Raw genomic sequence first — 72,089 nt, 5'->3', positions numbered from 1 at the left:
AACTCCCATCCATATTTTGATGAATCCCAAATTTATGAGAGCAAAGCAAAAATCTTAACACGTTCAAACATAGATGATCATTTGTGTTTGAACTATGTTTTCATTATTGAATGTCAAGTATTGCAGGTAACCATGGATAATCTACCAGATAGGGAAAAAATATGCATTTGTATTGTAGCTTACACAATTGTACTTGCCCTTGTCAGTTTATACTTAAAATGATCATAATAGGCGAGTAAAACATTCTTATGGTATGGGTAGTCCATGATATTTAAAGAAAGCATTAGAAAGATCGCCTATTAAATTTCAAAAAGTGTATAAGATGAATCAAACTATTTTTCTCAATTTGGCTGGGATGAATCAAACTATTTTTCTCAGGTTGGCTGGAATCTTGAAAAATAGAGGACTCTAACTTGATACAAGGACAACATCTGTGGAAGAACAACTTTCATATTTTTGTCTTAATATTGGTACATTGTTATCTCTGAGATATTTTTAAAATATCAAATTGGACCATTAGTATGTATTTTAATAAGGTGTTAGATGCTATTGTCAAACTACAATCTGATTACATCAAGCAAGTTTCAAGACGTAGTCATTCAAAGATTTTGAACAATAATATCTATTATCCTTACTTTAAGGTAAATATAAAGTAGTTTGATGAATAATTTTCAGTTAATAAGAAATATATGTTTGTATTAATGAAAGAAAATTATTAGGATTGTATTGGTGCCATCGATGGTACTCATATTAAAGCGCATATCCCATTTGATCAGCAAGCAAGATCCTGGAACATGTACATTTGACATGCAATTCACTTATATACTCGTAGGATGGGATGAATCAATAGCTAATTCACATGTATTGAAGTTAGCATTAACTAGATGAGATAAACTTTGTGTTCCTGAAGGTAAATAACTTCTCTCTCTCTAGTCTATTTTAATGATAAATATATATATTTTATTGTAGGCAAATATTATTTGGTAGATGCTGGATACGCAAATCTTTTAGGGTTTTTGGTTCCCTATCGAGGGGCTCGTTATTTCTTGCTAGATTTTGGAGATAATACTCCTACAGATGAAAGAGAATTATTTAATCGAAGACACTCATCTTTATGGAATACTATCGAGCGTACATTTGGGGCTTTAAAAGCTCATTTCAAAATATTAAAAGATGTTTGCTGTATATTGCATAATTATACATGCATGGAGGATTCCATTGATTTATTTGAAGATGAAAAGCATGATTCAAGTGATGATTCTAGTGGAGAACATTATGACGATAACAATGCAATTGAAGATGAAGATAGTGATAGTGGTGATTACTTTGAGGATGATGTAGACACTCAAAGAAGTACTCAGAGGGAGCCTACAATACAATTTGCAAAAGCATCGTATTTTTGAGATGTATTAGCAATTCAGATGTGACAAAATTATTGACTATTATATTTTAATAAAATTAAATATTTTTGGTTGTATTTTTTATGTATAGTTGTAGGTTTTTATATTAAATATGAGATTAAGTTATACTTGTGTTATTTTTTATTTTTATTATGACATTGTTTACATAGTACGTTGGATAATGAATAGTTTAAAAGTGAAAATTTAAACACTTTTAATATAATAACTGCATTAATTTTTTTATATTATAAAAGTAAGTATTTGTGTAATTATTTTACTTGTTATATATTTAGTTAATAAATTAATATTATTTTGATATTACTAATAGACTAACTTTATATAAAAAAATATCCTTTCTATATAACTATTTCATATTTAGATAGTACAAAATTACAATTTTATTACAATTTTAATAGTATAAAAGTAAACATTTGTTTAATTATTATTTATAATTAATTAACTAATATTAATTTAACTTTCTAAAAGTCAGATCTATCAAAATATTTTATTAATAAATAATCTCTCTACACTTTATACCGCACTTTCTATTGTGTACACTAACACAAACAAGTACTTTACATTGCACTTTACATAGTACACTAACACAAACAAGTACTTTACAGTGTACTTTCCATTGCACACATCAGCACAAACAAGTGATTCACTTTCACTTCCACTTTCCCTAGCACTTACAAAGTGTACTAACCCCTCCTAAATCCATTGGGTTTCTTTCCATTGTAGCCATCAACACTCTTGTTGCAACCACCTGGAAAAGAATTGTATGCAATTACCAATTACAACCTCAAGCAAAGTGTTTAATGATAATGTAAAAATATAAGTTTTGAGAAGAAAAAGAGAGAAAAGAGGATGAAAATAGAGAAAAAATGGAGAAGAAGAGTGTGTTGAGTTTCAACACTCATTAGGGCCTCAAATTGTCCCCCTCTTGTATATTTATATTCACTTATGTTACTTGTGTCAGGAATGCTCCTTATGAGTCAATAACCCATATCATACAAATTACCCATCATTACAATATGAAAATTGGACCGTATTCTTCTAACAATCATCCAAACTTACTGACACTTCTAAAAACTCATATCGACTAGGTAAAATAACAAAAATATCTCTCGCTTTAATTTTTAACACACCCCCTCAAGCCGAAGTGTATATTTCTTGCAACACTAACTTGTGATAAAACATCCAAAACTCACACTCGCACAAGGCTGGGATTAAAAACTTCGTTCATCATCAGAACGTCTTGAATAAAGTGGCAATCAACTTAAATATGTTCAGTTTATTCATGAAACACCAGATTGCTATCAATGAAATTGCTCGTTTGATTGCCCCAAGTTAATTTTTATGGATCTCATGGTTTATCGGTTGGTGGGAATGTGTTGAATGCACCAAAGACCCACCATGCATATTTTTTTTCTCGATCTCCTCTTCTCCTTCTCCTTCTCCTTTTCCATCTCCATCTCCATCTCCTTCTTCTTCTATTTGTCCTTCATTTACCATTGTTTCAATTGCACTAACTTCCTGAACCATAGTTTTTGCTTTTGGATCACGTATCCCAGCCTTCTTGAATACCCAATCTGGAAAATTAGCTCGGCTAGTGACTTCCTCAATCAAATCACTGTTCTTCCTTCTTCTAGCCATTTCTAAAAGGACATCCCATAGGTATACACATCAGACTTTTATGTTATTGGTCCATAGGTCTTCGTGCAAATCTCTGGTGCAACATATCCTGGTGTCCCTTTAGCATGTGTGAATGATACATAGCTGTGATCTTCATCGATAAGTCGAGCTAGTCCAAAGTCTGCCACTTCGGTTGTCAAGTTGGCATCGATTAAAATGTTATGAGACTTAATATCTAAATGTAATATCTTGTTTTTGCATCCTTCATGCAAGTACAATATCCCCCTAGCAGTCTCCATTGCTATGTTATACATTTGTCGGGTGGTGAGACTTAACACATCTTCTTTGCCTTCTTTTTGACCTTTTGATCCCTTCTTATCATAGATATATTTATCCAAAGATCCCTTTTCTATGAATTCATAAACCAATGCTCTAGTAGTGTCTTGGGCACTATAACCGACTAGACCCACCAAATGTTGATGGTTTGCAACTTCATTCATGAACTGCTTCTCTTTATGCTTTGATCGCTCCAAGAGCTTGATTGCAACAGCTCTAGTTCCTTCAATGAACCCTTTGTAGACACTCCCAAATCCTCATTCCCCAAGCTTTGTGGAGAAATTGGAAGTGAACTTCTTTATTTGAGAGTAAGAGTACCTTGTAGATGAAATCCCTTCAATCAACCTTTCATCGTCGTTTTTCTTTCACCTTTCCTCTGGATCACACACAAGATCACTGTTATTGTAGTTGCAACCAAAACTGCTACTGATGCAAAAATAAAAATAACTGCACACAGTGTGAAGGGAGCTTATCATCAAATTTAGTTTTCCGCTGGAAAGAGCTTGCCAAAGTCATAAGTCATATGAAGAGTGAACTTATGAGATCAAACTTACTATCCTCTTTTAAAGTTTACTTGATTATAATAGAATGGATATTAAACATAGACTGATTATGGAATCAATTTAATCAGTCCTTGTTATGAAACCTTATTTAGTGGTCCTAACATAGAGGGAGAAACGTGAACGTCATACTTTGGGAGTGGAAGTCACGATATATTGACTGTTGTTTCATTAAGGACAGTTTGGGAATTTTACTCTTGTATAGTGGTTGCCCTAATTTTTTCTTTATAATTGAGGGGTGCCACTATTAGGGTTTTATCATCTTAATTTGAGGAACATCTCTAGTTACAGGCCGAGAGGTTAGAGAGACACATATAAGTGTGTGATTTCTCTTATAAACTATTTCATCTTCATAGTTGATTACTACAGTGGTAGAAGATAGGACGTAGTCTCACCTTGAGGAAAACTTGTATAAATCTTGTTGTTTGGTTTCATACTTGCTTTTCTTTCTTCCGCGATTATTATTATTGTTCACGTTAGTTTTGAATTAGGGCATTTAATTCCTAACATTTCTTGTTGTCGAGCATTTTCAGATTTGATCCTTGATCTCCTCTAGGGAAAACAATTGACTCATACACATTAATTTTTAGTACTAAAATAAAATACCTGATAATTACCGTCACTTAAGACTTTCCAATATATCTAATCCCTATCATCTAGGGAACACCCAAGAAATGGATGCTAAATTGCCTCCTCAAAATCCCTAAATCGTTGGAACCACTTTTGTTGTTTAGAGTGATAATCCTCGAACACATGGCCCTAAGTAGATTTACAAACATGTCTAACAGATTTTTAACTAAACAATCAACTGAAAATTTGTCCTCGATAATGTTGATAGAACAACACATGATATGATCCCACTATATAGTAAACAGAGTATAAGTAATCAATAAGGCAAAATAAATAAAGTGGAATTACCTAGATCATTGCAAACATTTTAGAAAAAAACTTCATCTTTGTAAGACTTGAAGTAATCACCTTCTACAATGCATGCCTCCTAAGAAAAACATTGATGAAGCTGGTGAACTCACTATTATGTAAATCTTGGTGGAATAGTGGTCTCTAGCTTGTCCAGGCCCCTACAAGGGCTGCACCCTCAACTCTACGAGGGTTGAAGTATAGATGGCTAAGACATGGAAGGCTCTCTTGATGAAATCCTCATTACAAATATATGATATCTTTAATTTATACAAATAACACAGAACAAACTATTCAAATTAATAAAATAAATGTTACAAGGGGACCGCTACCTGACAGTCGTGCACCATCAAGGGTCTCAAAACTAGCTTCATGGCTCAGGCCGGTACAAGCCTCCACCTATGAATACGGGGGTAGGTCTAGCTCTGATAGTTGTGACTCGGGCTACTATAGCCGAAGTTATTGTTGAGACTATTTCGATGATTGAGATCAAATGTATGACCCTCTAGGTGACATACTAGTAGATCACACAAGTGATTAATGTAATTAAATCGAGTAGTAATAAAACCAAACATAAAAGGTCAAAATTTTCTATTATTAGGATTAATAATTGTAATATTACATGTACATCTAATATTTCCCATTCTCAAATTAATCTTCATCTTGCTACTTTCTTTGTCTGAATACCTATTTTCTTCTTCTTCATCCTCTTCTTCTCCAACTTCATCTGCATCTTATCATCTTCTTCTTCTTCGTCTTCTTATCACATTCGTCTTCTTCTACTTCCCCGTCCTCGTGTTCTTCTATTTCATAGTTTTTCTTGCCCTTGATCATCTTCATTAACAACAAAATTATGTCATGGTTGTGTTGCTTGTGTTCAAGCAAATCGTCCCTGAATCAGCACGATGTAAGTTGATGTTGAATATCGTTTTGACCAGTTGTACCTCTTCGTCATCTTTTTGGTCATTATGAAGTCATCTAAAGGACACACATCCTATTGGTAAGTGTATGCATCCTCAGTGGTGATGTTTTCTTGCTCCAAAATATCATACACATTTCGATGTAACACTCTTTGTACGATATGCCATGGACGACCATGTTTAAGGTCATATAAGTAAAAAAATATTCCGCTTGATATGCCAATGCAAAAGGGTCATTGGTGCACCATGTGCAAGACCTATTAATTCTAGTGAGCCTCTCATTTTTTATGTCATTTCGTCAATTACTTATATCAAACTTATTGTATGGAAGAGTCTCACATGACTCTCACATCAAGAAGTCTTACAAAGGTATAATTAATAAAGTAATGTCTTACAGGAGTCTCATAGGAAGTGATCTCACAGAAGAGTCTCACTTAAAGGTATTTTAGTTATGTTAGTCTTCTATTTATATTCAGATGTTTATTTATTCTAGGACTTACCTTTTAGTATTTAACTTTAGGTATAACTATGACAACGGTAGTTTAATTGTAATTGGATTTTACTTCTTTCCTCTGTTATAAATAGAGGCTCATTGTACCCAAATTACAATAAGTTAGTGCAATTTTTTTCTTTTCCAAAAATTCAACATGGTATCAGAGCGGGTTCTGTGAGTTGAATCAGTCAACCCACAAAGATAATATGATCATTTTTTGATTAATCGTCTCTAGTAGTTTAGATTCATATTCTACCATTTTTTTCTACTTTTCATTTCCCAGTAATTGTTATTTCCTTAGCATTTTCACCTTCATACTAAAATTTTTATATTTAAAATTATATATTGACGAAAAGATATTTGAATCTACTTTCCAAATCAAAAATAATTTTAGTAATCTCATTTTTTTACAAAGATAAATCTATATCTGAAGCAGCAAAGGTCAAACAACAAGAGAGGTTCGAGCAGTAGTAGAAAGCCTCAATTTTTTAGCCATTTTATGTGATCATGACTAAGACTTTATATGGAGAGTTATGTGTCAAAATAAATATCTATAATTATTTTTTCTAACCTATTGAACTAATTCTCAATTTGAAGTTTCTAGAGGGAGATATCAATTTTGAAAGGGTCAATGGTTATTCTGATAAAAAAAGAAAGAGTACTCAATTCAGCTAGATTGCAGAGTCCAAAATCTATTAGATTTTTCTACAAAAAATATATTTCATGATGTAATATTACACTTAAATGAAATATATCAAATTTATTTTTAGAAGGAACAACTTTTATGTCAATCTAATCTATGTGAAAGAAGATATTCTAATTGAAGTCGACAAGGATCATATTATAGAATGAAGCAAATCAAATGGCTATAAATGATTCAAGAACGAAGCTTTATATGTCAAATTGGTTGTCAAATTAAAGCTCTTTTATTCTATTTTCTTTATCAATAAATTTTTATGATTATGAGCCATATTTTTAGAGATATCAATATCAAAATAACCAAAGGTTAGTTCTGTTGAAAATCTCTCATTTTCCTATTTTCTCTCCATGCATTGACATGAATTGAGTTTCATTTTCTCCTACAATCCTAGTTTTTATGCAAATTTCTCTTCTAATCCGAAATTCTTGATTAGTCTTAATCATTCTATGATGTGCTAGATCAAGGTGTCAGTATCCTACTTTGAAACCATTTTTTTTTGTCTGTTTTTGTTACTTGGTTGTGTATCTTTCGTATTGTCATCTCCAAAAAATTGTGGTCATCCCTCAAAAGTAATACTTGGTCAAATGAATTAAGTTCTACGATTATAATCTCTTCTATTTTTTCTAAAACAAGTGTCATATTTTGGATTCATTTGGAAGTATGAGTGTTGCATAGTCCCTTCCTTCTAAAGTTGTTTTCCTCTAGTATTTTTTCAGTTTATTATGTTGTATTTTCATCACTTCAGGTTAATACCTACACCCACTACCTTAAAAGTATAAGAGTGTACCCAACATCCAACTTGAGTCAAATCTTTTGTTCTTTACCCAAGAGGTGATTTGTATTTGAATTACTCTTAAAAAGTGAATAGTCTCTTTGTTGTGCCCTAGCATTATCGTCTACCTAGGCTGAATACATCACTATTGGGAGTTATTGTGCACAACTCTTTATGGATGAAAGAACAAATGGAAAATTGAGGCTTAAACCAAATCAAAATACCTACCTATTGTGATAACATGAGTGTTATTAGCCTAAGTAAGAATCTAGTTCACAACTCTTGCTCAACGCATATTAAGATCGATCACCACTTTATTCTAAAGTTGGTTTAAAACAAAATAATCAAAATTGAATTTGTTCTAAAAAAAAAATCAATTAGTAGATAGTTTTACAAAAACCTTTATGATTTGATCGATTCCCAAAGCTTAGAGGAGAATTGGGCATGAGGAACCCACCTTCACCTTGCTAGGTCAAGATTAGTGAATTGGAAGTTTTCCCCAACTTAAAATAAGTTCAAAACTTGAAAATATGAAAAAACAGGTCACATTTGCAAATATGGTAAGCCTTCATCGATCAATGTTTGTAATGATTTATCGGTCATGCCCTAATTGATCGATCGACCTTTATATCATTTGATTAAACATGCTTGGGATGATCGATCAACCCTCCTTCAGTTGATCAATCAACATCGTAAAAGAGGGTTTTAAAGTCACTTGGGCTTCATTTCTACCATTTGAAATCATACTCATTAAACCCTAAAATTCTTACTTAGCTTCCCCTAGCCTAAAATCCATTGTTTTTTTGTGTGGTTCTTGGTGGAATTGGTCCTAAAATGCACTCCAAAACCATAATCATAACACAAACGCCCCATTTCTAGCATTTTTCACCATGGGTAAACCCATACCTTTGGCTTATCCTTCCTCTTTAGCATTTTTCCAACTTTAAATTGACCATGGTGAGAACCAAGCGGACAAGACGACGTGAAATTCGGAGTGATCCTCCCGAACATACCAATTGGAAGGGGCATTTCCAAAAAAAGGATACAGGAATCCAATACTAGGAATTTTTTTGCTGAGCGTAGCATGGTGGTTCCTTCAACATTCGATTTGAGTTTTTGTAGAGGTTCTGTCAATTTGACCAGATTTTTGGTCCATATGAGCATATTCCTACCTGGAGGAAAAAATTCCAAATCTAGTACTTGTGGGAGAAGAAGGAAATGAGTTAACATTCACGTCCTATGTCAAGAGAGTTGAGATCTCAATGATAGTGAGTGAGCTCAACCCACTCCAAGAGACATTTACCCATGGACTAAGATGGTACGTAATGGGGAGCTGGCTAACGAACCTTGAGAGTAGTCATCCTCAAAACATTCAAGATGCAATTTACGAGTTCTTTCAGGGTGCAACTAGAATATGCATATTTCAGTCGCCATACATTAGACTATGCAATTTACCTTCATGAAATGGAAGACAAGTGAAAGGTGAGGACCCTTCTAGTACGATCATTTGTACCGACTAGAAGAAGACATGGCCGAGAATCAAAGAGACAAAAGAAAATCTTGCAATCCAAGCTACAATGGACCATCTACTCAACAAAATTTTAGCTTGTGTGTCACCATTACCACCATCTCCACCTGCAGAGTAGACTCCTTGGTGCTGTAGAGTTTTGACCTAGGGGGGAGGGAAGACGGAAGGAATCCCAGGGATTTCCCCAATTTTGGAGGGAGAAACTCTTGCATTTTTTATCTTCTCCTCAACAAGAAAAAGGAGGGAAAAATGGGAAGGAGCAAAAGAAGGTAAAAAGGAAAAAAGAGGAGAAGGACGAAAAAAGGGAAGATTGTTTTTAGCATAAATGGGACATTCACTGGGAAAGATACTCTCTCTCAACAAATTTCCCAATTTCACTAGTAGAACTTGCATTTTTTTTTCTCTTCTCCTCTACAAGAAAAAAGAGAAGAAGGAAAAGAAGGAAATAAGAAAAAGAGGAAAAGAAAAAAAGGGATGGAAGGAAAGAACAAAAAACAAAAATAAGGAAAAGAGAGAAAATGAACAAAGGAGAAGGAGGAAAAGAAGGAAAAAGGAAGAGTTTTTCCCTAAGAAAATGGGAAATTCACTTGGACAAAATTCCTACTCCTAGTGATAGCCCAATTTCACATGGAGAAATTTCTGCATTTTTGCTCTTTGCCTCTACTAAAAAAAGGAAAAAGAGGAAAGAAGAAAAGGAAAAAATGAGGATGAAAAGAAGGAAAAAAGAAAATGAAAAAAGGAGGAGGAAAAAAGGGGAAAAAATCCCAATGAAAATGTGACATTCATTGGGAGAAATTCATTCATTTTTTTTCTTCTTCACTACATGGAAAAAAAGAAGAAGGAAAAGGAGGAAAAAAAAGGATAAAATGAGGGATGAAAAGAAAAAAATAAATCAACGTAGGAGAAGAAGAATTCAATGGCTGAAAAGAAAAAGATAAAAGGGAAATAATGAAAAGAGGGAAAAGGAAGGAAGGAATAGAAGAAAATAAAAAGGAATATTTTTTACCAATGAAAATGGAAAATTCATTAGGAGATTCTTGCTCCCAACTAATTTTTCAATTTTTCTTGGAAAAAATCCTGCATTTTTCCCCTTCTCTTCTACATGAAAAAAGGGGAAGAAGGAAAAGGAGGAAGAAAGAAAAAAGGAGGAAATAAGGGAAGAGTTTTCCCCACTGAAAATGGGATATTCTCTAAGAGATAATACTGGGAGAGGGTACTCTCTTCTAGTGAATTTCCAAAGAGAACTTCCTGTATTTTTGTTCTTCTCCTCTAAAGGGAAAAACAAGAAGAAAGAAAAAGAGGGGGAATATAAATAGAGAAAAGGAGGAGGAAAATAATGAAAAACGAAAAATAGGAGGAGAAGAAAAAAGGAAAGAAACAAAAATGAAAAAAAATGAAAAAAAGGAAAAGTGTAAAGAAAGAAGGAGAGGAAGGAAAAAATTAAAAGGATAAAAAAAGGAGAAGAAGGACAAGAAATAAAAAGGAATATCCTTATTCATCTTCGTTCTTGTATAAGATATGAGACGTCACCCAAGTCGCGTTGAGTAAGGCCGTGTTGCCGAGGATGGCGTGAAAGACCATTTTACTCTTAAATCGTTGACAGACGTGTATCTGCACAAGAAGATGATGAACAGTAAATTGATTATGATATTATGAATACATGGTTACTTCATTCATGATTATCATATAATAAGTTTATAATATTTTTACTTCATACTAGGATATTCCCCTTTCTGTTGTTATATTACCACTTTTAGTGTTAGTTTAGTTTTAGTTTTTATTTAGTTTAAATTTTGAATTTGTTAACAATGGCATCTAGTAGTAGAGATACTGGAGCAATCAAAAATCCATCTTTGGTTGAATATAAAGTTCAACAATAATTGAATGATTGGACAATTCCGTCCATTAAACCCACTTCAATATACAAGAAAGAGACTTTCACCCTTTCTAGTACTATGGGAATTAAAACCATGGAACAAACAATTAATATTGAAAATCAAGATTCAACTCTTAAATTAATAGAGTTAACAGATCTTAATAAGTATCTTGCAAATACTCAAAAGAAATATATGCATATTGGATGCATACAAATTGCTTTCAAACCCCTAACATTATTAGGGATGAACACATGTTGGCAGGCCATCCTCTGTGATGGACGATGTTTGGATTGGAAACCCACTTTGATGGGTATTAAAGAAACTAGTTTTAGTAGGGGACCAGTTTATTTTAATGTCCATCCAAACCTTACCCTATCATTGACCGATAGGAATCTGTTAGAAGCTCTCCAATTGAGGATTCTAACACATGGATACAATTTTATTCCTGGAACTGAAACCATAGCAGTAATTGCTAGGATTCATTTCAAAACAATGAATACCTTAGTTCCTAAGGTGTTACACTTACCAGATCAAGGTTAGACTATATTGATCGAAATCGATCTTATGACTGCAAATGTTGCTACTCCTCGTATGATTAATTGGTAGGAAAATCATTTCCCAGCCAACTGGACAATTCCCCGGGCTGTTCCTCCAAGACTCTTGATCAATCAAGATATTGATCAAGTTATTCAATCCACAGATGGAGACGTGGTTATCAATTTTAAAGTTAAGACTCCATATCGAGTCTCTTTATCAATGAAAATGTGACATTCATTGGGAGAAATTCATTCATTTTTTCTCTTCTTCGTTACATGGAAAAAAAAATAAAAAGGAAAAGGAGGAAAAAAAGGATAAAATGAGGGATGAAAAGAAGAAAAAAATAAACATAGGAGAAGAAGAATTCAAGGGCGGAAAGGAAAAAGATAAAAGGGAAATAATGAAAAGAGGGAAAAGGAAAGAAGGAATAGAAGAAAATAAAAAGGAATATTTTTTACCAACGAAAATGGAAATTTCATTAGGAGATTCTTGCTCCCAACTAATTTCTCAATTTTGCTTGGAAAAAAATCCTGCATTTTTCCCCTTCTCTTCTACATGGAAAAAGGGGAAGAAGGAAAAGGAGGAAGAAAGAAAACAGGAGGAAACAAGGGCAGAGTTTTTCCCACTGAAAATGGGACATTCTCTAAGAGAGAATACTGGGAGAGGGTACTCTCTTCTAGTGAATTTCCCAAGAGAATTTCCTGTATTTTTGTTCTTCTCCTCTAAAGGGAAAAACAAGAAGAAAGAAAAAGAGGGGAAAAAGAAATGGAGAAAAGGAGGAGGAAAAGAAAGAAAAAGGAAAAAAAGGAAAAAAAGGAAAAGTGTAAAGAAAGAAGGAGAGGAAGGAAAAAAGTAAAATGATCAAAAAAGAGAAGAAGGAAAAGAAAGAAAAAGGAAAGGGAAAAGAATTTCCAAAATCCACTAGGAAAGTTTTTTTACCTACCTCTTTTTCATTTTTATTTAGTATTTAATATTTATTTAAATAATTATATTTAAAAGAACCTTTGTAGAGAATTTATCATTTTTGTTGAGAAAAATTTCCCAAAACCCGTTCTAATAGTTAGTTAGTTAAATGATGGTGAATTTTTTCCCGAGACTCTGTCAGTCATAATGTGGGAGTTGGCCATGCTCGAAATCGTTACCTTAACCACAATCTAGGGGATACTGAAGATAGAGCTAGTAACTAAAGAGGGGAATATCGTTTACCAACAAAATAATTTTGCCTCACCTAACGAATTTTGAAGGAGAGCTTTTAGTCCCAACAACGTAATATTTTCAAGTTAAGTAAAAGATCAAATAGATTTCTTGTATAAAAAGGATTTGCATTTCAGCGTCTAGCATTTGCAGTAATTATCCTTCACAACAAATAATATCAATTTAAATAATTTCTTCAAAATAATATTTAATATCTGCATCAATCAGAAGTCTTTCATCATCAACTTATTGGACAAATGGTTACAATCACTTGTCAGCCTACATTAACAATTCCATTATTGCTGAGTTGCAACATTTAAATACTTACTATGAGATGCTGAGAGCAAAAGATGCCTCACAAGTCCAACTTTTAGGTCATTCGTTCAAATCCTCACAATCATTGGAGTGCTTACAACCTTTCATCTTCGGCACTAACCTGAAAACTTGAAGCCCTAGCTGTGGAGTAATAGGTTGGGAAACCCTCCCCATTGAACTCGTCTGGAAATGGGTCAAGGGGTATTTGAATTTCATTATTTCCTTCAAGCATCTAAATCACTTTTCTCATGGTGGGTCAGTTGTGGGAATGTGATGAATGCACCAAAGACCCACCATGCACATCTTTTTGAGGATCTCCTCTTCTCCTTCTCCTTCTCTTTCTTCTTCTATTTGTCCTTCATTTACCATTGTTTCAATTGCACCCGCTTCATGAATCATAGTTTTCGTTGTTGGATCACGTATCCCTGCCTTCTTGAATACCTATTCTGGATTTCTATAGAACATATAGGGACGGATACTATGCTAGCAGACCCATTAACCAAGGGTTCAATGTCTAAGGTCTGTCATGAGCACACTGCTCAAATGAGCGTTATTTCTGAGGATACCTTGGTTTAGTGGAAGTCATTTCTGTATTATATGTTTGCTTTAAACATTGAGTTATTCGATTTTTTACATAATAAAACTGATTGCTTATTATTCTATTTATGAACTTGTTTGTGTTTCTTTTTATGAGCAATGTTCGCATTGCATTAAGGACTTTGGAAAAATCTCACTAAAGACTAAAGAAAGACCAATTAGAAATAGTCATATCCGAGATCACATTGCATGTAATTTCCATGCTACTCATCCATATTTGAGCTATGTTATTGGGTATTAGTATGGTGATCATTGTGGTTTGGTTACGACTATATTGTGATGATAATTGTGGTGGTTCCATTATTAATATATAAGATGGTTCTATAGTATACATATGCGCGCCTAAAAAATTTGTGATATAATTGTTTTAGGAATAATATGTAACCCAAGTGGGAGATTGTTAAGAAACTCACATTTCCTAAGTTGGGAAACATATTTTATTTAATTATATTTAATATGGGCTAAAATTAAGTGATCTAATTTTGGTAAGCCCATAGACTGCTAAAGAAGGAATATGGGCCAATTGAGTAGATACCGATATTGTCTTAATTAGGGAATTATGGGAACCCTAATTAAAGAATATAAATAGAACATCAGGGTTGTGATCCCCATAGACTAAATCAAACACGGTTTCTCTTTTTCCCATCCGAAAGAAAGATGATGGTCCCAGAGAGTTATAAAGGTGATTTAGTTGAGGAAGATCATAAAACCATTCATCCGTTCGTCATAGTAATTCCGCGATAGGAAGACGAACGTTCGGAATGGATCCAGGTATGTATCTTGAATCCTAATATTCTGCCGTGATGTAAATTTTGGATTAGGATTTAAGATTACGGTTTTCTAACATAAATTAACCAGCCGTGGTCGTTACATACCTGAAAAGACCGAAAACTACTGGGTTTTATTTGAAATGTTAATTCTTCTATTTTGAAGCTGAGTTAAGGATGGAAATTTGAGTCAACAGAAAGACAAATTTGTTGATAAAAATAGCCAGCTTTTTGTTGAATTGCACCCACTGAAAAGATTAAGGATATGCTAAATGAGTCATGTGGCCTGAAAGATATTAAAAAAGGCATTTCCCAACTCGATTTTTTAAATGTTCCTTGTGGAGTACCTCTTACGGCATTGCCGACAGCCGTGTGTGTCAAAGTCGAACATGACCAAACGACCTGTATAAGTCGTTTTCTCGAAACAAATAAAGAAGAGTGATGCTTTATTTTCTTTTACTTGACCAAACTGCAAGGCTACAAATGAAAGAAATTGATGTAAATGAAAGCGAAGAAGGAACCAACCTGGTGCAACTCTCAACACTGTCAGGCATTTAAAATTCCCCCCTGTAAATAACTGTGGAAAGCCACGGCCTAGGCCATTAAAAACAATAACGAACTTGGCTTAAGATCCCATATAAACAACGGAAGATTCTTCGGTCAAGTTCTGTCTGAAGAAAGACGAGAGTAGATGGGACAGGCAGGAAGCTGCAAGACAGTAGAGTCAATGGCTTTTGACATGAACATGATCTCTGATTTTATTCCTTATTTTTACTTCAATCTGCTCACAAGTTCTCGGTTCGTTCTTAAAGACTCCAGTTCTCTCACAAGGTAACCGGTAGAACAATCTTCTGAATTGTTTGAATATTTGTCATTTTAAGGTGAGCTAAAGGGTAGTTTCCCCTAGGATGTGTGTGCCCCTCTTAAGAGGGAAGCCAGCATATGGGATCCGTAGTGACATTCTTAGAGAGCACACAAAAATCCTCTAATAACCTACCTTTTGGTTAAACTCTCTCTCCCTATTCGAAACCCTTTTTTCCTTGGTTGAAAAAAATGAAATTAGTATTGACATTTGGTTCACATAAGATCAAACTCCCGAATTTGTTTTCTTATTCTCCTAGTGAAGAGAGAATTTGTTTCCAGAAATTTGACTTTTTTAGCGATTTTTCCCCAAGATACTCTCTCTCAACAAATTTCCCTATTTCACCGGGAGAAGTTGCATTTTTTTCTCTTCTCCTTTACTAAAAAAAAAAGGAAGAAAGAAAAGAACGAAAAAGGAAAAAGAGGAGAAGAAAAAAAGGGATGGAAGGAAAGAAGAAAAAACAAAAATAAGGAAAAGAGGGAAAAAGGAAAGAAGGAGGAAAATAAGGAAAATGGAAAAAGGAAGAATTTTTCCCTGAGAAAATGGGAAACTCACCGGGACAAATTTCCTTCTCCCAGCTATTCCCCAATTTCATGGGGAGAAATTCCTGCATTTTTGCTCTTTTTCTCTACTAAAAAAATGAAAAAGAGGAAATAAGAAAGGAAAAAATAAAAAAGGAGGAAAAGAAAGAAAAAAGAAAATGAAAAGAGGGTGAAGAAAAAAAGAAGAATTTTTCCCAACGAAAATGTGACATTCACTAGGAGAAATTCATTCATTTTTGCTTTTCTTCACTACAGCGAAAAAGAAGAAGAAGGAAAAGGAGGAAAAAAAAGGATAAAATGAGGGATGAAAAGAAGGAAAAAATAAACATAGGAGAAGAAGAATAAAAGGGCTGAAAGGAAAATGGTAAAAGGGAAATAATGAAAAGGGGAAAAAGGAGGAGTAGAAGGGGACAAAAAGAAAAAAAGGAAGATTGTTTACCAACGAAATAGAAAATTCATTAGGAGATTCCTGCTCTCAACTAGTTTCTCAATTTTGCTTGGAAAAATTCCTGCATTTTTTTTTCTCTCCTCTTCTATAGGAAAAAAGAAGGGAAGAAGGAGGAGGAAACAAGGGAAGAGTTTTTCCCAATGAAAATGGGACATTCGCTAAGAGAGAAAGAAAGAAAAAATAAAAAGGGGAAAAAAGGAAAAGGGTAAAGAAAGAAGGGGAGGAAGAAAAAAATTAAAACGATAAAAAAAGGAGGTGAAGAAAAAAAAAAGGAAAGGGAAAAGAATTTCCCAAATTCACTGGGAAAGTTGTTTTACCTACCTTTTTGTCCTTTTTTATTTAGGATCAAATATTTATTTAAATAATTAAATTTAAAAGAACCTTTGTAGCAAATTTATCATTGTTGAGAAAATTCTCGAAAAACTCGTTTTCATTGGATTGAAGACTGCAACTCAAATGTTTGATGCCGGAAATTCGATGGTGAATTTCTTCCCGGGACTCTATCCATCATAATGTGGGAGTTGGCCATGCTCAAAATCGTTACCTTAACCGCAATTTAGGGGATGCCGAAGACAAGGCTAGTAACTAAAGCGGGGAATATCCCTTCCCTCCAATTAAATGTCATTTTTCTCCCAACAATTTTTAAATTTATTGGAAAATTTTAAATTTTCAACTTTCCCAACGAATTTAAAGATTCAGTGCGAGAAATTCTGAGAGATAATTCCTTTTTCTCTCTCAACGTTTCTAGTGCACTATTTGGGGTCAAAAAAGAAAATTCTTTTCCTCAAGTATTTCTTGAAGGAGAGCTTTTAGTCCCAACAACCTAATTTTTTCATGTTAAGTAAAAGGTCAAATGGATTTCTTTTATAAATGCATTTCAGTGTGTAGCATTTGCAGTAATTATCCTTCACAACAAACAATATCAATTTAAATAATGTCTTCAAAATAATATTTAATATCTGCAGCAGTCAGAAGTTATTGGACAAATGGTTACAATCACATGTCGGGCGAGATTATCTATTTAATTATTGCTGAGTTGCAACATTTAAATACTTACTCTGAGATGCTGAGAGCAAAAAGATGCCTCACTTGTCCAACTTTTAGGTCACTCATTCAAATCTTCACAGCCATTGGAGTGCTTACGGCCTTTCATCTACGGGACTGGCCTGAATACTTGAAGCCCTAGCTGTGAAGTAGTAGGTTGGGAAACCCTCCCCATTGAACTCGTCTGGAAATGGATCAGGGGGTATTTGAATTTCACTATTTCCTTCAAGCATATGAATCACTTTTCTCATGGTGGGTCGGTTTGTAGGAATGTGTTGAATGCACCAAAGACCCACCATGCACATCTTTTTCAGGATCTCCTCTCCTTCTCCTTCTCCTTCTCCTTCTCCTTCTCCTTCTCCTTCTTCTATTTGTCCTTCATTTACCATTGTTTCAATTGCACTCACTTCCTGAATCATAGTTTTCGCTTTTGGATCACGTATCCCTGCCTTCTTGAATACCCAATCTGGAAACTTAGCTCGGCTAGTATTTTCCTCACTCAAATCACTGTTCTTCCTTCTTCCTGCCATTTCTAAAAGAACCATTCCATAGCTAAACACATCCGACTTGTCTGTTATCGGTCCGTAGGCCTTTGTCCAAATCTCCGGTGCAGCATATCCTGGTGTCCCTTGAGCATGTGTGAATGATAAATGGCTGTGATCTTCATCGATAAGTCGAGCCAGTCCGAAGTCTGCCACTTTGGCTGTCAAGTTGGAATCGATTAAAACGTTATGAGGCTTAATATCTAAATGTAAGATCTTGTTTCTGCATCCTTCATGCAAGTACAATATCCCCCTAGCAGTCTCCACTGCTATGTTATACATTTGTCGGGTGGTGAGACTCAACACACTTTCTTTGCCTTCTTTTTTATCTTCTGATACCTTCTTATCATAGATATAATTATCTAAAGAACCCATTTCTATGAATTCATAAACCAATGCTCTAGTGTTGTCTTGGGCACAATAACCGAGTAGAGCCACCAAATGTTGATGGTGAATTGTCCCAATAGTTGCAACTTCATTCATGAACTGCTTCTCTTTCTGCTCCGATCGCTTTAAGACCTTGACTGCAACAGCTCCGGTACCTTCAATGAACCCTTTGTAGACACTCCCAAATCCTCCTTCCCCAAGCTTTGTGGAGAAATTGGAAGTGAACTTCTTTATTTGAGAGTAGGAGTACCTTGTAGGTGAAATCCCATCAATCAACTTTTCATCGTCTTTTTTTATTTCTCCTTTCCTCCGGATCACACACAAGATCACTATTGTTGCAGCTGCAACCAGAACTACTCCTGATGCAGAAGCAATTATAGCTGCACATAGTGTGAAGGAAGCTTATCATCAAATTTAGTTTTCCGCTGGAAATAGCATGCTAAAGTCAGAAGTCATATGAACAGTGATCTTATGAGATCAATGCAGTAGCTACTGTAACTCGTGATTTTTCTATCCTCTTAAGTTTACTCGATTATAGGGACAATTTATTAATTATTGAAGGGTATAATTGTCCTTGTATCACGAAGGGAAGTAATGACACAATCCCTATGTGAATATGACCGTTTAATACGATAATCAAACAATAATTCATATTTCTAACAATCCAGAAAGAGATTCATATTTCGTTTTCTGACGTGAGTAGTCTCTTTGTATTTCCAAACTGTTAGAGACGTGAAAAAAGAGCAGTTTACCTGCAGTAATCCTTGTAGAAATCTTGTGCTTTCTCTCCCTCGGCAACCAAGTTCTTAGGTCTTCGATCAATCCTAGAACAAAAAAAATAAACATTTATAGATATGAAAACGATCAAGGGGCTAACTCTAGATTTTAGCAACTAAAATGAAGAAATTCCAGATTCATACCATCAGAGCAGTTCAACCGATGTGCGCTCGAAGCACAGAAGCACACGAACTCCCTATCTGGGCTCGACCCACACCACCCCCCACTAGTCTCACAACTCCTGCAAGACGTCGACCTTGTGTACCGAATCCTGAATCCCTCAGTCCTAAGGAAGCCTCTCAAATCTCTAATGGCGGTCACATTAACCTCCTCCCTTGTGTGAACCAGGAAGTTCTCACACTCAGCGTAGTTATTGAATTCTGTACTGTAAAAACAGAAGTTATTGTTACCTGTACTGCCCCCCTTGCACTCCAAGCAGGAACTCGGCTGGAGACTGCCAACCGGGGCCGAGCTGGGTCGCTGCGTGCAGTTGAGGTGGAGCCCTACCTTGTACTCTTTAGCTAGGGTGAAGTGCGTTGGGTCCGTTATGAAGTTCTTCCTGGTTATGTGCCCACAGCCGAATAATGACTCGAAGGCGACCGGGATTGTGATCCCAGCTGCGTCGATGCTGATGTTGCCTAGGAAGCGGCAGGGTTCTGCTAGAGGGAAGTTTTTGCTGAAGAGGACAATGTAGTCGTTGTTGACACAGGTGATTCTCAGGTCGGGGTGGGCACAGAAGCTTGAGAGGGAAAAAGGGTAGCGAAGGGAGACGTTGCCGCAGGAGGAAGTGCCGCAGAGGTTGTAGTAGTAGGCGGGGTCTGTGCTTATTGGTGCTTCCTGTGACTCGCTCAATGGGAAGGAGAGAGTTACGAAGAGACTTGTGAAGAGGAAGAGGAATGGAGTTTCCATGTTGGGTATTGTAGCAATTGATTGCAGGATTCCAATGTTAGAACCTCTACAGAGTGGTGAAAAAAGAAAATGGGTAGGCAGCTGGGAACGAATAATTTGAGTTGCTTGGATCCATTTCTTCCTCAATCAAACCAAGCCAAAGACTGGAGAATAAATTAACCAGTTTTTTTGTTGATATTGCTCCACTGAGAAAATTAAGGATGCTGAATGAGTCAACTGGCCTTAAAGATTTAAAAATAAAAAAATAAAAAAATTTGCCAACTCTTTGATTTTTCCAATGTCCTTGTGGAGTAACTCTAACGGCACCGCTGACAGCCGTGTGTCAAGTCGAACATGACCAAGGCTACAAATTGACCTGAAATTGACCTGAAATTGACCTGTTACGGTGGAATCGTTGCAAAGTAAATGAAAGAGAAGAATGGACCACACTAAGTGAAGTCCCTTGAAGAGGCAGGAAGACAAGCGACATAAAGGGGGGTTAGTCAACAAAGTGAAAATTTGATCTTTATCTTTATCTTATCTCGTGCATTTACATGATCTTCATCTTCGAATTGGGTGTTTAGTGTAGATAAGTTCATGTTCGAAATCTTCGAAATAGGGTGTTAGTGTGGACAAGTTCATCTTCATTTTCATCTTCGAAATTTAAAATTATTAATTTTATTAATTATAAAAATAAGTTAATTAAACCAAGTGTTTAAGTTAATAATATTTGAATTACCACTATTAAATCACTAATACAATAGAGTAAATAAAAAATAAATATGATTAATGAATAAAAAAGTATTATATTAATAACATAAGATAGATTTTTTACATGGTATTAATTAATAATATATTTTCATAAAATTAAAAGTAATTAATTAATCAAATGCATACTTTAATTATATTTTATTTACCAGAGACTCAAATATGAAGTTTAATATAGTAATAAAATTGATATAGTTCTGGGTTGCGTCAGGCGCTGAACCAGCGCCACATTAATTTTTTCCTAACTTAGGAAAATCAAAATTTCCAACAATATCTTCTTCCCACGACGCCGAAAAACCAGAGATCACGACGAGCAAAGAAAATCAATCCAGGCAGCTAATCAAGCTCCAATCAAATATACAGAGCAGATCAATACGGCTTGTCCTCAAGCTCGAAAGTAGGGTATGTATGTCGACGTCTCCACCTGTGCCCAAGTAGCATCCACTATACCTATGTCCACCCTCTGGACGCCCAAAACTGAAGCTTATTTTATTTTATTTTATTTTATTATTTTTTAGTTGGCCCGGTCTGAATTGGCCTGGGTTGACTCGGTTCAGTAAGCCCGGTCCGGCGCGCGACTCATCGTATTGCGCTGATTAAATTTTCCTAACTTAGGAAAATTGTAATCGGAAGCCTCTTCCTCCTTCTGAGGAAATTTCGCCAACGGGTCGTTTGTCGCTGTGCTGCCGAGACGAAGTGTTGTGGACTCAATAGCACATCGAGTCACACAACGAAGAAGACAACAACAACTCACTCAATAGGATTTAATTCTTATATTTCTTTGAGTAGGATTTATTTCTTATATTGTTTTAGTAGGAGTTATTTCTAATTACTTTATATGTAAGGGCATTAAGGGGAATTATTGTAACCCTAACCCTAAAACTCCTTGACGTGACCTATTTAAGGGAAAGGTATGAATGAAATAGGAAGCTTTGAGATTTTAGAATAACCTAGTCTAAACAGGTTGAGATCACCTCTTGATCTCGAGTTTAGGGTTTACTCCAAAAATCCAACCTATCCTTCACCCCCCATTGCCATCCATATTCACCCAAATTCATCCTTCATCATCCATACTAAGAAGAGGAGCTTCCTACCCCTTTTCCAAGCCCAAAGAGAGGGTTCTCTCTCTTTATCAACGTCAACCACCATCAAGGGGTCTAACCCTCTTGACGAGCAGCAAGTGGGGAGTTTTCTGGTCATTCACGTAAGGAGATTAATTGATGTTCCTAAGCTTGGAGCCAGCAAGGAAAGAGAGGGTAATCATTCATGCACGTGGGCCAAGGCTTGCTACAAGCCAGGTGTACATAGCTTGACTTGCTGCAACCAAATCAGGTTTGAAACCCTGATTTCCGTGAGAAGAAAAAGGTATTCTCCTTACTTTATTTTAGTCAACATTGATGGCTTAATTTCATATATTTAGCAATCAAGATATTGTGTCCATCAAGTCTTGTCCACGTGAGAGAAAACCAACAAGGAAGATTTTTGTTTACCCTCATACCGAGTCCAGCAACTCAGTACCAGTGCTGGATTCACAAATCCCACGCCGTGTTACACGATCCATGACTCGGGACTGTAACACGGAGGTTGAGCGAAAATGTCGCCGACGGAGTCTCCTGCTTCTCCGGTGGCAAATCGCAGCCCGTTGGGGCTTCGTTGTGTGGAGAGTTTCCAAGACAGAGGGCTCTTGGAAACCTGTTAAGCTCTGTTTCTCAGCCCCCCGGAATAGAGAACCCTTGTGAAAATTTCACCGATGGAGTCTCCTGCTTCTCTGTTGGCGAATCACAGTCCGTTGGGGCTTCGCCACTTGGAGAGTTTTCGAGACAGAGGGCGGGAGTGAGGGAGGAAAAAAGATAAACAAGGACGCGCGAGAGAGGGGGGTGCGAGGAGACAGAGGGGGAAAAAAACGGAGCCCACGCGCGTCCTTCATCTCAAAGAAGATCAAATATGGCCTTCTTTGAGATGAAGGATTTTAAACCGTAGAGATGAAGCACTGCTTCATCCCCTGCATCAAGATGAAATGTCATCTGCGTTCCACTAACGACTTCATCTGTTGGAGGGTGTTATGCGGTTGAAGATCATCTCGGACTTCAAGTTGACTAACCCCCCCTTAACAGTTGTAGGTGAAGACGCATAAGGCAGTGGTCCAATATTCATGTGAGACCATATGCCTCAAGCATCAGAGATTGTGATCTGATGCGTTTTCCTGGGGTTAAAGTTGTAGGCCTCATTTGACTTCATAAAGCTTTAAAACTCGCACTCATTGGAAAGCTAAAAAATAATGAAATCGGGTAAATCTTCAAGATAACATGATAAAGATTATACATGTTTGAGAGAGGTTCCCATAGTATAACATTTGGGTTTACCTTTTGTTTTTTAATAAATTTTACTTTCCATCCCTTGTATTTACCAGCATATGTTTTATCTTATTCCAATAAGGCTTTCAACACGAACATGATCGCTGATTTTATTCCTTATTCTTACTTCAATCTGCTCACAAGTTCTCAGTTCGTTCTTAAAGACTCTAGTTCTCTCACAATGTAACTGGTAGAATAATCTCTTCCATTTCTGTTTCTTAAACTTCAAAATGTAACAGAGACGTCTCTGGTTTACCAGAGAGCAAAATCGTCATTTTATTTTCTTATAGTGGTATCAAAGCTAGTGAGAATCCTAGTATGACACTTCCGTTGCCAATCTTAAGGCGAAGTATTTTTCAGCGAAAGGAATTCCAGAAACACAGATTACGATGTCTATGGTTTTTCGGGAGAGGAAGAAGACGACTGGTCGGACCCGGTCCCGAATTCTTATTTTTCGGGTTTCTACTCAACCCGGGTTCAACAAAATCGTTAAAAAGATGCTTCCCGCGTGAACAACTCGTACGGTTCTCACTCAACCCGGCTCCAACTCGGCCGGTTCGATTCAACACAGTGAGTTGACTCAACAATATTTTGGTGGCTCGTAGAAGATCGTCCGACGTCCGATAGGAGTGATTTTGGCAGCGTTGGATTCGTATCGTTGAGAGCTTCTATTTGATAAGGTTTAAACTTTGAAACAAATTTCTAAACTTTTTACAAAAAAATGGCAAATAATGTGTCATCTTTCCAAGGTCCGACTCTCAACAACTATAATTACGAAAATTAGAGTATCAAGATGAAGGTTCTTCTTGGAGCACATGATGTTTGAGACATCGTTGAAAAAAGCTTTAGCGAAGCTAGAAAGAGAAGATTGTTTTACACAAGAGCAAAATACAATATTAAAGGATTCAAGAAAGAGAGACAAGAAAGCTCTCTACTTCATCTATTAAGCATTAGATGATGATAGTTTTGAAAAGATTTTGAGTGCAACCTTTGCCAGAGAAACGAGGGAGAAGTTGCAAATCCCTTGCAAAGGAGTTGAAAAGTTGATTAGGGTACGTCTCCAAACACTAAGAGGTAAATTTGAATCCTTACATATGAAAGCATCTGAGTCTATTTCGGATTATTGCTCAAGAGTAGTAGTTGTTTGTAATCAATTAAAAAGAAATGGTGAAAAGCTAGAAGATGTGAGAATAATAGAGAAGATACTCCGCTCGTTGGATCCCAAATTCGAGCACATCGTCGTAACGATTGAAGAAACCAAGGACTTAGAAGAAATGACGATAGAGCAACTCCAAGGATCTTTGCAAGCCTATGAAGAAAAAAACAAAAAGAACCAAGATCTCTCTGAACAACTTCTCAAGACACAAATCAAAGAAAAGGAAGAAGAACAAGGCTACACAAGAAACGAACGTGGTTGAGGAAGAGGTCGAGGTCGTGGACGAGGAAGAGGTCGAGGTCATGGACGAGGAAGAGGTCGAGGCCGTGGACGAGGTTGGAATTAAAATAACAATTCTAACATCAGTTTTTAGAAAAGAGAAAGCTCAACAAAGGGTCATGGAAGAGGAAACATGAACCCCAGGTACGAAAATTCTCATATTCAATGTTATAATTGCCAGAAATCTGGCCATTATGCTTCAGAATGTAGAACTCCCAAGAATAGGATCGTTGAGAAGACCAATTATGTTGAAGCAAAATTAGAAGAAAAAGAAACGTTGTTATTAGCATATAGAAACAACAATGAAGAGCAAGAGAACACCTGGTATCTTGACACAGGTGCAAACAACCATATGTGTGGAAGAAGAAGCTTGTTCGTAGACCTCAACGAATCACTAAATGGCAATGTCTCTCTGAGAAATGATTCCACAATGGCAGTACAAGAAAAATGTAACATTCTTATTCGTGCAAAAGATGGTAGTCATCAATTAATTTCAAATGTCAACTATGTACCTAATATGAAAAATAACATCTTGAGCTTGGGTCAACTGTTAGAAAAGGGCTATGACATTCACATGAAAAATTATAGCCTTTTTATAAGAGATGACAAACAAGATTTAATAGCCAAGGTACAAATGTCAGAATGTTTCCTATAAATATTCAAAATGATATTATAGAGTGTTTACAAGCTTGTTATAAAGACGCATCGTGGCTATGGCATCTTCGATTTGGGCATCTCAATTTTGAAGCATTGAAGCTATTGTCTAAGAAAGAAATCGTGAGAAGCTTACCTCGCATTAATCACCCTAATCAAGTGTGTGAAGGGTATTTATCAGGGAAGCGATTCAGAAAAAGCTTTCCAAAAATATCAGATTCAAGAACCAAGAAGCCACTTGAGCTAATCCACACAGATATATGCGGTCCAATCAAGCCAAGCTCTTTAGGTAAAAGCAACTATTTTCTTCTTTTTATTGATGATTTTTCAAGGAAAACATGGGTAAATTTCTTGAAACAAAAATCAGAAGTTTTTGAAGTTTTCAAGAAATTTAAAGGTGCAGTAGAGAAGGAAAGTGGTAGAGAGATTAAAGCCATGAGATGTGATCAAGGTGGAAAATTTACTACCCGAGAATTTCAAGAATTCTACGAATTAAATGGAATTCATCGACCAATGACGGTTCCTAGATCCCCCCAACAAAATGAAGTGGCAGAAAGAAAGAACCGAACTATCCTCAATATAATTCGGAGCATGCTTAAAAGCAAGAAATTAGCTAAAGAGTTTTGAGCCGAAGTTGTGGCGTGTGCAGTTTATTTATCTAAGCAATCTCCAACAAGAAGTGTTTTGGGGAAAACACCACAAGAAGCATGGAGTGGAAAAAGCCCGACATCTCCCACTTAAAAGTCTTTGGAAGTATAGCTCATGCTCATGTACCAGATGAAAGAAGAACCAAGCTTGATAATAAAAGCAAAAGTTTTATCTTCATTGGTTATGACGCAAATGCAAAAGGCTACAAGTTGTACAATCCAGACAAAAAAAAAATTGTAATCAGTCGAGATGAGGTGTTTGATGAAGAAGGATTATGGGATTTTGGATCTCATAAATATGACTTCCAATTTCTCCCCTCCATCTAAAGATGAGCCAATATTGATTGAACAACATGGAGAAACCCAACTAGGGCCAATGACTCCACCTACTTCGTCAACATCAGCTACACACGAAGATGAGTCACCTTCATCATATTCAAGTGGGAGTCAAAGAATCGCGCCACTGATACAAAGTCTCCGAGAAATATACATAGAAACCAAGTCATCTAGTAATCTTACACTTTTCTGTCTTTTTGCTGATTGTGAACCAATAAGTTTCCAAGAAGTTGCACAAGAGAAGAAGTGGATAAATGCCATGGATGAAAAAATCAAGGCCATCGAGAAGAACAACACTTAGGAATTTGTTCCACTTCCTAAAGGGCACAAACCCGTTGGTGTTAAATTCGTGTATAAGACAAAGATAAATGACAAGGGAGAAATCGAAAAACATAAAGCAAGATTAGTTGCAAAAGGATACAACCAAAGAGTCGGCATTGACTATGATGAGGTATTTGCTCCTGTTGCTCATTTAGAAACTATAGGACTAATCATTTCTCTTGTAGCTCAACACAAATTGAAAATTCATCAAATGGATGTAAAGTTTGCATTCCTAAATGGAGTCTTTGAAGAAGAAGTTTACATCGAGCAACCTTTAGGTTATAAAGAGAAGGAAAATGAAGACAAAGTCTTGAAGCTAAATAAGGCTCTTTATGGAATAAAACAACACCAAGAGCATGGAATAGCTGGATTGACAAGTACTTTCAAGAAAACAGTTTTACAAAATATCCATACGAGCATGCCCTCTATATTAAGATAAAAAAAGGAAGATGTTCTAATCGTGTGCCTATACGTGAATGATTTGATCTTTACAGACAATGGCCAAAGAATTTGAGATGACATATATTGGGCTCATGGCGTACTATCTTAGCATTGAAGTTAAGCAACAGGCTATGCAAAAGAAATCCTGAAAAAGTTCACGATGGAGAATTGCAAGCCAACAAATACACCAATGGAAAACGGAATCAAGATGTCCAAGCATGAAGAAGGAGAAAGCATAGATCCAACATTTTTCAAATGTTTGGTAGGAAGTCTACGTTATCTAACATGTACATGGCCTGATATCCTTTATGCAGTTGGATTGGTCAGCCGTTACATGGAATCTCCAAAAACCACCCATTTCAAAGCCGCAAAGAGAATTCTTCTCTATTTGAAAGGTATTATTAACTTAGGTTTGTTCTATTCAATTTCTAAAAATTACAAGCTTATTGGATATAGCAATTGGGGTGGAGACATAGATAATCGAAGGAGTACTGAAGTACTACCTACACATGGGTGTCAAAGAAACAACAGATTGTCACATTGTTCACCTGTGAAACAGAATATGTTGCAGCTACTTTGTGTGTTTGTCATGCAATTTGGTTCAGAAATATATTGAAAGAGATAGGCTTAACACCAGAAGAGCCGACCAGAATCTGTGTCGACAACAAGTCAATCATTGCCCACGCAAAGAATCCAATATTCCATGATCGAAACAAGCACATTCATATTCGCTACCAGTATATAAGGGAGGTCATTGCAAAAAAGGATGTGCAAGTTTGAATATGTGAAGTCACAATATCAAGTTGTTGATATTTTTAGATTTCTTGTATAAAGAGGATTTGTATTTTAGCGTCTTGCATTTGCATAATGTCTTCGAAATAATATTTAATATCTTCAGCACTTAGAAGTTGGTGATCATCAATTTATTGAACAAATGGTCACAATCACTTGTCGCCCTACATTAACAATTCTATTGTTGCTGAGTTGCAACATTTAAATACTTACTCTAAGATGATGAGAGCAAAAAGATGTCTCACAAGTCCAACTTTTAGGTCACTCATTCAAATCTTCACGACCATTGGAGTGCTTACAGCCTATCATCTTCAGCACTCACCTGAAAACTTGAAGCCCTAGCTGTGGAGTAATAGGTTGGGAAACCCTCCCCGTTGAACTCGTCTGGAAATGGGTCAGGGGGTATTTGAATTTCACTATTTCCTTCAAGCATCTGAATCACTTTTCTCATGGGGGGGTCGGTTTGTGGCAATGTGTTGAATGCACCAAAGACCCACCATGCACATCTTTTCAAGGATCTCCTCTTCTCCTTCTCCTTCTCTTTCTCCTCCTCCTTCTCTTTCATCTTCTATTTGTCCTTCATTTATCACTGTTTCTATTGCACTCACTTCCTGGATCATAGCTCTCGCTTTTGGATCACGTATCCCTGCCTTCTTGAATACCCAATCTGGAAAAAAAGCTCGGCTAGTATTTTCCTCAGTCAAATCACTGTTCTTCCTTCTTCTAGCCATTTCTAAAAGAAGCATCCCATAGCTATACACATCAGACTTGTCTGTTATCTGTCCATAGGCCTGTGTCCAAATCTCCGGTGCAGCATACCCTGGTGTCCCTTGAGCATGCGACAATGATAAATGGCTGTGATCTTTATCGATAAGTCGAGCCAGTCCGAAGTCTGCCACTTTGGCTGTCAAGTTGGAATCGATTAAAACGTTATGAGGCTTAATATCTAAATGTAAGATCTTGTTTCTGCATCCTTCATGCAAGTACAATATCCCCCTAGCAGTCTCCACTGCTATATTATACATTTGTCGGGAGGTGAGACTCAACACATCTTCTTTGCCTTCTTCTTGATCTTCTGATCCCTTCTTATCAAAGATATATTTATCCAAAGAACCCTTTTCTATGAATTCATAAACCAATGCTCTATTATTGTCTTGGGCACAATAACCGAGTAGATCCACCAAATGTTGATGGTGAACTGTCCCAACAGTTGCAACTTCATTCATGAACTGCTTCTCTTTCTGCTCCGATCGCTTCAAGAGCTTGACTGCAACAGCTCCAGTTCCTTCAATGAACCCTTTGTAGACACTCCCAAATCCTCCTTCCCCAAGCTTTGTGGAGAAATTGGAAGTGAACTTCTTTATTTGAGAGTAAGAGTACCTTGTAGGTGAAATCCCATCAATCACCTTTTCATCGTCGATTTTGCTTTCTCCTTTCGTCCGGATCACACACAAGATCACTGCTGTTGCAGCTGCAACCAGAACTACTACTGATGCAGAAGCAATTATAGCTGCATACAGTGTGAAGGGAGCTTATCATCAAATTTAGTTTTCCTTTGGAAATAGCATGCTAAAGTCTGAAGTCATGTCAAGGGTGATCTTACTCGATTATAGGGAATATTTTATAAGTTTAAGCACAGTATTATAAATATATTATAAGTTAAACCGTTGGACAATTTATTAAATATTGAAGGGTGTAAACACAGTATCACCAAAGGAAGACTTCCATACATCAATAATAGAATGGATATTAAACATAGACTGATTACGGTATCAAACTAATCAGTCCTTGTTATGAAACCTTATTTAGTTGTCCTAATACAAGAGGGAAAAGCGTGAAAGTCACACTTTGGGACTGGTGTTTCAAAACATTCTTTTGTTAGAGACGTGAAAAAACTGCAGTTTACCTGCAGTAATCCTTGTAGAAATCTTGTGCTTTCTCTCCCTCGGTAACCAAGTCCTTAGGTCTTCGATCAATCCTAGAACAAAAAAAATATACGTGTATAGATATGAAAACCATCAAGGGGCTAACTCCAGATTTTAGCTACTAAAATGAAGAAATTTCAGATTCATACCATCAGAGCAGTTCAACCGATGTGCGCTCGAAGCACAGAAGCACACGAACTCCCTATCTGGGCTCGACCCACACCGCCCCCCACTAGTCTCACAACCCCTGCAAGACGTCGACCTTGTGTACCGAATCCTGAATCCCTCACTCCTAAGGAAGCCTCTCAAATCTCTAATGGCGGTCACATTAACCCCCTCCCTCTTGTAAACCGGGAATTTCTCACACTCAGCGTAGTTATTGAAATCGTTACTGTAAAAACAGAAGTTATTGTTACCCGTACTGCCCTCCTTGCACTCCAAGCAGGAACTCGGCTGGAGACTGCCAGGCTGGGCCGATCTGGGTGGCTGCGTGCAGTTGAGGTGGAGCCCTACCTGGTACTCTTTAGGAAGGGTGAAGAGCGTTGGGTCCGTGACGAACTTCTTCCTGGTCATGTGCCCACAGCCGAATAATGACTCAAAGGCGACCGGGAATGTGATCCCAGCTGTGTCGATGCTGATGTTGCCGAGGAAGCGGCAGGGTTCTGCTAGAGGGACGCGTTTGCTGTAGAGGACGATGTAGTCGTTGTTGACACAGGTGGTTTTCTGGTCGGGGTGAGCGCAGAAGCTTGAGAGGGAAAAAGGGTAGCGAAGGGAGACGTTGCCGCAGGAGGAAGAGCCGCAGAGGTTGTAGTAGTAGGCGGGGTCTGTGCTTGTTGGTGCTTCCTGTAACTGGCTCAATGAGAATGAGAGAGTTACGAAGAGACTTGTGAAGAGGAAGAGGAATGGAGTTTCCATGGTGGGTATGTAGCAATTGATTGCTGGATTCCAATGTTGGAACCTCTACAGAGTGGTGAAAAAAGAAAATGGGCAGGCATCTGGGAACGAATAATTTGAGTTGCTTGGATCCATTTCTTCCTCAAACCAAGCCAAAGACTGGAGAATAAATTAACCAGTTTTTGTTGATATTGTTTCACTGAGAAAATTAAGGATGTTAAATGTGTCAATCGGCCCGGCAATTTTTTTTAAAAAAAAATTGCCATCTCTTTGAATTTTCCATGTTCCTTGTGGAGTAACTCTAACGGCACTGCTGACACCCGTGTGTGTCAAATCGAACATGACCATGGCTACCAAGAGAAGAAGGAACCAACCTGCAAGACTGAGTGAAGTCCATGGAAGAGGTAGGAAGACAAGTGACATAAAGTGGGACCCCGTCCATTAGAGCCCTTAAATTCTTTTGCAACAGTTGTAGGTGAAGACGCATAAGGCAGTGGTCCAATATTCATGTGAGACCATATGCCTCGAGCATCAGAGATTGTGATCTGATGCGTCTACCTGGGGTTAAAGTTGTAGGCCTCATTTGACTTCATAAAGCTTTAAAACTCGCACTCGTTGGAAAGCTAAAAAATAATGAAATCGGGTAAATCTTCAGGATAACATGATCAAGATTATACATGTCTGAGAGAGGTTCCCATAGTATAACATTTGGGTTTACCTTTTATTTTTTAATAAATTTTACTTTCCATCCCCTGTATTTACCTGCATATGTTTTTTCTTAGATTCCAATAAGGCTTTCAACATGCACATAATCTCTGATTTTATTCCTTATTCTTACTTCAATCTGCTCACAAGTTCTCAGTTCGTTCTTAAAGACTCCAGTTGTCTCACATGGTAACAATCTTGATGCCGAACAGGATAGCGATTATCCTACAGACGATTCCACCGATAATCTTCGGGGGAAATTTACAATAGGTCACCCTAAAAACACAAAGAAAATACATGTTGTTTCGATTCTCAATCTCAATATTCAACAATCTATCTTCTTTGTTCACAAAACAGAGTTATAAACACAATTCCATGCCCCCGACAAGCCCAGGCTACAGCTAAAAAAAAACCAAACAAACCCAAACCGGGTTCAGGAAGCTGGATCCGACTACGTACCCGCATCACGCTTCGTTCCTGCATCAGTCGCCTTGGGTGCGAAATAACTCGTCCTCGAGTTCACAGTAGTGTCATCGCAAGCTTGTAATTGGCATTACTCGTGGGAATGGCTAGCTTCCCCAGCTCAGGTAGCAGTCCAGGAGGAAGGTCCTCCTCTATGTCTCCACGCTCTATCTCAACTAAAAACCTGGACAGTGAAAGCAGGTTAGTAGTATCAGCTATTGGAGTAGGAGTGGGTCTTTCTCGACGAGGTGCCAACACAATCTTCTTCACTTTGATGCTAAGGGAATAGGTATTCTTCCGCCCATCATGAATAACAATGAGATCATATTGCCAAGAACGGCCTAACAAGACATGACAAACATCCATAGAGACAACATCACACCAAGCATTATCAAAATATTTCATGTCGATGGAAAAAAGATACTAGGCACCGCCTATCGATTGTTACCGCATTGCTGTTACTCATCCACGACAAGTTGTACGGTTGGGGATGACAATCTGTCGTCAACTGCAATTTCTGGACAGTCTCTTTTGACACGACATTCTCACAGCTACCACTGTTAATGATCATCTTGCAGACTGTATCTGCAATTGTACAGGTCGTGTGGAAAAGAATGGTCCACAACCAATCATCCTCTGAATCCCCCTTGGGAGTCAACAGACTCTTACGAACAAGCAAAGTCGCATGGCCATCACCATACAATACTTCTCCATCCTCATCATCATCATACACAAGTTCACCAAGCTCCGCATTTTTATCTACCACGTCTTCCTCAATCAGAAGATCGTTGCCCTTCTGACTAGCAGGTTTCCTACACTTAGTGGCCTTATGGCCCTGCTCACCACATTAGAAACATCCAATATGTGAGTTAGAGGTACCTTGTGTAGGGTACTGGGCAGGAACAGACTCTGGAGGACGAGCTAGTGGGTTGCTTTGATCGCTGCTGATCATGGGCCTCCTGTTCTGCTGTTTTTCCTCAGCCAATGCACGCTGGTAGGCTTCAGAAACGGTCCACAGTGAGTAAGACTAAGGACATACTGCAGCGGTTGGCATACCCCCCCCCCCAAAATACCGTGCCACCATTTGCTCTTTCGTCTCAGATATCATTCTGGGCGATCAACTGATAGAACGCCTCCGTATAATCATCCACCGATCTCGGGCCTTGCCGCAACAAATGAAGTCGCTGAAACAAGGTTTGAGTATAGCCGAAAGGAAAGAAGTGATCCTTCATCTTCTTTTTCATTTTTTTCCCAATCAGTGATCTTGGCCATGCCATGTCAGTCTCAGGATCGCCTCAACTGCTCCCACTGTGCAGATGTTATGCCTTTGAGTTTGATGGCAACCAGTTTCACCTTGACACGATCTGGGACTTCCTTATACTCAAAGATACGTTCTATCTCATGCAAACAGTCGACGAATCCTTCGGCCTGTAACGTACCAGAAAACTCAGGTACCGTTACTCTGAAACCGAGGTCTACAGGTCGATCCCCCTAACCGCGGTGCTCCCTGAATCGAGCATGATTGCGATATGGGTTTTCGAACTTGGCATCGGAATCGTGATCTTCCATCTCACGAGCACCGAAATCCTGCATCGTTAGACGCTGGGTTAACTCCGCGACTTGCCTATGCAAATCTTCAAGTATCACCGCCTGAACATTACGACTATGACCACGACCACTAGCCATAGAAACTGGCGAAAATATATATATTTTTTTCAAAATTAGGGTTTTCCCAAATGGAAAAGTACCTCGATACTGATGAAATGCCTCCCAAAATCGGAATTTTGGTGCCACGAAACCTTAGGTTCGGTGATCCTGTGTTCGGTAAGTTCTGAACCTATCTGTGGTGACGACGGCAACGTCAATGGCAATTTCGGCCACGGCGACGTCGTGCGACGGTTCCGGCAGCGACAACGTCCTGCTCGAGCTTCCGAGTCCCGAGACTCTGTTTCTCGACGACTCACTCTCTTCAGCCAGCAGCAGTGCCTTTTCTCGGCGACGGCGATGGTAACGGTGTCGATTCCGCCCTAGTTGCTTCTCACAGCAGCGTATTTGGCAAGACCAACCTTCTTCCCCAGCTTGAAGCTCTAATACTTGTCAAGAGAAAGAGGAATGGAGTTTCCATGGTGGGTACGTATCAATTGATTGCGTGATTCCAATGTTGGAACCTCTACAGAGTGGGGAACAAAGAAAATGGGTAGGCAGCTGGGAACGAATAATCCGAGTTGTTTGGATCCATTTATTCCTCAAACCAAGCACTAAATGAGTCAACAGGCCTGAAAGATATTAAAAAAAAATTGCCAACTCTTTGATTTTTCATTGTTCCTTCTGGAGTAACTCTTACGGCACTGCAAGTCGCCAGTCGGACACGACCCAGTCTACAAATGAAAAGAAAAGGAACCGACCTGCAAGACTGAGTAAAGTCCATGGAAGAGGCACGAAGATAAGCGACACAAAGTGGGACCCCGTCCATGAGAGCCCTTAAATTCTTTTGCAATTGTTGTAGGTGAAGACGCATATGGCAACGGTCCAGTATTCATATGAGACCATGTGCATCGAGCATCAGAGACCTCATTTGACTTCATAAGGCTTAAAACTCGCAGTCGTTGGAAAGCTTAAAAATAATGAAATCGGGTAAATTTTTAGGATAACATGATAAAGATTATACATGTCTATGATAGAGTTCAGGTAGACAAACTCATCCAGCTAAGTTGTTAATTGGAGCTTCCCATAGTATAGCATTTGGGTTCTTAAAGACTCCAAGTTATCTCACAAGGTAACTAATAGAACAATTTTTTGAATTGTTTGAATATTTTTATCATTGAATTTTTCATCAAGCCATTTTAAGGTGAGTTAAAGGGTAGTTTTCCCTAGCTTTGGGGTCTTTCCAAATTTATGAATTATTATTTTCCATATATCTATGACAAAAGAACATTTTTTTAAAGATGTGGATGCCCCTCTTAAGAGGAAAGTCATCATATGGGATTCTTTCTGATAAAGATAAATGATGGTTATCAATGGTCATGACACATCAATTTCCTTTGATGAACTGCATGAAAAAATCATCAAAAAGGAACTATCACTATGTGTGCATCAAGCTCACTCATCTCCACCTCCAACTTCTACAAATTCAGCCAATTCTCACTCTAATTTTGGCAAGTCATACACAACGGCAACCTAGGGCATCCTCCTACCGCCCCTGCCAACTCCTGCCTCAAGTCTCACCAACACTATCACTCTAGATGGTCGATCTCAGCCTCGACCCTACTTAGGTCCTTACATGTGGTGTCGTGAAAAGGACACATTGTTCCATAGTGTCCTGGCTTTTGTCAGTTGCACCCGTTCTTGCCAACGCCCCAGACTCCTCGCCAACCTCCTCACTCACAACCTCGCCCTTCATCATCATGGCAACCACAAGCACATCTTGCAACCACCAACTCTCTTAATAGTTGTACATGCTTCTGGATAATGAAATATCACACCATGTTACCATCGACTTGAGTAATCTCTCTATTCATACTCATGACGGCACTGATAACACTGTGATTGGTGATGGTACGGGTCTCCCTGTTACTCATACTGGTAAGAAATCTCTCTCTACACCCTAATGTAAATTTTCCTTAAAAATGTTCTTTGTGTTCCTACCATGCAAAAGAATCTTATTTCTATTTCTCAGTTTTGTAAATTTAATCATACTTCCATTGAATTTTTACCTACTTTTTTTCGTGTGAAGGATCTTTACACTGGGGAATCACTTTTGTAGGGTCGAACTAAGGATAGTGTGTACGAATGACCGTTGTCCTCAATCCTGTCTTCATTGATCATCGCCTTTTCAGTGTTAAGACCATTTTGTCTACATGACATCATTGCTTAGGTCATCTATCATCTACAATTCTCAGGCACATCATGACTTTTCAGTTAGATTTATCGTATTCTCTAAATTTTAATTTTAATTAAAATTATTGTCAATGCAATAAGATTCACAAATTACCATTCTCTCACTACTCGTTTTGTCTCTTCTTCCCCTCTTTATATTATTTTCTTGGATGTATGGACATCTCTTATTTCTTCTACTGATGATTTCAAATATTATGTAATTTTTATTGATCACTTTGGAAAGTGTATCTGATTTTACCCTCTCAAATGGAAAATGCATATGTTTCATACATTTGTCTGGTTTAAATCTTTTGTTGAAAACTTCCTTGGTAAACATATTAAAACACTCTATTATGATAATCGGGGGGAATATAAAAAAATTTCTCTTTTCTAGCTACCAATGACATTTCTCATCCAAAGTCCCCTCAACATACACCTAAACTCAAAGGGTATTCTGAATGACGACATCATCATATTATTAAAATAGGTATGTCTTTTCTTTCTCATGCATTCATACCTCTATCTTACTGGCCATATATTTTATCTACTATTGTCATCTCATCAACCGTCTACCTACTCCCACTCTGTGTTCCTCTCCATGTATCATTCTTGGGTACTCTACCACTCAAAGTGCCTATTTATGTCTTGAACTCACTACCTCTAATATATTATGCATCACGTCATGTTAAATTCGTAGAGTTTATCTTCCCCTTCACTACTCTTCAGTCTCACCTCGATCGCCTTCATCTAACACACTCTCCCACTGATGTTCTTCTGTGTCCTTACTTTTGGTTACCACCACATCAACTACAACTTCGATCTTTGCGCCCTCTGCAAACTCCATTCAAGACCTCGCACCTAACACCACTCCAACACTTAACCCTACTCAAAAACCTCCCTCATCGGCCGACCACACCCATCATTCCTACTTGTTTCCCCCTTCCCCGGGTTATAGTCACCCGACCAAAGAACAACATTTACAAGCCCATCCAAAAATTAAACCCCATTGATCCCAAACGGTGTCAGGCTATGTCTGATGAGTATGATGTTCTTGTTCGGAATGGGACATGGGAACTTGTTCCCTTGGTTCCCTCGTAGAATTTGGTTGCTTACAAATGGATTTTTTGTACTAAATATCTATCTAATGGATCTATTGACAGGTACAAGGTTCACTTAGTTGCCAAAGGGTTTCACCAACACTCTGGGGTTGATTATCATGAAACCTTTAGTCTTGTTGTTAAGCTTACCACTATTCACATTGTTCTTAGCTTTGTCGTCAGTCATGGTTGGTCACTTCGGCAACTTGATGTTGATAATGCATTTCTCCAAGGTACTTTGGCTGAGACAATTTTTATGACACAACCACCGGGCTTCATTGATCGTGACCATCCCCACCAAGTCTGCAAAATTTGCAAGCTTATCTACGGTCTCAAACAAACTCCACGTGGTTGGTATCATGAGTTGTACCAGTTTCTTATCACCTTTGGCTTCACCAAATCTCATGCAGACTCCTCTCTATTTATCTTTCACACAGGTACTGATGTGTTGTATATTTTTGTCTATGTAGATTACATCATTATTATAGGAGACAATGATCAAGCTATGGAAACGTTCATCAACCTTGCTCAAGAATTTTCACTCAAGAATCTTGGCTTCTTGACTTACTTTCTTGGAATTGAAGTTGTTCCCCATTCTCAAAGATTACTTATGTATCAACGTCAGTATATTTGTGTTCTCCTTGCTTACACACGCATAACAAAAGCAAAGCCTATAACTACGCCTCTTATCACGGTATCTACACTCACACTTTAGTCTGGCATGACACTCTCTGATCCATCTGAATATCAAATTTTAGTTGGTAGTCTCCAATACTTGTCTCTTACATGCCCTGACATTCTTATGTGATGAATAAGTTGTCTCAGTTTTTGCATCACCCTACTACTGACCACTGGGATGTTGTCATGCGATTGTTGCACTATCTTTGTGGGACTTTGGATCATGGTATTGTCCTACATCGATAATCTTCTTTGTCTCTCCATGTGTTCTCTGATGCAGACTGGGCAAGAAACAATGATGATTTCACTTCCATAGGTGCCTATGTTGTTTTACCTAGGCCGTAATCCTATTTGGAGTTCTAAGAAACAACGGACTATGGCCCGCTCGTCTATTGAAGCAAAATATCGCTTTGTTGCAATCACTGTAGTTGAGATCCATTGGACCTACTATCTTCTCATTGAACTTGGTATTTTTCTTCCATAATAACCAATGTTGTATTTTGATAATGTCGATGTTATAAATTTATTCTCTAATCCAGTATTTTACTCTCGCATGAGACATGTAGCTTTGGATTACCACTTCATTCAAGAACAAGTTCAGAGTGATAGCAGATGATCTCACCAAACCGCTTTCGCATAACATGCTTGATCCTCTTGAAGACTAAGATTGGACTCTCCTCTCAGAGATCCATCTTGCGGGGGCATGATAGAGATAAAGGATAAAGGATACGTATCCTATTGTAACACCAATACTCAAGGATAACTCTTATCCTCACTGTAATGTTTATCTTCTCTTTGGTTTAATCTCTCCATAATCTATAAATTGAGCTTGTCTCTATCAATGTAAACACGAAATATTTTCTTCTCTACACTTTCTATTCTTCCTCGGAGAAGAAACTCCATAAAAAAGAATTTATATTTTTGGAGATATTTGAGTTTCCATATAATTTTTTTTAAATAATTAAATTAAAAATATTATTTAAATATATATATAAATAAATAAATTTTAACTAAATATAATAAATGAGTAAATAAATAAGTATGAACTAAGTATATAAATAGTTAAATAATTTTTTATTATAACTAATTTTTTGGTTAAATGGCATTCTTAGAGTTGAATAATTATATGTCAGTTAATTTTTATAAAAAAATAACCCTAGCCTAGTTACATTTTTTTTTTATATTTGTTAGTTTTGATAAGTACAATAGGTAATTTTTTTACTCAGTGGCATTCTTAGGTGTCCCGTAAAAACCCTCTAATAACCTACCTTCCCGTGAAACTCTCCCTCCCTATCTGAAACCATTGCTTCCTTGGTTGACAAAAAAATACTATTGAATTCTGGTTCACAAAAGACCAAACTCCTGATTTTTTTTTCTTATTATCCTAGTGAAGAGAGAGTGGTTTTGTTCTTCCCGTAGAGAGCTAGTCTCTTCTCCTCTCTTGCAGCTACAAGAAATTTTACTTTTCTTAGTGATTTTTTTTGCCGAGAAAAGAATTCTCAACGAATTTTTTTGTCAAGAATAACCTACAAAAAAATTAATTGTCAAAAAATGAATTTCATGGACAATAATTAACCATTTTTCAGTGAAATTATTTTTCCAATAATATTTTTCTTAGTGAAATTATTTCATAGAATAGTTTGAATTAGTTAAAAAAAATTTAAAATAAATTCTTGGTGAAATAATTTTGTTGATAAATAATTTTATTTTTAAAATATTTTAATTTTTATGAAATTAAAAAATTATCAGTGAAATTATTTCTTCGAGAATAGTTTTATGGTGAAATAATTTTTTTGAGAATAGTTTTTAAGACTACATAATTTCAATGAGAATAGTTTTTTGGCAAAATTGTTTTACCAAGAATAGATTTTATGGTGAAGAAATTTCTCCAAGAATATTTTTTTTATGTTTGTATAAATTTATAAATTTTTTTTAAAATTTTTAATGTATTTAATAAAAATATAATAAAAAACTAAATAAATTGAATTTTTAATATTTATATGATTGAATAAATACAAAATAAGTACAAAAATTACAAATACTGATATTCAAAAATAATACTAAAAGTCCAAAAATTTAAAAAAAAAAATTGTTATGATGAAGGACCAAGGTTGGAGGAAATAGAACTGGCTGGGAACTGTGAAGATGATCCAAAATTATAGGAAAGAGTCACTATTACACGAGAAGCTAACAAGCTCATCGTATGAGTCATCTGGGCTTCAAGCCTACACACCCGGACTATAGGTGTTGCCAAAGTTGATTCCCACAGAGTGAAACCCAGTTCCTCAATGAGGTCCAAACGGTTGGGCAAATTCACCACAACAATCTTGTTAGGTTTCTGGGATTTTGTTTCCAGCAATCAAAGAGAGCTCTTGTTTATGAGTTCATGGAAAATGGTTCCTTAGAGAAGTACATTCATCGAAAGAACAAACCACCATTAGAGAGGCTAAGTTGGAGCCAACTTCATGACATTGCTCTGGGAACAGCTGGAGGAATTGCATATCTCCATGAAATAACAGAGGAGCTTCGTCTCCCGATTTGGGAATTTTCCATAAGCAATTTTATCATGGTATCAGAGCTAGATGAGATCTCGTTTCCTGTTCGTCAAATAGATTCTTCAAATCCGTATTATCTTCATCACGACGACAATCCGGGAAATATTCTCGTTACTCAACTTCTCACCGGTGAAAACTTCAACACCTGGCGTCGCTCGATGATAATGGCGTTAATCGCCAAGAACAAGGTATGTTTCGTTGATGGATCTCTTTTGTCTCCTTCTGAAACATCCTCTATGTTTCATTTGTGGATTCGTTGCAACAATATGGTGCTCTTGTGGATCTTGAATTCACTTTCACGGGAGATAGCTGCCAATGTCATTTACGCTGATTCAGCTCAAGCGATGTGGTCCGAACTCAATGAGAGATTTTCGCAAGGGAATGGACCTCGCATTTATCAATTGCAGAAGTCCATTGCATCTCTCCTTCAAGATTATCTTTCCGTAAGTTCTTATTTTACAAAAATGAAAGGTCTCTGGGATGAATTGATGAATTACTGTCCATTACCTGTTTGTTCCTGTGACGCATTGAAGTCGTTGATGGAAATGCAGCAACAAGACTATGTTATGCGATTTTTAATGGGACTAAATGACTCATTTTCGCACATTAGAGGTCAGATCCTCCTTAATGATCCACTGCCTTCCATTAACAAGGTCTATTCTTTGATAATTCAAGAAGAACGTCAATGAGAAATTGGAACTATAATGTTACCTGCCATACCTGCTGCTGCTACTGTTACTGCAGCAGCTGCTGCCATTGCTGATGCTCAATCTGTTCGTCAGAACAAGTCTAACCATCGTAAACCTATATGTTCTCATTGTTCCATACCAGGACATACAGTGGAGAAATGTTTTAAATTGCATGGAGGTCTTCCAATTCTTCTAACTCTTCCAATTTTTCTGCTAATCATTCTGCCTCTGCTAACAATGTTGCAGCAGAATCATCAACTATTTCTTCATTACCTTTAACTCCAGATCAATGTCAACAATTGTTGGCTTTACTCAATACTCAATCCTCAAATTTTTCGTCACACAATGCGAATATGGTAACATCTCCACTTGAACATTTATCTGGTAAGGGTGATTTTGCATCTTCACATTCTGTTTTTTCGTTTAATACTGTTAAATCTAGGTTGACTCATAATGATGAATGGATCATTGACACTGGTGCTACGGATCATATGGTTCATTCCATATCTTTTTTTGATTCATATAAGCCTATTCAGAATTCATTTGTAAAATTGCCAAATGGTTTTTCTGCGCCAGTTACACATATTGGATCCATTCATTTGTTTCCTCAACTCACATTATACAATGTTTTGTGTGTTTCTTCCTTCAATTTTAATCTAATTTCTATTAGCAAGCTTACTCAATCTTCATCATGTTGTATCACATTCTTTCATGATTTTTGTTTTCTTCAGGACCCCATCCATTGGAGCATGATTGGGAAGGGTAAAGCTTGTGAAGGGCTTTATATACTGCAGAAACCAGAACCACCTATGACCTCTCATAAAATTGTGGGTTCTAATTCTGTTTCTGGTTTTTATTCCAGAATTTCTGATTTTGACATTTGGCATAAGAGATTGGGTCATCCATCTCCATCTCGCATGAAATTGTTATCGTCTTTTGTTCCACAAATTGCTGGTTCTAATTCAATGGTTTGTGATGTATGTCCTCTTGCTAAACACAAGAGATTACCTTTTCCTTTACACAGTCAAACAAAAACATGTTGTTCTTTTGAACTCATACATTGTGATATATGGGGACCATTTCAATCCTCTTCCTTGGATGGTTTTAAATACTTTTTAACAATAGTTGATGATTATACTCGTAGTACTTGGGTTTACTTGTTGAAATCAAAATCTGATGCTTGGATTCTTTTACAACATTTCATAGTTCTGGTTGACACTCAATTTCATACTAAAATCAAGTATGTGAGAACTGATAATGGTAGTGAATTTGCTATGCCTTCATTCTTTGCTAGCAAAGGAATAATTCATCAACTCTCTTGTGTAGCCACTCCACAACAGAATTCAGTTGTAGAAAGGAAACATCAACACATTTTAAATGTGGCTCGAGCACTCATGTTTCAATCTCATTTACCTTTGCATTTCTGGTCTGATTCAATTCTTACTGCTGTTTGTTTGATAAATAGAATACCTTCTCCATATTTGCAAGGTAAAAGTCCTCATGAGTTGCTTTTCAATAAACCTCCTGTTTATGATCATTTGAAGGTTTTTGGATCCTTGTGTTATGCTTCCACTTTATCACATAACAGATCCAAGTTTGCTCCTAGAGCTCGTAGATGTATATTTCTTGGATATCCTCTTGCCATCAAGGGTTACAAATTATATAATCTTGATGATCATATTTCTTTTGTTTCCCGGGATGTCATATTTCATGAGCATGTATTTCCTTTTAAATCCATATCTCAGCATTTGAATTCATCTATTCCAGTTGTTCTTCCAAAATCATTGGTTGATTTTTTTTCTTAGCACTCTGATATTGCATCTCCTTCAATTGATCATTCATCTCATATACCTCTTGAATCTGAACCTTATTTTCAAAATCAGCATTCTGACACAGATCACACATTACCTGTCTCTAATGATCTTCCTCTTAGAAGATCTTCTCGAGCTCACAGGTTACCTGGATATCTGCATGATTTTCATTGCCATATGGCTTCTTCAACAGCTTTACCTCCAACATCTCCCAATACGATGGCTGGTTCTCAAACAGGTACTTTGTATCCTCTTTCCAATTTTGTATCTTATTCTCGTCTTAAATCTAAACATACAACCTTTGTTGTTGCTCTTTCAACATGTTTTGAGCCTAAAACATTCACTCAAGCTGTCAAAATTCCTCATTGGAGGACTGTCGTGGCTGAAGAAATTACAACTTTGGAAACAAATAAAACATGGATTTTAACAATTCTTCCACCTGGTAAGGCTACAATTGGTTGCAAATGGGTTTATAAGGTGAAGCTTCGTTCTAATGGGACATTTGAACGGTATAAGGATCGATTAGTTGCTATGGGGTTTACACAAAAAGAGGGTATTGATTATTTTGACACTTTTTGTCCTGTTGCTAAGATGGTGACAGTTAAATGTCTTCTTTCCATTGCTGCTATTAAAGGTTGACATCTTATTCAATTAGATGTCAACAATGCTTTTCTTCATGGGGATTTGCTTGAGGAAGTGTATATGGATTTACCTCTTGGTTTTGGTGATCAAGGTGATAAAAGAGTATGTCAGCTAACTAAGTCTTTGTATGGCTTAAAGCAAGCTTCACGCCAATGGTTTGAAAAATTTTCTTCAACCATAGTTTCTCTTGGTTTCCAATAGTCCAAAGCTGATTATTCTCTTTTTACCAAAACTCAAGGTTCCAGTTTCATGGTTTTATTAATATATGTTGATGACATATTGATAGCCAGTAATGATATGGCATTTGTAGACACCTTCAAAGTTTTTCTTCATCAGAAGTTCAAGCTCAAAGATCTTGGACCCTTGAAGTATTTTTTGGGACTTGAAGTGGCCTGTAATCAATCTGGGATATCCTTTTTTCAGCGCAAATATGTCTTAGATCTTTTGTCTGATACTAGTTTTCTAGCTTCTAAACCTGTCAAAACACCTATGGAGCAACATCTTAAGCTTTCACAATCTGAAGGTACTCTTCTTGAGGACCCTAAGATTTATCGAAGATTAGTTGGGAGGTTGCTTTATTTGACCATTACTAGACCAGATATAACTTTTGATGTACATCAACTAAGTCAGTTCATGGCTACTCCTCGGATGCCTCATCTCCAAGCAGTTCATCGTGTGTTGTAGTATATTAAGAATTCCCCTAGACAAGGTCTTCATTTTTCGCCTTCCTCCACACTTAACTTGACTGCCTTTATAGATTCTGATTGGGCTGGTTGTCCGGATACTCGGCGGTCTATTACTGGTTTTTGTATATTTCTTGGTAGTTCGCTTATTTCATGGAAATCCAAGAAGCAAACTGTGGTTTCTAGATCTTCTGCTGAGGCTGAATATCAGGCTCTTGCAAACACTGTTGTTGAGTTGCTTTGGCTCATTTACTTACTGAAGGATTTTCATATTTCTCATACTCATCCTGTAGCTGTTTATTGTGATAACAAATCTGTTGTTCACATTGCCACCAATCCAGTGTTTCACGAGCGTACAAAACACATCGAGATTGATTGTCATTTTGTGCGTGACAGAGTTCAAGATGGGTTTATTAAACTCTTCCACATCACTGCTTCTCATCAACTTGCTGATTGTTTCACTAAACCACTTGGCTTGCCATTGTTCTCTGCTTTTCTTTCCAAGCTGGGCATTCTTGACATTCATGTGCCAGCTTGAGGAGGGGGTATTACGAGTTACTGTTATGCTGAGTTGCTGAACTGAGTTGTAAATCGTGTTGCTGAGTTGTTCTGAGTTGTAAGTTGTAAATGGGTTGTAATGAGTTAATGTTGAGTTGTATGTGTGTTAAGTTAGCGAGTTAGGCAGTGCACCGACTCATTTTCATTTTTCCTTTTCGGTATATAAAACTTACAGAAGCGAATGTAAAGGTACTCTGTTTTTTTGAAATAACAGAGGAGCTTCGTCTCCCGATTTGGGAATTTTCCAGAAGCAATTTTATCATCTTGACGAGACTGAACAGAGTGAAACCCAGTTCCTCAATGAGGTCCGAACGGTTGGGCAAATTCACCACAACAATCTTGTTAGGCTTCTGGGATTTTGTTTCCAGCAATCAAAGAGAGCTCTTGTTTATGAGTTCATGGAAAATGGTTCCTTAGAGAAGTACATTCATCGAAAGAACAAACCACCATTAGAGAGGCTAAGTTGGAACCAGCTTCATGACATTGCTCTGGGAACAGCTAGAGGGATTGCATATCTCCGTGAAGAATGTCGAAGCCGGATATTACATTGTGATATCAAGCCTCATAACATCCTACTTGACAGAAAATTTCAGCCAAAGGTTTCAGATTTTGGATTGGCTCAGTTGATGAATAGGGAACATAGCCATGTGACAGTCTCAGGTGGCAGGGGAACTCCAGGTTATGCTCCACCTGAGATGTGGTGGAAAATATATGGAGGCATCACAGAGAAATCTGATGTTTATAGTTTTGGTATGGTTCTATTGGAAATGGTTGGGGGAAGGAACTTTGATGCAGATGCAAGCAAGGCTAGTGAGATGTACTTCCCAGAGTGGGTCTACAGGCACCATGTGCTGCACAATGGCAGTGGAAGTCCCAGCAGCAATGACAGCAACAGCAGCAGCGGCAGGAGATCTGCAGGTTCAAAATGGCAGATGTGTGAGGGGGAGGAAGAGCAAAGGATAGCAAGAAAGATGGAGCTTGTGGGTTTGTGGTGTATTCAGTTTTCACCCGCTAAACGGCCTGATATGAGAAAAGTAGTTAAAATGTTGGAGGGGATTGCAGTGATTGAAGCACCACCTGTTCCATTTGATGCTACTGTGTCGCAGTTGGGAAGACCGATGTAGAAAACATAAGCAGGATTCTGCGTGTTTATCAGATGATGCCTTAATCCCATGGCGACAAGAACAGTCATGGTCTCTCTGTGTGCCAGATATTTTCTCCTGTAATTGAAGCACGGATTCTGGACTTTCATTAGTTTTCCAGAGTATTGTGTGCCCGATCTTGTTAGTGCACGCTGAGGGAAAGGTAAGGGAATTTGAATTCACTATTACTTATCCAAAATCATTATTGTACGCCCAGCGAATGAAAGAGAAATCTGAGGGTCGCCGCTAGTCCTCAAAGCCTTCCTCCCAATGCTCCTCGCTCTCGACCCCTCAACGTCCAATCTTTGTCTCAGCCACATCTTCTCCTTTCTCCAGCTCTCGTCCCTCACCCTTCATCTTCGTCCCCGTTGTTCATCCTCTCAACGCCCTAAAGCCTAAACCGACGATATCATCAATTCCTCTCAGCCTCTCTCAAAGCCGAATTTCATAAATTTATTAAATAAGTGAATTAAATTAATATTTTAATTATAATTTGTAATTATTTTATTAAATTAGACTAAAATAAAATCCTCTTATTTATTAATAAAACCATCTTATAAAATTTTAATATATCAATATATTTATATAATAAAATATCCTATTTAATTATTTATATAAATTTATGACTTTTATATTATATTAAATTACTAATTTAAGAGTGATAATTTAGATATTTTAAAATTAAAAATTTGATCAGGTATCTAGAAATTATAAAAATAAATATTTTTTGTTTTAAGTATTCTATTTTTCATAAATAATTAAATTAATATTTTTTATTTTAATTTGTAATTATTTTATTAATAAAAAAATATTTCAAAATATTTTTATATAATAAATACCCTATACTATATTAAATTACTAATTTAAGAGTGATAATTTAGATGTTATAAAATTAAGAATTTGATTAAGTATTTAGATGTTATAAAAGTAAACATGTTTGTTTTGGTATATTATTTTTCATATTTAATTAAATTAATATTAAAATTACTTATTTTATTTTATTAATTGAAAAGTTAAATAAAACTATCTTAATAATGCAGAATCTATCAAAGTATTTTATTAATAAACTCCTTCTTCACTTTCTACATGGTATTAATTAATAATATATTTACACAAAATTTAAATTATCAAGTTACACTATTCATTATCACTATTAATCACTAATATAATACAGTAATTAAAAATAAATATAATGAATAAATAAAAATTATTTTAGTAATAGCACAAGATGGATTTTTACATGGTATTAATTAATAATATATTTACACAAAATTTAAATTAATTAATTGATCAAATGCATATTGTAACTATATATTATTTACCAGAATTAAATATCTAGTTTAATATAGTTAAAAAAATTAATAAATAAATAAATTTACAAGTTTATTAATAACCTAAAGAAGATTATTCTAATAACGAGTTCGTGCCTTTAATATTGAAATCATCAAGTTACAAGTTTAGTACACAACAATCATATAAAATAAAAAAATTAACCATACTAATAAGTCTTGCAACGTCATAATTCAAAAATCATCATTAATACATAACAATCTTCCCAAAGAAGATAGTGTACTTAAAACGCATTACAAATATTTTCTTGCATAATATTTAAGCCACCAGACCCGCTCTTCTACTGTCATCTCTGTAAACATGACCTTTTTACTTGGCAATTTAACCATTCAGGAGCGCAATACTTCATGTCGTCCTACAGGTTCGGGATTTCTCTGAGGGCTTTGACCCAATCTCTTTCGACATCGCCCTCTTTAGGGTTCATAACATCATTCAATGTCTGAGCGATACGGTTAACTGCATCAATGAATCTACCAGTGTCATTAGTGGACACATCGTTTCTCTTTCTATGGTGACTTGAAGATAACGGGTTACTTCTTTGAGATTGCTAAGCTAACTACATCAACATCCTCGAGCTCGTCCATTAGGACAGGATGTGACTCATGGAGGAGTTCATTGCCCAGATCTACAAGAGTTATATTAGTTGTTCCCATGGTTATTGAGTTTCCCACTACTAAAACCAATTTGTCGTAAAGGGGGCTGCCTTCACGTCTATACTTTTCAGCATCTCTATGCTCTTACAAGAATAAAACATCCTTTAGACGTCTTGGAATAATGTTCTAGTAATGCGGAAAATATACAAAATATTTTACAATACATCATGATTTACTGACCTTTATGTAGTCTTGCCATATAGAAAGACATGCAGTAGGTCGTTGTGTGCTTGCATCCCAACCGAACCCACTAGTGTTGAGACAGCTCGTTACTGTTTGGTATGTTTTCTCCCATGATTTTGTTCGATTCTTGATATGCTCAATAGTTTTTTTTTTATTTATTGACTGCATCATCATTGAACTTATTGACACATTCCATATATACCTCATGCTTCCAAACCCTATTGGGTAACTTGTTCCCTATATTGACCTACTCGACCAAGAGATCGAGCATTTTGTTGTCCTCTTCGAAGGTCCAAATGTCATATGATCGAGCAATTGGTTGTCTTCTTACAACCATTTATAGTCTAAATCCGAGATGGACCTCATGAAAAAAACTTTATCAGACAACCATTACCCGTCACGGAAACACAAACCACAAAAAAATAAAATACCATGTGGTGGATATTTATAAAACTCGAATATTCTTACCACATGGCAAACACATTCCATAGTACTTCAAAATTTTACAATAACATTCTCAAATATTTCAAAATTAATCAAACTATTTTCATTGCAAATGCACTAAACAATGCAAAAACACACACATCAAGAGCAAATCCACCGAACACCCCTAGTAGTGCCCCATATGACTTCGCAGTCACTACAAATTGTACCTCGTCAGTGATGGGGGTCGGGTTTCGTTGGCAAATGGACGCCCGTGTAGGTGACTCAGCTTTATTTGAACTACACCCCAAACTCTAAACCCTAATTGAGAACCCTAAAAAAATTAAAAAGAACCATAAACCCTAAACCCTAATTCCATAAATAAAAGCCCCAAACCCTAAACCCTAAAGCCTATCACCCCAAAATCGAGAACCCTAACTTTTTTTTAAAAACCCTAACCTTAAATCCAGAACCTAAACCCTAAACCCTAGACCTTAAAACCCCTAAAAGCCCCAAATCCTAAACCCTAAAACCTATTAACCCAAAACCGAGAACCCTAGTTTTTTTTAAAAAAAAAAACCCTCACCCAAAATCCAAAACCTAAACCCTAAACCCTAGACCTTAAAAACCCTAAACCCTAACACCCCAAAAATCGAGAACCCTAATTTTTTTTTAAAAAAAACCCTAAACCCTAAAAGTAAACCATAAACCCTATACCCTTAAATACCAAGCACTAAACACTAAATACACTAAACCCTAACCCTAATCTTGAAATTAAACCCTATAAAGACAAAATTAAACCATAAATACCATAAACCCTAACCCCATAATTATGCAACAATCAATACAAATTACATGCAAAAATTAAAATTAAATAAAATACCACACTAAATTAATCAGAAAAAATTAGGGTTTAGGATTTCCTTCTAAAATTTGAGGAAAACTGAAGCCCAAGGGTGAAATCAGAGCCGAATGGGGTTATCGAAGCCAAATCAAAGTAGAATAGAATAAATTGAAATGTCAAAATTTGAAGAAAATCAAAATCGAAATGGGGTAAAATCCAACGAAATCGGGAGGTATTTTGGGGGAAAAAATAGTAGCAACAGGGAGAAGGGAGTGGGAGGCAGAGAGGGAGAAGAGAGGGAGGTCGAGAGGGATATGAGAGAGGGAGAAGCGAGTGGGAGGCCGAGAGGGAGAGCAAGTGCGAGGGAGAGAGAGTGAGGCTGAGAGGACATACGCAGCGAGAGGGAGAAGGGAAAGGGAGGCAGAGAGGGAGAAGGGAGAAGCGAGAGGGAGAAGGGAGAAGGGAGATGGAGCCGAGAGAGATATGAAAAAAAATTCGGAGGAAGAAGAGACGAAATAAGAAGGAGACCGAGAGAGGGAGGGTATAGGTACGAGACCGGGAAAAAAAAATCGACGAGGGTTTGAAGCACCGTGCCTGCTTCATCCGAATGATTAGCAATATACTGCAAAATCCGGATTCCCGAAATTAAATTGTGGAGATGATTTTCGGGTTCATCTGATTCATCAACATAAATCGGATGTTGGTGTTCCACTAACAACGTCAAGAGATTAATTGAGTAATGCGGCTGAAGTTCATCTCCTACCTCAAGTAGACAAACCCCCACTTAGTCTACATTTCAAAATTTTGAAATCCCCAATGAAGCTTGTCATACCCTTAGTAGTTCCTCCTGTAAAGCAAACCATCTGATTTTGCTTTGCTGATCAGTCCCTCGTCTATTTAGTGAATTTGACTTTACCAATGTGCAAGAGAAAAGAAAGCTTAATTAAACTTTCTTGAGAGTTGTTACAATGAACATACAAGTGGAAAATTTTGAGTTCCAAAAGCCATCTTTTTACAAATCAATAAGAACGTGAAATTACACTACCAAAAGATAATCACAAGAATCCATTTGGTCTATGATGGGTTATCAACCATGTCATGGCAAGATATTCTTGTCTGTCCTCCACTTCTTTGGTTTGTAAAAGCTAGCTTTTAAATAACAAGAGACGTCTAGCCTTTTCTGCAACCATTGCAATGGGTAGGAGATATTGGACTCTACCAAGATTAAGATTTCTGCATCATTTTGGCTTTGGCGAAAATAATTCCAGCCAAAAGACCTGCAAAAATTAAGTGAATCCCAAATTGCATAAGTTTTTAAAAATCTTGAGCTGGGATTTATGAGAGTGGAGTATACATACCGAAAGGACATGATTGTTAACTTAGTGTCAACTCCCATCTGTATTTTGATGAATCCCAAATTTATGAGAGCAGAGTAAAAATCTTAACACGTTCAAACATAGATGATCATTTGTGTTTGAACCATGTTTTCATTATTGAATGTCTAGTATTGCAGGTACCCATGGATAATCTACCAAATAGGGGGGAAAATATGTATTTGTATTGCAACTTACACAATTGTACTTGCCTTTGTCAGTTTATACTTAAATGATCATAATAGGCGAGTATAATGTTCTTATGGTATGGGTGGTCCATGATATTTAAAGAAAGTATTAGAAAGACCGCCTATTAAATTTTGAAAAGTGTATACGATGAATCAAATTATTTTTCTCAAGTTGGTTGGAATCTTGAAAAATAGAGGACTTTGATTTGATACAAGGACAATATCTGTGGAAGACCAAATTGCATATTTTTATCTCAATGTTGGTCAACAACAATCATACAGTGTTACCTCAAATATCTTTGAAATATCAAATTGGACCATTAGTTCGTATTTTAATAAGGTGTTAGATGCTATGGTCAAACCACAATCTGATTACATCAAGCGAGCTTCAAGACGTACTCATTCAAAGATTTTGAACAATGATATCTATTATCCTTACTTTAAGGTATAAAGTCGTTTGATGAATAATTTTTAGTTAATAAGAAATATATGTTTGTATTAATAAAAAAATATTAGGATTGTATTGGTGTCATCGATGGTACTCATATTAAAGTACATACTCCGTTTGACCAGCAAGCAAGATTCTAGAACATGTACGTTTGACATGCAATTCACTTATATACTTGCTGGATGGGAGGGATCAATAGCTAATTTACGTGTATTGAAGTCATCATTAACCAGACGACATAAATTTTGTGTTCCTGAAGGTAAATATGACTTCTCTCTCTAGTTTATTTTAATGATAGATGTATATTTTATTATAGGCAAATATTATTTGGTAGATGCTGGATACACAAATCTTTCAGGGTTTTTGGCTCCCTATCGAGGGCCTTGTTATCACTTGCAAGAATTTGGAGATAATAATCCTACAGATGAAAGAGAATTATTTAATCAAAGACACTCATCTTTACAGAATACTATCGAGTGTACATTTGGGGCTTTAAAAGCTCATTTCAAGATATTAAAATATGTTCCTCCTTTTGATTTTGATGTCCAATTAAAAATTGTGATTATTTGTTGTATATTGCATAAATATATAGGTATGGAGGATTATGGATTTATTTGAAGATGAAGAACATGATTCAAGTGATGATTCTGCTAAAGAACATTGTGAAGATAACAATGCAAATGAAGACGAAGATAGTGATAGTGGTGATTATTTTGAGGATGATGTGGACACTCAAAGAAGTACTCGGAGGGAGTCTACAATATAATTTGCTAGAGCATCGTATTTTCGAGATGTATTAGCAATTCAGATGTGGCAAAATTATTGACTATTATGTTTTAATGAAATTAAATATTTTTTGTTGTATTTTGTATGTACAGTTGTAGGTTTTTATATTAAATATTAGATTGAGTTATATTTGTGATATTTTTTATTTTTATTATTTTGTTGTTTACATAGTTCGTTGGATAATGAATAGTTTAAGAGTGAGAATTTAAACACTTTTAATATAATAATTGCATTACGTTTTTTATATTATAAAATTAAGTATTTTAATAATTATTTTACTTTTTATATATTTAGATAATAAATTAATATTATTTTGATATTACTAATAGACTAACTTTATATAACAAAATATCCTTTCTATATAACTATTTCATATTTAGATATTAAAAAATTAAAATTTGATTACAATTTTAATATTATAAAATTAAACATCTGTTTAATTATTATATTTAATATATTTAATTAATTAACTAATTTTAATATAACTTTCTAAAAGTCAGATCTATCAAAATATTTTATTAATAAATAATCTCTCTGCACTTTACACTACACTTTCCATTGTACACACTAACACAAACAAGTACTTTACATTGCACTTTCCATTGCACACATCAACACAAATAAGTGATTCACTTTCACTTTCACATTCACTTTTACTTTCCCTAGCACTTACAAAGTCGACTAACCCTTCCTAAATTCAGTGGGTTTCTTTCCATTGTAGCCATCAACACTCTTGTTGCAACCACGTGTAAAAGAATTGTATGCAATTACCAAATACAACCTCAAGCAAAGTGTTTAATGATAATGTAAAAATATAAGTTTTGAGAAGAAAATGAGAGAAAAGAGGATGAAAATAGAGAAAATGGAGAAGAAGAGTGTGTTGAGTTTCAGCATTCATTAGGGCCTCAAATTGTCCCTGTCTTATATATTTATATTCACTTATGTTACTTGTGTCATATTATAGGAATGCTCCTTATGAGTCAATAACCCATATCTTACAAATTACCCATCATAACAATATGAAAACTGGACCGTATTCTTCTAACAATCATCCAAACTTACTGACACTTCTAAAAACTCATATCGACTAGGTAAAATAATCAAAATATCCCTCACTTTAATTTTTAACACTCCCCCTCAAGCCGAAGTGTATATTGCTGGCAACCCTAACTAGTGATAAAACATCCAAAACTCACACCTCAAGGCTGGGAATAACAACTTCCTTCATCATCACAACGTCTTGAATAAAGAGGCAATCAACTTAAATAAGTTTAGTTTGTTCATGAAGCACAGGATTGCAATCAATGAAATTGCCCGTTTGATTGCCCCAAGTTAATTTTTCTCGATCTCATGGTGGGTCGGTTGGTGGGAATGTGTTGAATGCACCAAAGACCCACCATACACTCTTTTTTTTTTGGATCTCCTCTTCTCCTTCTCCTTCTCCTTCTCCTTCTCCTTCTCCTTCTCCTTTTCCATCTCCATCTCCTTCTTCTTCTATTTGTCCTTCATTTTACCATTGTTGCAATTGCACTCACTTCCTGAACCATAGTTTTCGCTTTTGGATCACGTATCCCAGCCTTCTTGAATACCCAATCTAGAAAATTAGCTCGGCTAGTATTTTCCTCCCTCGAATCATTGTACTTCCTTCTTCCTGTCATTTCTAAAATAAGCATCCCAAGCTATATACATCAGACTTGTTTGTTATTGGTCCATAGGCTTTTGTCCAAATCTCTGGTGCAACATATCTTGGTGTCCCTTGAGCATGTGTGAATGATAAATGGCTATCATCTTAATCGATAAGTTGAGCCAGTCCAAAGTCTGCCACTTTGGTTGTCAAATTGGAATCGATTAAAATGTTATGAGGCTTACTATCTAAATGTAAGATCTTGTTTATGCATCCTTCATTCAAGTACAATATCCCCCTAGCAATCTCCACTGCTATGTTATACATTTGTCGGCTGGTGAGACTGAACGCATCTTCTTTGCCTTCGTTTTGACCTTCTAATCCCTTCTTACCATAGATATATTTATCAAAGAACCCTTTTCTATGAATTCATAAACCAATGCTCTAGTATTGTCTTGGGCACAATAACCGACCAGACCCACCAAATGTTGATGGTGAATTGTCCGAACAGTTGCAACTTCATTCATGAACTACTCTTTCTGCTCCGATCACTTCAAGAGCTTGACTAAAACAACTCCAGTTACTTCAATGAACCCTTTGTAGACATTCCCAAATCCTCATTCCCCATGCTTTGTGGGGAAATTGGGAGTGAACGTCTTTATTTGAGTGTAAGAGTACCTTGTAGATGAAAACCCATCAATCAACCTTTCATCGTCGTTTTTGCTTTCACCTTTCCTCAGGATCACACACAAGATCACTGTTATTGCAGCCGCAACCAAAACTGCTACTGATGCAGAAATAAAAATAACTACACATGGTGTGAAGGGAGCTTATCATCAAATTTAATTTTCTGCTGGAAATAGCTTGCCAAAGTCAGAAGTCATATGAAGAGTGTGATCTTGTGAGATCAAATTTACTATCCTCTTTTAAAGCTTACTTGATTATAGGGACTATTTTATAAGTTAAACCAATTGAAAATTTATTAATTATTGAAGGGTATAATTGTCCTTGTATCACGAAGGGAAGACTTCCATTCATCAATGATAGAATAGATATTAAACATAGACTAATTACGGTATCAAATTAATCAGTCCTTGTTATGAAACCTTATTTAGTTGTCCTAACACAGTGGGAGAAGCGTGAAAGTCACACTATGGGACTGGAAGTCACGATATATTGACTGTTGTTTCATTAAGGACAAAGAATTTCCTACTCCCAGTGATTTTCCAATTTCACAGGGAGAAACTCCTGCATTTTTGCTCTTTTCCTTTACTAAAGAAAAAGGGGAAAAAGGAAAAAATGAGGAGGAAAAGAAGGAAAAAATAAAATGAAAAAATGAGTAGGAAAAAAAGGAAGAATTTTTCCCAACAAAAATGTGACATTCATCGGGAGAAATTCATTCATTTTTGCGCTTCTTCGCTATAGGGAAAACGGAGAAGGAAAAGGAGAAAAAAAAAGGATAAAGTGAGGGATGACAAGAAAGAAAAAATAAACATATGAGAAGAAGAATAAAAGGGCTGAAAGGAAAATGAAATAATGTAAAGAGGAAAAAGGAGAAGAAGGAGAAGAAGGAGTAGAAGGGAAAAAAAGAAAAAAGGAAGATTTTTTACCAAAGAAAATGGAAAATTCATTAGAAGATTCCTGCTCCCAACTAATTTCTCAATTTCTCTTGGAAAAATTCCTACATTTTTTCTCTTCCCTTCTATAGGGAAAAAGAAGAAGAAGGAAAAAGAGGGAAAAAGAGAAAAAGGAGGAAATAAGGGAAGAGTTTTTCCCACTGAAAATGGGATATTTGCTAGGAGAGAATACTAGGAGAGGGTTTTCTCTTCTAGCGAATTTCCCAAGAGAATTTCCTGTATTTTTTCTCTTCTCCTCTAAAGGGAAAAAACAATAAGATGAAAAAACAGGAGAAAAAAAAGGAGAAAAGGAGAAGGAGGAAAAGAAGGGAAAAGGAAAAATAGGAGGAGAAGAAAAAAGAAAGAAAGAAAAAATTAAAAAGAGAAAAAATGAAAAGTGTGAAGAAAGAAGGAGAGGAAGGAAAAAAAAATAAAAGGATAAAAAAAGGAGAAGAAAGAAAAAGGAAAGTGAAAAGAATTTCCCAAATTTGCTGGGAAAGTTGTTTTACCTACTTCTTTGTCATTTTTTATTTAGCATCTAATATATATTTAAATAATTATATCTAAAAGAACCTTTTTAGTGAATTTACTATTTTGTTGAGAAAATTCTCCAAAAACTCATTCTCGTTGGATTTTAGGCTGCAACTCAAATGCATGATGCCGAAATGACTAGTAATAGTTAATTAGTTATATGATGGTGAAATTGTTCCCGAGACTCTATTCGTCATAATGTGAGAGTTGGCCATGCTCGAAATCGTTACCTTAATCGTAATATAGGGGATGCTAAAGAAAGGGCGAGTTACTAAAGTTGGCCATGTTATCCCTTCCCTCCAATTAAAAGTCATTTTTCTTCAAAAATTTTTAAATTTTTTGAAATTTTTTAAATTTTCAATTTTCCCAACAAATTTAAATATTTACTGCAAGAAGTCTCAACCAATTGTCCAAATTCACTGGGTGAAAAGTTTTGCGAGAACAAGAAAATTTTCAGGGAACCTCTCACTCAAAAAAGTTTAGAATTCGTTGGCAAAAGTTGCACTGCCAACAAATTAATTTCGCCTCACCTAGAGAATTTTGAAATTCACTAGGATAGGACTTTCTTCCAACTTATTAAATTTCACTGGCGTGTTTTTTTGTTGGCAGAAATAGATTTTTTTGTAGTGTTTATTAAGTAATATATATTCCATGAAAACTTTCCATATGCAGTATATGTATTAGGCAAATTCTGAAAGATAAATCATTTTCTCTCTCAACATTTCTAGTGCACTATTTGGGGTGTAAAAGAAAATTCTTTTTCCTCGAAGGAGAGCTTTTAGTCCCAACAACTAGGGGTGGCATCGAACCGAGCCGACCTCCAACATACATTTATAACTTTTCAAAAAATACATATCAAATAAATTATATATAAAATTATGCATGCATTTTACATAAAATTGGGCATACATTTTACATAAAATTGGTCATGGCCACTACTTAAAATTGGGCATAAGGGTGGCAATGAATCGAGCCGAGCCCGAACCATCCTATGTTCGAGCCGAGCTTGATTTAAATATTTCGAACTCGAGCTCGTGTCAACCCTAGCCTCAAGCCTAAAATTATAATCGAGCTCAAGCCTAATAATTTTAAAAGAGTTCGAGCTTCAACTTACATTTAATACTCTGTATAAAACATATATCAAATAAATTATATATAACATTATGTATACATTTAAAAAAAAAGAATGATAGTGGATGTTCAGGATTTAATCTCGATAATAGATTAGAATGCACCAATATAAATCTTTTTTACCCCAAATGTTGTCTAGCTTATTTTGTAATTTCTGAATCTGGCCATAAATTTACTACAGCATCCTTAGTGCCCTTGGTTGAAATTTTATATTCTAGGAAAAACTAGAAATATTTTTCCTAGGATACATATTTCCAAAAAACTTTAAATAAAATCCTATTAGTATTAGTGACTTACTAGAAAATTAAAAAAAAAATTTAAAATTTTCTTAGGAAAGTTAAATGGATGTCTTATTGCCTCTTCCAGGGAAATAAATAAAAATTAATAATCAATCTAATATATTACCATCTTATCAATAAATTTTTAATCAAATAATATGTCAAATACAAAATTGCTATGAAAATTGCCTCATGCTAAAAGTATTACAGCATCAACTATCAAATACTTATTCAAAAATTTTCTATAAGGCTTTCTAGCCCATCTTGGCAAATTAGAAATTTTTTCCCAAAAAACATGAGGCACTAATAGTCCCTAGAACCGTATTTCTACTAAAAATGTCTTTTCTACATTTCTTGAAAAACCACTAATATGGCTCTATTTTTAATAAATTTTTATTACCAATACTACAAATAATTTTGTATGTCATGAAGGTCAATTAAATTGAAAGGGTATTCTAGATGAGTCTTATTTACTTAACAATCCATATTAATAATTGAGTCTTAATTAATAGGATCAAGTTCATTTCCTTTACCTACTGCTCCCTGCTTTTATCTGGTTTCAACCTTTCGGTCTCACAAGTCAAAATGACATGAAATACACTATAAGTTGTGAACATTATAAACTTTTAAACTGAGAACAAGATTTAAGTACAATGATTTAATAACATGGCTCAATTGTACAAGAAAATATTAAAAAAATATTTCTCATGTATAATTTTTTTTATAAAATAGTTTATATTTATTTTTCTCAATTTCACTTTAATTATATTTTTAATTCATTTTAAAATTTTAAATATATATTTTAATCTTTTCCTTCACTCTTCTCCTCTTCTTGCTATTTTTTTCTTTTTCCTTTTGTCCTTCAACTCTTATTTATTTTTCTTTTCCTTTTCCCTCTCGTCCATTTTTTTCATTTTCCTTTTTTCCTTATTTTCCCATTTTTCCATTTTTTTCTTCCATTTTTTTCTTTATATTTTTAGAAAATATTTTATATTTATTTTCCTCAGTTTTCACTTTAATTATAATTTTAATTCATTTTAAAATTTTAAATATATTTTAATTTTTAATTTTTCCTTCACTCTTCTCCTTTTTCCTACTATTTGTTTCCTTTTTACTTTTGTCTTACAACTATTATTTATTTTTCTTTTCATTTTCTCTCTCCTCCTTTTTTTCATTTTCATTTTTTAATTTTTCCTTCCCTTATTTTTTATTTTTTTTATAAAATATTTATAATTATTTCCTCAATTTTCACATTAATTACAATTTTAATTCATTTAAAATTTTTAAATATATATATATATATATTCCTTCACTCATCTCCTCCATTTTTTTATTTTCCTTTTTTCCTTTTTTCATCCTTGTTTTTTATATTTCTATAAAAAAATTATATTTATTTCCTCATTTTTCACATTTATTATAATTTTAATTCATTTAAAATTTATATATATATATATATATATATTTCCTTCACTCTTCTCCTCCATTTTTCAATTTCTTTTTTTTCTTCCCTTATTTTTTATTTAATTTTTATAAAAAAATTATATTTATTTCCTCATTTTTAACATTAATTATAATCTTAATTCATTTTAAAATTTTAAAAATATATTTTTAGTTTTTAATTTTTTCCTCCACTCTTCTCCTTCATTTTTTCATTTTCTTTTTTTTCCTTATTGTCACATGTTTTCCTTTTTTTCTTCTCTTATTTTTCTTTATTCCCTTTATTTTGCTTTTCTTTATTCATTTTCTCTTATTAGTCACACATAGGTAAAAAGAGGAGAATGACATGAGAGAAAGGCTTATAAAAGCCTAGTTAGAGGGGAGGCAAAACGTGTTTACCTTGATGGGGTGAATCGGTGATGAGTTTTGACTCGATGAGTCAAAACTCGGAGACATCCCGTCCCAAACCCGGCTCCTAGCTATTGGGTCTCGTTAAGTTAACGAACCGGTTCACGAGCTTTCGAACCGAATCATGGTTAGTTTGAACTCAGCTCGATAACTTAATCGAACCTCGTCTGTTCGAGATCCAGAAAAATCGAATTTAATCGAGTGGCTCGCGAACCGGATCGGTTCGATGCCACCCCTACCAATAACATAATTTTTTCGTGTTAAGTAAAAGATCAAATAGATTTCTTGTATAAAGAGGAGTTGTATTTTAGCGTCTAGCATTTGCAATAATTAGCCTTCACAACAAACAATATCAATTTAAATAATGTCTTCGAAATAATATTTAATCTCTGCAGCAATCAGAAGTTAGTGATCATCAATTTATTGAACAAATGGTTACAATCACTTGTCGGCCTACATTAACAATTCCATTATTGCTGAGTTGCAACATTTAAATACTTACTCTAAGATGATGAGAGCAAAAAGATGTCTTCCAAGTCCAACTTTTAGGTCACTCATTCAAATCTTCACAACCATTGGAGTGCTTACAGCCTATTATCTTCGGCACTGACCTGAAAACTTGAAGCCCTAGCTGTGGAGTAATAGGTTGGGAAACCCTCCCCATTGAACTCGTCTGGAAATGGGTCAGGGGGTATTTGAATTTCACTATTTCCTTCAAGCATCTGAATCACTTTTCTCATGGGGGGTCGGTTTGTGGCAATGTGTTGAATGCACCAAAGACCCACAATGCACATCTTTTTCAGGATCTCCTCTTCTCCTTCTTCTCCTTCTCCTTCTCCTTCATTTACCACTGTTTCAATTGCACTCACTTCCTGAATCATAGTTTTCGCTTTTGGATCATGTATCCCTGCCTTCATGAATACCCAATCTGGAAAATTAGCTCGGCTAGTATTTTCCTCAGTGAATTCAGTGTTCTTCCTTCTTCTAGCCATTTCTAAAAGAAGCATCCCATAGCTACACACATCAGACTTTTCTGTTATCTATCCGTAGGCCTGTGTCCAAATCTCCGGTGCAGCATACCCTGGTGTCCCTTGAGCATGCGACAATGATAAATGGCTGTGATCTTTATAGATAAGTCGAGCCAGTCCGAAGTCTGCCACTTTGGCTGTCAAGTTGGAATCGATTAAAACGTTATGAGGCTTAATATCTAAATGTAAGATCTTGTTTCTGCATCCTTCATGCAAGTACAATATCCCCCTAGCAGTCTCCACTGCTATATTATACATTTGTCGGGAGGTGAGACTCAACACATCTTCTTTGCCTTCTTCTTGATCTTCTGATCCCTTCTTATCAAAGATATATTTATCCAAAGAACCCTTTTCTATGAATTCATAAACCAATGCTCTATTATTGTCTTGGGCACAATAACCGAGTAGATCCACCAAATGTTGATGGTGAACTGTCCCAACAGTTGCAACTTCATTCATGAACTGCTTCTCTTTCTGCTCCGATCGCTTCAAGAGCTTGACTGCAACAGCTCCAGTTCCTTCAATGAACCCTTTGTAGACACTCCCAAATCCTCCTTCCCCAAGCTTTGTGGAGAAATTGGAAGTGAACTTCTTTATTTGAGAGTAAGAGTACCTTGTAGGTGAAATCCCATCAATCACCTTTTCATCGTCGATTTTGCTTTCTCCTTTCGTCCGGATCACACACAAGATCACTGCTGTTGCAGCTGCAACCAGAACTACTACTGATGCAGAAGCAATTATAGCTGCATACAGTGTGAAGGGAGCTTATCATCAAATTTAGTTTTCCTTTGGAAATAGCATGCTAAAGTCTGAAGTCATGTCAAGGGTGATCTTACTCGATTATAGGGAATATTTTATAAGTTTAAGCACAGTATTATAAATATATTATAAGTTAAACCGTTGGACAATTTATTAAATATTGAAGACTTCCATACATCAATAATAGAATGGATATTAAACATAGACTGATTACGGTATCAAACTAATCCTTGTGGAAATCTTGTGCTTTCTCTCCCTCGGAAACCAAGTCCTTAGGTCTTCGATCAATCCTAGAACAAAAAAAATATACGTGTATAGATATGAAAACCATCAAGGGGCTAACTCCAGATTTTAGCTACTAAAATGAAGAAATTCCAGATTCATACCATCAGAGCAGTTCAACCGATGTGCGGTCGAAGCACAGAAGCACACGAACTCCCTGTCTGGGCTCGACCCACACCACCCCCCAGTAGTCTCACAACTCCTGCAAGACGTCGACCTTGTGTACAGAATCCTTAATCCCTCAGTCCTAAGGAAGCCTCTCAAATCTCTAATGGCTGTCACATTAACCTCCTTCCTTGTGATAACATGGAATTTCTCACACTCTGCGTAGTACTTGGAATCGTTACTGTAAAAACAGAAGTTATTGTTACCCGTACTGCGCCCCTTGCACTCCAAGCAGGAACTCGGCTGGAGACTGCCAGGCGGGGCCAAGCTGGGTCGCTGCGTGCAGTTGAGGTGGAAGCCTACCTTGTACTCTTTAGAAAGGGTGAAGTGCGTTGGGTCCGTGACGAAGTTCTTCCTAGTTATGTGCCCACAGCCGAATAATGACTCGAAGGCAACCAGGAATGTGATCCCATCTGCGTCGGTGCTGAGGTTGCCTAGGAGGCGGCAGGGTTCTGCCAGAGGGACGCGTTTGCTGTAGATGACGATGTAGTCGTTGTTGACACAGGTGATTCTCAGGTCGGGGTGGGCGCAGAAGGTTGAGAGGGAAAAAGGGTAGCGAAGGGAGACGTTGCCGCAGGAGGAAGTGCCGCAGAGGTTGTAGTAGTAAGCGGGGTCTGTGCTTGGTGGTGCTTCCTGTGACTGGCTCAATGAGAAGGAGAGAGTTACGAAGAGACTTGTGAAGAGGAAGAGGAATGGAGTTTCCATGTTGGGTATTGTAGCAATTGATTGCGGGATTCCAATGTTAGAACCTCTACAGAGCGGTGAAAAAAGAAAATGGGTAGGCAGCTGGGAACGAATAATTTGAGTTGCTTGGATCCATTTCTTCCTCAATCAAAACAAGACAAAGACCGGAGAATAAATTAACCAGTTTTATTTGACGGGGCGACGCCTAAGCAGTCAAAGCTTACGTATCGCCTTTGACTGTCCACATGTACAATGGATCGGTCAAAATTTGGTATTTTTTAAAATAAGTTGATATCGTCGTTGTTTTCAGAAATAAATTTTTCCAAACTGTTATTGTGGTAAAAAAACTCTTAATTTTTCTATTTTGAACCTGAGTCAAGAACGGAAAATTGAGCCAACAGACAGATTGGAGAATAAATTAACATTTGAGATGTTTTCTGACAAATTTGTTGCTAAAAATAACCAGCTTTTTGTTGAATTGCATCCACTGAGAAGATTAAGGATATGCTAAATGAGCCATCTGGCCTGAAAGATAATAAAAAAAAAGCATTTGCTCACTCGATTTTTTAAATGTTCCTTGTGGAGTAACTCGTGTGTCAAAGTTGAACTTGACCAAACGACTTGTATAAGTCAATAAAGCAATAGAAAAAGGTAAAAAAACAGAGTGATGTTTTCTTTTCTTTTACTTGACCAAACTGAAAGGTTACAAATGAAAGAAATTGATGTAAATGAAAGCGAAAAAGGAACCAACCTGGTCTGTGCAGCTCTCAACACCGTTAGGCGTTTAAAATTTCCCCTTGTAAATAACTGTGGAAAACCAACCTGGTGCAATTCATCTATATGAATTTCATCTTTGCGCTTGGTGTTAGTATTGACGACTTCATGTGTACTGGAAAATAGTTTCTAGTGTTAGCGCCCCAACATGAGAAAAACATAAAAAATTAGAGAATCCCTAAACCCTTACAGTACACTTAATTACAACATAATCCTTAAAGCCAAAATTAGGTAAAACAACCGTTATTACTACATGAATAAGTTATTTAATGTATAATTAAAATATATTAATATATTTATTAATTGAATTAGATATTTTATTGTGCATTAATTTGGGGAAACCAAAGCCGAAGGGTGAAATCGAAGCCGAATTGGTGAAATCGAAGCCGAATTGGTGAAATTGAAGCCGAAGGGTGAAATCGATGCCGAATTGAAGTAGAAATTAAGAAATTGAAGCCCAAATGTCAAAATCGAAGAAAATCGAAACCGAAATAGGGGAAATCGAACGAAATCGGAAGGTATTTTGGGGGAAAAGAGAATAGCGAGAGGGAGAAGGGAGTGAGAGGCCGAAGGGGAGAACAGAGGGAGAAGAGAGAGAGCAGAGAGGGAGATCGTGAGGGATAAGAGAGAGGGATAAGCGAGCAGGAGGTTCAGAGTGAGAGCGAGTCCAAGATGGAGACAAGGACGTCGAAAGGACTTTCTCAGCGAGAGATGGAGGTCGTAGAGAGGGAGACCGAAGAGAGGTGGTGGAGATGAGAGAGGGAGCAGAGAGCTCGGGGTGCGGGAGATAAGGCGAAAAAAAATGAAATGAGAAGAGAGCATGAGAGGGTGTGCTGGAGAGGGGGAGAAAATAAAATCGTCGAGGGTTCGAACCTTGGCAATCATTTCATGTGGATGAAGGGCAAATATGGGCGGAAACCACATTCCGTCGCTTACGCCTTGGAGATGATTTTTGAAGTCATGTTAGTCATCTACATGACTTGAAGTCCGGCTCTCCACTAACGACCTCAGGAGATGAACTGAGTAATGTGGCTGAAGTTCATCTCTTGAGTCAAGTTGACTAACCCCCCCCCCCCCCCCCCCCCCCCCCCCCCCCCCTTAATTCTTTCGACATGAACATGATCTCTGATTTTATTCTTTTTTTTACTTCAATCTACTCACAAGTCAACAGGCCTAAAAGATTTTAAAAAGAGAATTTTTTGCCAACTCTTTGATTTTTCCATGTTCGTTGTGGAGTAACCCTAACAGCACTGCTGACAGTCGTGTGTGTCAAGTCGAACATGACCAAGGCTAAAAATGAAATAAATTGACCAGTTATGGTCGAATCCTCGCAAAGTAAATGAAAGAGAAGAAGGAACCACCTAGCAAGACTAAGTGAAGTCCATGGAAGAGGCAGGAAGACAAGCGACATAAAGTAAGACCCCATCCATTTGAGCCCTTAAATTCTTTTGCAACAGTTGTAGATGAAGACGCATAAGGCAGGCCTCGAGCATTAGAGATTGTGATCTGATGCGTCTACCCGAGGTTAAAATTGTAGGCCTCATTTGACTTCATAAAGCTTTAAAACTCACACTCATTGGAAAGCTAAAAAATGATGAAATCGGGTAAATCTTGCGTATAACATGATAAAGATTATACATGTCTGAGAGAGGTTCCCATAGTATAACGTTTGGGCTTACCTTTTGTTTTTTAATAAAATTTACTTTCCATCTCTTGTATTTACCAACATATGTTTTATCTTAGATTCCAATAAGGCTTTCGACATGAACATGATCTCTGATTTTATTCCTTATTCTTACTTCAATCTGCTCACAAATTCCCAGTTCTTTCTTAAAGACTCCAATTCTCTCAGATGGTAATTGGTAGAACAATCTCTTCCGTTTCTGTTTCTTAACTTCAGAATGTAACAGAGACGTTAGAGAGAACCAGAGAACAAAAGCGTCATTTTATTTTCCAATAGTGGTATCAGGGCTAGTCAAAATTCTTGTACGACACTTCTGTTGCCAATCTTAAGGCGAAGGATTTTTCGGCGAAAAGAATTCCAGAAACACAAACGACAACGTCTCTAGTTTTTTAGTAGAGGAAGAAGACGACCGGTCGGACCCGGTCCCAAATTCTTATTTTTCGGGTTTCTGCTCGACACGAGTTCATCAAAATCATTAAAATGACGGTTTTCGCGCGAACAACTTGTCCGGTTCTCAGTCAACCCGGCTCCAACTCGACTGGTTCAATTCAACTTGGTGAGTTGACTCAGGAATATTCTGGTGGCTCGTAGAAGCTCGTTCGACGTCCGATCGAGGTGATTTTGGCAGCGTTGGATTCGTATCACCGAGAGCTTCGATTTGATAAGGTATAAACTTTGAAACAAATTTTCAAATTTTTTTATTGAAAATGGCAAATAGTGTGACATCCTTCCAAGTTCTGACTCTCAACAACAATAATTACGACAATTAGAATATCAAGATGAAGATTCTTCTTGGAGCACACGATGTTTGGGACATCGTTGAAAAAGGCTTTAGCGAAGCCAAAAAGAGAAGATGCTTTTACACAAGAGCAAAAGACAACTTTGAAGGATTCAAGAAAGAGAGACAAGAAAGCTCTCTACCTCATCTATCAAGCATTAGATGATGATGGTTTTGAAAAGATTTTGAGTACAACCTCCGCCAGAGAAACGTGGGAGAAATTACAAACCTTTTACAAAGGAGTCGAAAAGGTGAAGAAGGTACATCTCCAAACACTAAGAGGTGAATTTGAATCCTTACATATGAAAGCATCCGAGTCTATTTCAGATTATTTCTCAAGAGTAGTAGTTGTTTCTAATCAATTAAAAAGAAATGGTGAAAAGCAAGAAGATGTGAGAATAATAGAGAAAATACTTTGTTCGTTGGATCCCAAATTCGAGCACATCATCGTAACGTTGAAGAAACCATGGACTTGGAAAAAATGACGATAGAGCAACTCCAAGGATCTTTGCAAGCCTATGAAGAAAAGCACAAAAAGAAGCAAGATCTCTATAAACAACTTCTCAAGACACAAATCAAAAAAAGGAAGAAGAACAAGGCTACACAAGAAACAAACGTGGTTGAGGAAGAGGTCGCGGCTATGGACGAGGTTGGAATTACAATAACAACTCCAACAATAGCTATGAGAAAAGAGAAAGCTCAACAAAGGGTCGTGGAAGAGGAAACAAGAACCCCAGGTACGAAAAATCTCATATTCAATGTGATAATTGCCAAAAATCTGGCTATGATGCTTTAGAATGTAAAACTCCCAAGAATAGGATCGTTGAGAAGACCAATTATGCTGAAGCAAAGACAGAAGAAAAAGAAACGTTGTTATTCGCATATAGAAACAACAATGAAGAGCAAGAGAACACCTGGTATCTTGACACAGGTGCAAGCAACCATACGTGTGGAAGAAGAAGTCTGTTCGTAGACCTCAATGAATCAATAAACGACAATGTCTCTCTAGGAAATAATTCACAATGGCAGTACAAGGAAAAGGTAACATTCTTATTCGTGCAAAAGATGGTAGTCATCAATTAATTTCAAATGTCAACTATGTACCTAATATGAAAAATAACATCTTGAGTTTGGGTTAACTCTTAGAAAAGGGCTATGACATTCACATGAAAAATTATAGCCTTTTTATAAGAGATGACAAAAGATATTTAATAGCCAAAGTACAAATGTCAGAATGATTCCTAAAAATATTAAAAACGATGTTACAAAGTGTTTACAGGCTTGTTATAAAGACGCATCGTGGCTGTGGCATCTTCAATTTGGGCATCTCAATTTTGAAGCATTGAAGTTATTGTCCAAGAAAGAAATGGTGAGAGGTTTACCTTGAATTAATCACCCTAATCACGTGTGTGAAGGGTGTTTATCAGGGAAGCAATTCAGAAAAAGCTTTCCAAAAAGATCAGATTCAAGAGCCCAGAAGCCACTCGAGCTAATCCACAGAGATATATGTGGTCCAATCAAGCCAAGATCTTTAGGTAAAAACAATTATTTTCTTCTCTTTATTGATGATTTTTCAAGGAAAACATGGGTATATTTCTTGAAACAAAAATCAAAAGTTTTTGAAGTCTTCAAGAAATTTAAAGCTGTAGTAGAGAAGGAAAGTGGTAGAGAGATTAAAACCATGAGATCTGATCGAGGAGTAGAATTTACTTCCAGATATTTTCAAGAATTCTGCGAAGTAAATGAAATTCATCGATCAATGACGGTTCCTAGATCCCCCCAAAAAATGGAGTGGCAGAAAGAAATAACTGAACTATCCTCAATATAATTCGAAGCATGCTTAAAAGCAAGAAATTACTTAAAGAGTTTTGGGCCGAAGTTGTGGCATGTGTGGTTTATCTATCTAATTGATCTCCAACAAGAAGTGTTTTGGGAAAAACACCACAAGAAGCATGGAGTGGAAAAAAAGCCCGGCATCTCCCACTTAAGAGTCTTTGGGAGTATAGCTCATGCTCATGTGTCAGATGAAAGAGAACCAAGCTTGATAATAAAAGCGAAAGTTTTATCTTCATTGGTTATGACGCGAATTCAAAAGGCTACATGTTGTACAATCCGGACAAAAAGAAGATTGTAATCAGTCGAGACGTGGTGTTTGATGAAGAATGATTATGGGATTTTGGATCTCATAAAGATGACTTCAATTTCTCCCCTCCATCTAAAGATGAGCCAATATTGATTGAACAATATGGAGAAACCCAACTAGGGCCAACGATTCCACCTACTTCGTCAACATCAGCTACACACGAAGATGAGTCACCTTCATCATATTCAAGTGGGAGTCAAAGAATCACGCCACAGATACGAAGTCTTCAAGAAATATACAAAGAAATTGAGCCATCTGGTAATATTACGGTTTTTTGTCTTTTTGCTGATTGTGAACCAATAAGTTTCCAAGAAGCTACACAAGAGAACAAGTGGAGAAATGCCATGGATGAATTAATCAAGGCCATCCAGAAGAACAACACTTGGAAACTTGTTCCACTTCCTAAAGGGAACAAACCCGTTGGTGTTAAATAGGTGTACAAGACAAAGAGAAATGACAAGGGAGAAATCAAAAAAACATAAGGCAAGATTTGTTGCAAAAGGATATAGCCAAAGAGTCAGCATTGACTATGATGAGGTATTTGCTCTTGTTGCCCGTATAGAAACTATATGACTAATCATTTCTCTTACAGTTCAAAACAAAAGAAAAATTCATCAAATGGATGTAAAGTCTGCATTCCTAAAGAGAATCTTCAAAGAAGAAGTTTACATCGAGCAACATTTAGGTTATAAAGAGAAGGAAAATGAAGACAAAGTCTTGAAGCTAAAGAAGGCTCTATAAAGGTTAAAACAAGCACCAAGAGTATGGAATAGCCGGATTGACAAGTACTTTCAAAAGAACGACTTTACAAAATGTCCATATCTGCATGCCCTCTATATCAAGATTGTTGGAAGACAGGGCCCAAGTCCACACGACCAAGGAAGACCCACATATCCAAGTGTATTAGAAGATGGGCCCAAGACCATAAGACCAAGAAGACCCATGCATCTAAGAGATATAGAGGACGGGCTCAAGGCCAACAGATCAAGGAGAAGGCCCATAGGCCCACATACATTGATGGCATGATGGTAAATAAAAGGTCATCTCATAGAGATGGCATTGATGTAATTAAGTTAAAGTTCCAGGGTTAAAACCCTAAACTCTAAACCCTAAGTTCAGGGGTATTATTTTAATACAATAGTTACATAAATCTATAAATAGAGCTTCAGGGGGAGGGTTAGAAAATCAATTTCACAACCCTCCTTCCTCTAGTTTTCTCCCAATGGGTTTCTTTCCTTTTTTCTCCATGAACTAAATTGATGGAGTCTTGAAAATCAACATGGTATCAGATCTTTGATTTTTAGGACTCGTAGTATGGTTTTTCATAATTCCAAGAAACCCATTATTTTTCTTTTTTCATATTGATGTTTTTTATATAGTTGTTGAATTCAGTTTTAAATTTTTTTATTCGTTTTCTTCTTGATCAGAAAAATCAAAAGGTGGAATTAAGTTTATTTTATTCATGTCGTGAGCTTGGTGAAAAGTGTTTGATAATACCAAGTCCCGAGCATGGGTCTCTTGACTCAGCTCAACTCGACTGCAACTCAATCGTGGAGGAGTTCTGCTCGGAAGGGCAGCCCATGAGGAAAGTAAGGCGGGTTCCTGGGAGCCTGGGAGGAGATTGCCACTACAGAGCTGGAAGCAACCAAGTTTACTTGGCTCACCAGATGCGGTGTCGGTGGCTTCGTTCTCTCCGGAACTATCGTTTCGGTTTCTTTCTTCCATTGACGAAGAAGAGGAGCGAAAGATCGTCACAGAGGTCAACTAGAAAGCATAGAGCAGCGGGAAATATCATAACAGAAAAGCAAGTCAACTTTCACAGCCACGTTGGTGGGAGACGGCAAGTTTCTCCAGACTCTTGAATTAGCTCGACGTTCCCGATCATCGAAAATTTCTCCAAACCCAAACACATGCCAACTATTAACAGATTCTTCCCAGATTGTCTTAGTGGATGTGAAGCATCCCTACTGCTTCATTCGGAAACTCTGTGCAAACAACAACCAGCTCCATTGCCAAAATTCACGTTCCAGCAGTGAGGCAAGTTGTTTCCGTTTTTGGAGACCAAAGACAACGGAATCTTGTCGAAGACACCGGCTAATTGATCTAGCTTACTTGGTTGTCATTTCTTGACGAAGACATTGTCCTACTCTGATTCGGAAGCTTGCATTGTAGTCGAAAAGTTTCCTCCTTAAGAGTCGAGCTCTGGTTCAGCGCCTATCGAGACCCGGACTCGACTCGCCCATGTCAACTTGGACCAGTGAGCCAGCGTACCAGCAACCCAAGGTACTGTTTCTGCACCAGCCAGACCGAGTCAACTGATACCAACTCAGTCCGGGTCAACCCGACTCAGGCCACTTAATTTCTACCTCGATATACATGCCCAAGATTTCGGTGTGACTCCGTAAAAAATATTTCACTAGATGGATTATTATTTTTGAAGAATTGATAGATTATTCCTTGGTCAGCATATTATTTAGAACAGATATGTGTATTGGATTATTTTGTGGGTCATTTTATAAGGATTATTTTGGGTCGTGTTAAATGGGCCCAAGCCCATTTCAGCTACTGCTATTGTATCTTTTTTTATAAGATATTATTATTGAATAAGAGGTAGTCTCATACCATTATTTATTTATGTCTCCATAAAAAATATCAAAATTATTTATGGTTGGGAGTCCATGACGGAGGAACTTCATCCCCGTCAAAAATATCAAATTTTTGTGGTTGGGAGTCCATGACGAAGGAACTTCATCCCCGTAAAAAATATCAAAATTATTTGTGGTTGGGAGTCCATTACGGAGGAACTTCATCCCCGTAAAAAATATCAAATTTATTTTTGGTTGGGAGTCCATGACGGAGGAACTTCATCCCCTTCAAAAATATCATTTTTTTGTGCTTGGGAGTCCATAACGGAGGAACTTCATCCCCGTAAAACATATCAAACGTATTTGTGGTCGGGAGTCCATGACGGAGGAATTTCATCTCTGTAAAAAATATCAAAATTTTTGTGGTTGGAAGTCCATGACAGAGGAACTTCATCCCCTTCAAAAATATCAAATTTTTGTGTTTGGAAGTCCATGACGGAGGAACTTATTATTATATTTATGTTACTTCCCTCCCCCCCCCCCCACCATTAATATCATATATTACTCTACCACTTGAGAGTCATTGCCCTGTGGAGGGACACGATGGTGGAGGTGGACACTTCAGATCAATGTCTTAGCGGCTAGGAGGGATTTACTCTCACTAATATTATACCAGCTAGGCCTCATGAACGAGAGCACCGGCATGAGGGGGAGTGTTGGAAGATGTAGGCATATTATACAAAAAAGATTTTATACATCATTTGCAGCAAGTTGGGAGTTTATGTTCTCTCACCCCCAGCTTGAGGGGGAGAGTTGGAAGACAGGTTGTAAGCTCAAGCCCATACGACCAAGGAAGGCCCACATATCTAAGATTATTATAAGATGGGCCACATGACCAAGGAAGGCCCACAAGATGGGCCCAAGCCCATAAGAAGTAGGACCCACAATGATTACCATGAGTTAGCATCCTTATCACATCAGTTGGAAGATCAAAGACTCACAAAAGTATTTTATCTTATGGTCACGTCAATGAAGAGTTTTAGTTTGAGTTATGTTTGTCTTTTATCTATATTGAGTTATTTAATTATGTTAGGACTTATCTTTAAGTGTTAGAGTTAGGGTGTAATTGGGACAAGGGTAGTTTTATTGTAATTGGACTCTACTACCTTCTTCTATTATAAATAGAGGTTCATGTGCTCTGATTACAACAAGTTATAGATGTCAATGAAGTATTTCACTTTTCCATAAATTCAACACAATTTCGTTCAGAAATATATTGAAAGAGATAGGCTTAACACAAGAAGAGCCGACCAGAATCTGTGTCGACAACAAGTCAGCCATTGCCCTAGCAAAGAATCCAGTATTCTATGATCGAAACAAGCACATCGATATTCACTACCAGTATATAAGGGATTGCATTGCAAGAAAGGATGTGCAAGTTGAATATGTGAAGTCACAAGATCAAGTTGCTGATATTTTTACCAAGCCACTGACTAGCAAAGACTTCACAAGATTAAGGAATCTACTTGGAGTCACAGGATCAAGTTTAAGGGGAGAGGGGGTATGTATCATAAACTTGATCTATGATCCAAGCCCAACTCAAGGAAACTTCGTGATTAAGAGAAAAGTCAACAGCTAAAGTCGGTTTCTTGGAGATAAGTTCATCGCTGGCAAAGAACTTTGGAGAAGAAAGAAACGTGTATGGCAATGAATTTTCCATGTAACAGAAGTTAATGTGGTGATTATTCACCCTTGTTATCTATAAATAGCTATGTAAACCATGTAAAAATATAAGAAGAAAAAGAAGAAAAATTCAGAGAGTTATCGTAGCCATTCTTCTTCTTGTCCGAGCGTAATTTTTTTTTTGAGAGACAGAGAGATATAGAGTCGATTTTGTTTTCATAAGTATTTACCAGCATATGTTTTATCTTAGATTCCAATAAGGCTTTCGACAGAAACATGATCTCTGATTTTATTCCTTATTCTTACTTCAATCTGCTCACAAGTTCTCTATTTGTTTTTAAAGACTCCAGTTCTCTCACAAGGTAACTGGTAGAACAATCTTCTGAATTGTTTGAATATTTGCCATTTTAAGGTGAGCTAAAGGGTAGTTTCCCGTAGCTTTGGTGTCTTTCCAAATTTATGAGTTACTATTTTCACATATCTAGGACAAAGGAACATTTAAAAGATGTGAGTGCCCCTCTTATGAGGGAAGCCACAATATGGGATTCTTTCTATTCTTCCTCGGAGAAGAAGGTCCGTAGAAAGAATGTATGTTTTGGGAGATATCCGAGTTCCCATATAAAAATAATTATAAGCTAGTTAATTTTTATAAAAAAAATAACTCTTGCCTATTTAACTTTTATAGGTTAAATAAGTTAATATTTCCATATTTGTTAGTTTTGATAAGTTAAATAGGTAATTTTTTTA

The 72,089-nt window shown here is 36.5% G+C and overlaps 1 protein-coding gene and 2 pseudogenes across 1 annotated transcript; all 3 read right to left on the bottom strand.

The window, feature by feature from the left end:
* Nucleotides 1-17,369: 17,369 nt before the first annotated feature.
* On the bottom strand, nucleotides 17,370-20,117 carry LOC137946959 (LEAF RUST 10 DISEASE-RESISTANCE LOCUS RECEPTOR-LIKE PROTEIN KINASE-like 2.4). The gene is made up of 3 exons (XM_068793247.1): nucleotides 19,295-20,117; nucleotides 19,127-19,198; nucleotides 17,370-18,754 (listed from the first exon to the last, which is right to left on the bottom strand). The coding sequence occupies exons 1-3, from the start codon at nucleotides 20,058-20,060 to the stop codon at nucleotides 17,541-17,543; spliced, it is 2,052 nt and encodes a 683-aa protein (XP_068649348.1). The 5' UTR covers nucleotides 20,061-20,117; the 3' UTR covers nucleotides 17,370-17,540.
* A 7,916-nt stretch (nucleotides 20,118-28,033) lies between these two features.
* On the bottom strand, nucleotides 28,034-30,627 carry LOC137946696 (rust resistance kinase Lr10-like; annotated as a pseudogene).
* Nucleotides 30,628-59,361: 28,734 nt separating this feature from the next.
* On the bottom strand, nucleotides 59,362-61,716 carry LOC137946695 (LEAF RUST 10 DISEASE-RESISTANCE LOCUS RECEPTOR-LIKE PROTEIN KINASE-like 2.4; annotated as a pseudogene).
* Nucleotides 61,717-72,089: the final 10,373 nt, after the last annotated feature.

This window comes from Aristolochia californica, unplaced genomic scaffold (genome assembly GCF_029961685.1).
Source record: "Aristolochia californica isolate CCGP_79_NKW_82.1479 unplaced genomic scaffold, dmAriCali1.0.hap1 SCAF_12, whole genome shotgun sequence".
NCBI classification, from domain to species: Eukaryota; Viridiplantae; Streptophyta; class Magnoliopsida; order Piperales; family Aristolochiaceae; genus Aristolochia; species Aristolochia californica.
This window is presented reverse-complemented; position numbering and strand designations above follow the sequence as displayed.

Bases quoted from the DNA above. Each gene is read 5' to 3' on its own strand.
- LOC137946959 (XM_068793247.1), bottom strand. From the start codon at position 20,060: ATGGAAACTCCATTCCTCTTCCTCTTCACAAGTCTCTTCGTAACTCTC. The intron at 19,199-19,294 runs GTATGAATCTGG...TTTTTGTTCTAG, and splicing joins TCGGTTGAACTGCTCTGATG to GATTGATCGAAGACCTAAGA. The intron at 18,755-19,126 runs GTAAACTGCTCT...CACTATGTGCAG, and splicing joins TTCTACAAGGATTACTGCAG to CTATAATTGCTTCTGCATCA.